The sequence below is a fragment of the Lytechinus variegatus genome, chromosome 6 (genome assembly GCF_018143015.1).
Source record: "Lytechinus variegatus isolate NC3 chromosome 6, Lvar_3.0, whole genome shotgun sequence".
In the NCBI taxonomy this organism is placed as follows: Eukaryota; Metazoa; Echinodermata; class Echinoidea; order Temnopleuroida; family Toxopneustidae; genus Lytechinus; species Lytechinus variegatus.
In genome coordinates, this window is record NC_054745.1 from 44,527,070 (window position 1) to 44,599,158 (window position 72,089).

At 36.2% G+C, this 72,089-nt stretch overlaps 1 protein-coding gene and 1 long non-coding RNA gene across 4 annotated transcripts; both read left to right on the forward strand.

The window, feature by feature from the left end:
• Positions 1 to 16,585: 16,585 nt before the first annotated feature.
• On the forward strand, positions 16,586 to 40,744 carry LOC121416680. Of its 3 annotated transcripts, none has more exons than XR_005970237.1 (3): positions 16,586 to 16,750; positions 36,695 to 36,794; positions 40,663 to 40,744. It is a non-coding gene; the product is annotated as an uncharacterized LOC121416680 (long non-coding RNA). The 3 variants fall into 3 exon arrangements; XR_005970236.1 differs by lacking the exon at positions 16,586 to 16,750 and adding an exon at positions 20,170 to 20,209; XR_005970235.1 differs by lacking the exon at positions 16,586 to 16,750 and adding an exon at positions 31,974 to 32,036.
• A 2,737-nt stretch (positions 40,745 to 43,481) lies between these two features.
• Positions 43,482 to 45,309, forward strand: LOC121417891. Its single transcript, XM_041611626.1, has one exon. The coding sequence runs from the start codon at positions 43,492 to 43,494 to the stop codon at positions 45,307 to 45,309; it is 1,818 nt and encodes a 605-aa protein (XP_041467560.1). The 5' UTR covers positions 43,482 to 43,491.
• The last annotated feature ends 26,780 nt before the right edge of the window (positions 45,310 to 72,089 follow it).

Sequence of the window (72,089 nt, forward strand, 5' to 3'; positions counted from 1 at the left end):
CTTTGTTATTGGTTGTGTTATCTTTTTTGAGGGGCCAACATTGTACAAGCATTGCTTTTTAGTGGGTCCCTCCATTTCCATCTTAATTTAATTTCTATTGAAAAATAGTATACTTACTTAAAACCTCCAATGTGTTGCCCAAATTGTGTGTTTTTTTCACAACATGTGTATTATTATTTTTGTTTCTTTGCAACGGATACAAATACTTATGTTTATATATGGTATACAACTTGTTTTTGGTTGATGGAAGTGAAATAAATAAAATTGAATTGAATTGAAATAAATTAGGAAATTTATTCAAGCTTATAAAGTTGTGTTTTTGAGTAGCTGCATGGTAATGGAAGCCACAACATATGAGTAGTTCTTTTACTTGATGTATCTCCGCCTATTAAATTTGTATGTTTCATGTTAATCTTGGTCTTGTGTAGAAGCACCATGACGTCAGTGGAACCTTTCCCTTTGATTTTTTGGGGTTTTCATTTTCTATCACACTTTGACTCTTTTGCGTGAAATATATTGTTCTGGGGAATTGTTGGCATAAATCACAGTCTCTTCTCTTTTGTCAGTTTATATTTACAGCAAGCTGATTTCGAACAATAATTGGAAGCAAAAGGTTGTTATTGTTGAGCACCAGAAACGTATTGGGAATACCCAGTTTAGTCACCGTTTCACAAAAGTTTACAGTCGATCGTAAAATTGCCATGGCATAACAAGATCACGTACATAATTGTTAAGAATAATCAGAATGAACCAACCAGAATCAATATTTACAATGAACAATTGATCGTAAATGAGTGTGTAACGGGCCACCGATCGTAGATGTTGTACATTGGACTCTGTTGTTAAATCACTTATTTATGATTGAATGCAGATATACAATAACTCTCGTTTGATTTGTTCAATAATATATGGAGACTTGTGAACGCTTGTGAAAAATAAAAATTCACTGATCGGATTCATAATAACATTTTGACTGAGATATATGTTATTTGTGTTATGTGAAAGCAATCAATATCACGCACAACATTTACTGCAATGGGATAGATTGATTTTATTTCATTATGTTACAAGACACTGAGGTTGGTTATTGATGAGAGGGGTGCAAAGAAGCAGAGAGAGCGAGTGCATTGATTAAACAGAGAGAGAGATAGTTTATTAAAGACGATTGATTTGAGAGAGAGTGTGTGTGTAAGGGAGCAGAGTGAGAGGGGAGAGTGCAATGGTTATACAGAGAGAAAGAGATGATTGATTTGAGAGAGTGTGTGTGTGTAAGGGAGCAGAGTGAGAGGGGAGAGTGCAGTGGTTATACAGAGAGAAAGAGATGATTGATTTGAGAGAGAGTGTGTGTGTAAGGGAGCAGAGTGAGAGGGGAGAGTGCAATGGTTATACAGAGAGAAAGAGATGATTGATTTGAGAGAGTGTGTGTGTGTAAGGGAGCAGAGTGAGAGGGGAGAGTGCAATGGTTATACAGAGAGAAAGAGATAGCTTGTGAGATAAAGACGATTGATTTGAGTGTGTGTGTGTGTAAGGGAGCAGAGTGAGAGGGGAGAGTGCAATGGTTATACAGAGAGAAAGAGATAGCTTGTGAGATAAAGACGATTGATTTGAGAGTGTGTGTGTGTGTAAGGGAGCAGAGTGAGAGGGGAGAGTGCAATGGTTATACAGAGAGAAAGAGATGATTGATTTGAGAGTGTGTGTGTGTAAGGGAGCAGAGTGAGAGGGGAGAGTGCAATGGTTATACAGAGAGAAAGAGATAGCTTGTGAGATAAAGATGATTGATTTGAGAGTGTGTGTGTGTGTAAGGGAGCAGAGTGAGAGGGGAGAGTGCAGTGGTTATACAGAGAGAAAGAGATAGCTTGTGAGATAAAGATGATTGATTTGAGAGAGTGTGTGTGTGTAAGGGAGCAGAGTGAGAGGGGAGAGTGCAATGGTTATACAGAGAGAAAGAGATAGCTTGTGAGATAAAGACGATTGATTTGAGAGTGTGTGTGTGTGTAAGGGAGCAGAGTGAGAGGGGAGAGTGCAATGGTTATACAGAGAGAAAGAGATAGCTTGTGAGATAAAGATGATTGATTTGAGAGAGTGTGTGTGTGTGTAAGGGATCAGAGTGAGAGGGGAGAGTGCAATGGTTATACAGAGAGAAAGAGATAGCTTGTGAGATAAAGATGATTGATTTGAGAGAGAGTGTGTGTGTAAGGGTCAGAGTGAGAGGGGAGAGTGCAATGGTTATACAGAGAGAAAGAGATAGCTTGTGAGATAAAGACGATTGATTTGAGAGAGTGTGTGTAAGGGTCAGAGTGAGAGGGGAGAGTGCAATGGTTATACAGAGAGAAAGAGATGATTGATTTGAGAGAGTGTGTGTGTGTGTAAGGGAGCAGAGTGAGAGGGGAGAGTGCAATGGTTATACAGAGAGAAAGAGATGATTGATTTGAGAGAGAGTGTGTGTGTAAGGGAGCAGAGTGAGAGGGGAGAGTGCAATGGTTATACAGAGAGAAAGAGATAGCTTGTGAGATAAAGACGATTGATTTGAGTGTGTGTGTGTGTAAGGGAGCAGAGTGAGAGGGGAGAGTGCAATGGTTATACAGAGAGAAAGAGATGATTGATTTGAGAGAGTGTGTGTGTGTAAGGGAGCAGAGTGAGAGGGGAGAGTGCAATGGTTATACAGAGAGAAAGAGATAGCTTGTGAGATAAAGACGATTGATTTGAGTGTGTGTGTGTGTAAGGGAGCAGAGTGAGAGGGGAGAGTGCAATGGTTATACAGAGAGAAAGAGATAGCTTGTGAGATAAAGACGATTGATTTGAGTGTGTGTGTGTGTGTAAGGGAGCAGAGTGAGAGGGGAGAGTGCAATGGTTATACAGAGAGAAAGAGATGATTGATTTGAGAGTGTGTGTGTGTAAGGGAGCAGAGTGAGAGGGGAGAGTGCAATGGTTATACAGAGAGAAAGAGATAGCTTGTGAGATAAAGATGATTGATTTGAGAGTGTGTGTGTGTGTAAGGGAGCAGAGTGAGAGGGGAGAGTGCAATGGTTATACAGAGAGAAAGAGATAGCTTGTGAGATAAAGATGATTGATTTGAGAGTGTGTGTGTGTGTAAGGGAGCAGAGTGAGAGGGGAGAGTGCAGTGGTTATACAGAGAGAAAGAGATAGCTTGTAAGGGAGCAGAGTGAGAGGGGAGAGTGCAGTGGTTATACAGAGAGAAAGAGATGATTGATTTGAGAGAGTTTATATTTACAGCAAGCTGATTTCGAACAATAATTGGAAGCAAAAGGTTGTTATTGTTGAGCACCAGAAACGTATTGGGAATACCCAGTTTAGTCACCGTTTCACAAAAGTTTACAGTCGATCGTAAAATTGCCATGGCATAACAAGATCACGTACATAATTGTTAAGAATAATCAGAATGAACCAACCAGAATCAATATTTACAATGAACAATTGATCGTAAATGAGTGTGTAACGGGCCACCGATCGTAGATGTTGTACATTGGACTCTGTTGTTAAATCACTTATTTATGATTGAATGCAGATATACAATAACTCTCGTTTGATTTGTTCAATAATATATGGAGACTTGTGAACGCTTGTGAAAAATAAAACTACACTCATCGGATTCATGTTAACATTTTGACTGAGATATATGTTATTTGTGTTATGTGAAAGCAATCAATATCACGCACAACATTTACTGCAATGGGATAGATTGATTTTATTTCATTATGTTACAAGACACTGAGGTTGGTTATTGATGAGAGGGGTGCAAAGAAGCAGAGAGAGAGCGAGTGCATTGATTAAACAGAGAGAGAGATAGTTTATTAAAGACGATTGATTTGAGAGAGAGTGTGTGTGTAAGGGAGCAGAGTGAGAGGGGAGAGTGCAATGGTTATACAGAGAGAAAGAGATGATTGATTTGAGAGAGTGTGTGTGTGTAAGGGAGCAGAGTGAGAGGGGAGAGTGCAATGGTTATACAGAGAGAAAGAGATGATTGATTTGAGAGAGAGTGTGTGTGTAAGGGAGCAGAGTGAGAGGGGAGAGTGCAATGGTTATACAGAGAGAAAGAGATGATTGATTTGAGAGAGAGTGTGTGTGTAAGGGAGCAGAGTGAGAGGGGAGAGTGCAATGGTTATACAGAGAGAAAGAGATAGCTTGTGAGATAAAGACGATTGATTTGAGTGTGTGTGTGTGTAAGGGAGCAGAGTGAGAGGGGAGAGTGCAATGGTTATACAGAGAGAAAGAGATAGCTTGTGAGATAAAGACGATTGATTTGAGAGTGTGTGTGTGTGTAAGGGAGCAGAGTGAGAGGGGAGAGTGCAATGGTTATACAGAGAGAAAGAGATGATTGATTTGAGAGTGTGTGTGTGTAAGGGAGCAGAGTGAGAGGGGAGAGTGCAATGGTTATACAGAGAGAAAGAGATAGCTTGTGAGATAAAGATGATTGATTTGAGAGTGGGTGTGTGTGTAAGGGAGCAGAGTGAGAGGGGAGAGTGCAGTGGTTATACAGAGAGAAAGAGATAGCTTGTGAGATAAAGATGATTGATTTGAGAGTGTGTGTGTGTAAGGGAGCAGAGTGAGAGGGGAGAGTGCAATGGTTATACAGAGAGAAAGAGATAGCTTGTGAGATAAAGATGATTGATTTGAGAGTGTGTGTGTGTGTAAGGGATCAGAGTGAGAGGGGAGAGTGCAGTGGTTATACAGAGAGAAAGAGATAGCTTGTGAGATAAAGACGATTGATTTGAGAGAGAGTGTGTGTGTAAGGGAGCAGAGTGAGAGGGGAGAGTGCAATGGTTATACAGAGAGAAAGAGATAGCTTGTGAGATAAAGACGATTGATTTGAGAGTGTGTGTGTGTGTAAGGGAGCAGAGTGAGAGGGGAGAGTGCAGTGGTTATACAGAGAGAAAGAGATAGCTTGTGAGATAAAGATGATTGATTTGAGAGAGTGTGTGTGTGTGTAAGGGGCAGAGTGAGAGGGGAGAGTGCAATGGTTATACAGAGAGAAAGAGATAGCTTGTGAGATAAAGATGATTGATTTGAGAGAGAGTGTGTGTGTAAGGGAGCAGAGTGAGAGGGGAGAGTGCAATGGTTATACAGAGAGAAAGAGATAGCTTGTGAGATAAAGATGATTGATTTGAGAGAGAGTGTGTGTGTAAGGGAGCAGAGTGAGAGGGGAGAGTGCAATGGTTATACAGAGAGAAAGAGATGATTGATTTGAGAGAGAGTGTGTGTGTAAGGGAGCAGAGTGAGAGGGGAGAGTGCAATGGTTATACAGAGAGAAAGAGATAGCTTGTGAGATAAAGACGATTGATTTGAGAGAGTGTGTGTAAGGGGCAGAGTGAGAGGGGAGAGTGCAATGGTTATACAGAGAGAAAGAGATGATTGATTTGAGAGAGTGTGTGTGTGTGTAAGGGAGCAGAGTGAGAGGGGAGAGTGCAATGGTTATACAGAGAGAAAGAGATGATTGATTTGAGAGAGAGTGTGTGTGTAAGGGAGCAGAGTGAGAGGGGAGAGTGCAATGGTTATACAGAGAGAAAGAGATAGCTTGTGAGATAAAGATGATTGATTTGAGAGAGTGTGTGTGTGTAAGGGAGCAGAGTGAGAGGGGAGAGTGCAATGGTTATACAGAGAGAAAGAGATGATTGATTTGAGAGAGTGTGTGTGTGTAAGGGAGCAGAGTGAGAGGGGAGAGTGCAATGGTTATACAGAGAGAAAGAGATAGCTTGTGAGATAAAGACGATTGATTTGAGTGTGTGTGTGTGTAAGGGAGCAGAGTGAGAGGGGAGAGTGCAATGGTTATACAGAGAGAAAGAGATAGCTTGTGAGATAAAGACGATTGATTTGAGTGTGTGTGTGTGTGTAAGGGAGCAGAGTGAGAGGGGAGAGTGCAATGGTTATACAGAGAGAAAGAGATGATTGATTTGAGAGTGTGTGTGTGTAAGGGAGCAGAGTGAGAGGGGAGAGTGCAATGGTTATACAGAGAGAAAGAGATAGCTTGTGAGATAAAGATGATTGATTTGAGAGTGTGTGTGTGTGTAAGGGAGCAGAGTGAGAGGGGAGAGTGCAATGGTTATACAGAGAGAAAGAGATAGCTTGTGAGATAAAGACGATTGATTTGAGAGAGTGTGTGTAAGGGTCAGAGTGAGAGGGGAGAGTGCAATGGTTATACAGAGAGAGAGAGATAGCTTGTGAGATAAAGACGATTGATTTGAGTGTGTGTGTGTGTGTAAGGGAGCAGAGTGAGAGGGGAGAGTGCAATGGTTGTACAGAGAGAAAGAGATGGCTTGTGAGATAAAGATGATTGATTTGAAAGAGTGTGTGTGTGTGTAAGGGTCAGAGTGAGAGGGGAGAGTGCAATGGTTATACAGAGAGAAAGAGATAGCTTGTGAGATAAAGATGATTGATTTGAGAGAGAGTGTGTGTGTAAGGGAGCAGAGTGAGAGGGGAGAGTGCAATGGTTATACAGAGAGAAAGAGATAGCTTGTGAGATAAAGACGATTGATTTGAGAGAGTGTGTGTAAGGGTCAGAGTGAGAGGGGAGAGTGCAATGGTTATACAGAGAGAAAGAGATGATTGATTTGAGAGAGTGTGTGTGTGTGTAAGGGAGCAGAGTGAGAGGGGAGAGTGCAATGGTTATACAGAGAGAAAGAGATAGCTTGTGAGATAAAGATGATTGATTTGAGAGAGAGTGTGTGTGTAAGGGAGCAGAGTGAGAGGGGAGAGTGCAATGGTTATACAGAGAGAAAGAGATAGCTTGTGAGATAAAGACGATTGATTTGAGTGTGTGTGTGTGTGTAAGGGAGCAGAGTGAGAGGGGAGAGTGCAATGGTTATACAGAGAGAAAGAGATGATTGATTTGAGAGTGTGTGTGTGTAAGGGAGCAGAGTGAGAGGGGAGAGTGCAATGGTTATACAGAGAGAAAGAGATAGCTTGTGAGATAAAGATGATTGATTTGAGAGTGTGTGTGTGTGTAAGGGAGCAGAGTGAGAGGGGAGAGTGCAGTGGTTATACAGAGAGAAAGAGATAGCTTGTGAGATAAAGACGATTGATTTGAGAGAGAGTGTGTGTGTAAGGGAGCAGAGTGAGAGGGGAGAGTGCAATGGTTATACAGAGAGAAAGAGATAGCTTGTGAGATAAAGACGATTGATTTGAGAGTGTGTGTGTGTGTAAGGGAGCAGAGTGAGAGGGGAGAGTGCAATGGTTATACAGAGAGAAAGAGATAGCTTGTGAGATAAAGATGATTGATTTGAGAGAGTGTGTGTGTGTGTAAGGGACAGAGTGAGAGGGGAGAGTGCAATGGTTATACAGAGAGAAAGAGATAGCTTGTGAGATAAAGATGATTGATTTGAGAGAGAGTGTGTGTGTAAGGGATCAGAGTGAGAGGGGAGAGTGCAATGGTTATACAGAGAGAAAGAGATAACTTGTGAGATAAAGACGATTGATTTGAGAGAGTGTGTGTAAGGGTCAGAGTGAGAGGGGAGAGTGCAATGGTTATACAGAGAGAAAGAGATGATTGATTTGAGAGAGTGTGTGTGTGTGTAAGGGAGCAGAGTGAGAGGGGAGAGTGCAATGGTTATACAGAGAGAAAGAGATGATTGATTTGAGAGAGAGTGTGTGTGTAAGGGAGCAGAGTGAGAGGGGAGAGTGCAATGGTTATACAGAGAGAAAGAGATAGCTTGTGAGATAAAGACGATTGATTTGAGTGTGTGTGTGTGTAAGGGAGCAGAGTGAGAGGGGAGAGTGCAATGGTTATACAGAGAGAAAGAGATGATTGATTTGAGAGAGTGTGTGTGTGTAAGGGAGCAGAGTGAGAGGGGAGAGTGCAATGGTTATACAGAGAGAAAGAGATAGCTTGTGAGATAAAGACGATTGATTTGAGTGTGTGTGTGTGTAAGGGAGCAGAGTGAGAGGGGAGAGTGCAATGGTTATACAGAGAGAAAGAGATAGCTTGTGAGATAAAGACGATTGATTTGAGAGTGTGTGTGTGTGTAAGGGAGCAGAGTGAGAGGGGAGAGTGCAGTGGTTATACAGAGAGAAAGAGATAGCTTGTGAGATAAAGATGATTGATTTGAGTGTGTGTGTGTGTGTAAGGGAGCAGAGTGAGAGGGGAGAGTGCAATGGTTATACAGAGAGAAAGAGATGATTGATTTGAGAGTGTGTGTGTGTAAGGGAGCAGAGTGAGAGGGGAGAGTGCAATGGTTATACAGAGAGAAAGAGATAGCTTGTGAGATAAAGATGATTGATTTGAGAGTGTGTGTGTGTGTAAGGGAGCAGAGTGAGAGGGGAGAGTGCAGTGGTTATACAGAGAGAAAGAGATAGCTTGTGAGATAAAGATGATTGATTTGAGAGTGTGTGTGTGTGTAAGGGAGCAGAGTGAGAGGGGAGAGTGCAGTGGTTATACAGAGAGAAAGAGATAGCTTGTAAGGGAGCAGAGTGAGAGGGGAGAGTGCAGTGGTTATACAGAGAGAAAGAGATGGCTTGTGAGATAAAGATGATTGATTTGAAAGAGTGTGTGTGTGTGTAAGGGTCAGAGTGAGAGGGGAGAGTGCAATGGTTATACAGAGAGAAAGAGATAGCTTGTGAGATAAAGATGATTGATTTGAGAGAGAGTGTGTGTGTAAGGGAGCAGAGTGAGAGGGGAGAGTGCAATGGTTATACAGAGAGAAAGAGATAGCTTGTGAGATAAAGATGATTGATTTGAGAGAGAGTGTGTGTGTAAGGGAGCAGAGTGAGAGGGGAGAGTGCAATGGTTATACAGAGAGAAAGAGATGATTGATTTGAGAGAGAGTGTGTGTGTAAGGGAGCAGAGTGAGAGGGGAGAGTGCAATGGTTATACAGAGAGAAAGAGATAGCTTGTGAGATAAAGACGATTGATTTGAGAGAGTGTGTGTAAGGGATCAGAGTGAGAGGGGAGAGTGCAATGGTTATACAGAGAGAAAGAGATGATTGATTTGAGAGAGTGTGTGTGTGTGTAAGGGAGCAGAGTGAGAGGGGAGAGTGCAGTGGTTATACAGAGAGAAAGAGATGATTGATTTGAGAGAGAGTGTGTGTGTAAGGGAGCAGAGTGAGAGGGGAGAGTGCAATGGTTATACAGAGAGAAAGAGATAGCTTGTGAGATAAAGATGATTGATTTGAGAGAGTGTGTGTGTGTAAGGGAGCAGAGTGAGAGGGGAGAGTGCAATGGTTATACAGAGAGAAAGAGATGATTGATTTGAGAGAGTGTGTGTGTGTAAGGGAGCAGAGTGAGAGGGGAGAGTGCAATGGTTATACAGAGAGAAAGAGATAGCTTGTGAGATAAAGACGATTGATTTGAGTGTGTGTGTGTGTAAGGGAGCAGAGTGAGAGGGGAGAGTGCAATGGTTATACAGAGAGAAAGAGATAGCTTGTGAGATAAAGACGATTGATTTGAGAGTGTGTGTGTGTGTAAGGGAGCAGAGTGAGAGGGGAGAGTGCAATGGTTATACAGAGAGAAAGAGATGATTGATTTGAGAGTGTGTGTGTGTAAGGGAGCAGAGTGAGAGGGGAGAGTGCAATGGTTATACAGAGAGAAAGAGATAGCTTGTGAGATAAAGATGATTGATTTGAGAGTGTGTGTGTGTGTAAGGGAGCAGAGTGAGAGGGGAGAGTGCAGTGGTTATACAGAGAGAAAGAGATAGCTTGTGAGATAAAGACGATTGATTTGAGAGAGAGTGTGTAAGGGTCAGAGTGAGAGGGGAGAGTGCAATGGTTATACAGAGAGAGAGAGATAGCTTGTGAGATAAAGACGATTGATTTGAGTGTGTGTGTGTGTGTAAGGGAGCAGAGTGAGAGGGGAGAGTGCAATGGTTATACAGAGAGAAAGAGATAGCTTGTGAGATAAAGATGATTGATTTGAAAGAGTGTGTGTGTGTGTAAGGGTCAGAGTGAGAGGGGAGAGTGCAATGGTTATACAGAGAGAAAGAGATAGCTTGTGAGATAAAGATGATTGATTTGAGAGAGAGTGTGTGTGTAAGGGAGCAGAGTGAGAGGGGAGAGTGCAATGGTTATACAGAGAGAAAGAGATAGCTTGTGAGATAAAGACGATTGATTTGAGAGAGTGTGTGTAAGGGTCAGAGTGAGAGGGGAGAGTGCAATGGTTATACAGAGAGAAAGAGATGATTGATTTGAGAGAGTGTGTGTGTGTGTAAGGGAGCAGAGTGAGAGGGGAGAGTGCAGTGGTTATACAGAGAGAAAGAGATGATTGATTTGAGAGAGAGTGTGTGTGTAAGGGAGCAGAGTGAGAGGGGAGAGTGCAATGGTTATACAGAGAGAAAGAGATAGCTTGTGAGATAAAGATGATTGATTTGAGAGAGTGTGTGTGTGTAAGGGAGCAGAGTGAGAGGGGAGAGTGCAATGGTTATACAGAGAGAAAGAGATGATTGATTTGAGAGAGTGTGTGTGTGTGTAAGGGGCAGAGTGAGAGGGGAGAGTGCAATGGTTATACAGAGAGAAAGAGATAGCTTGTGAGATAAAGACGATTGATTTGAGAGAGTGTGTGTAAGGGATCAGAGTGAGAGGGGAGAGTGCAATGGTTATACAGAGAGAAAGAGATGATTGATTTGAGAGAGTGTGTGTGTGTGTAAGGGAGCAGAGTGAGAGGGGAGAGTGCAATGGTTATACAGAGAGAAAGAGATGATTGATTTGAGAGAGAGTGTGTGTGTAAGGGAGCAGAGTGAGAGGGGAGAGTGCAATGGTTATACAGAGAGAAAGAGATAGCTTGTGAGATAAAGATGATTGATTTGAGAGAGTGTGTGTGTGTAAGGGAGCAGAGTGAGAGGGGAGAGTGCAATGGTTATACAGAGAGAAAGAGATGATTGATTTGAGAGAGTGTGTGTGTGTGTAAGGGTCAGAGTGAGAGGGGAGAGTGCAATGGTTATACAGAGAGAAAGAGATAGCTTGTGAGATAAAGACGATTGATTTGAGAGAGTGTGTGTGTAAGGGAGCAGAGTGAGAGGGGAGAGTGCAATGGTTATACAGAGAGAAAGAGATAGTTTGTTAAAGACGATTGAGAGAGTGTGTGTGTAAGGGAGCAGAGTGAGAGGGGAGAGTGCAATGGTTATACAGAGAGAAAGAGATGATTGATTTGAGAGTGTGTGTGTGTGTAAGGGAGCAGAGTGAGAGGGGAGAGTGCAATGGTTATACAGAGAGAAAGAGATAGCTTGTGAGATAAAGACGATTGATTTGAGAGTGTGTGTGTGTAAGGGAGCAGAGTGAGAGGGGAGAGTGCAATGGTTATACAGAGAGAAAGAGATAGCTTGTGAGATAAAGATGATTGATTTGAGAGAGTTTGGGTGTGTATGCGTGTGTGTGGGGAAGGGAGAACAAAAGAAGAAATATAAAGATGAAGAAAAGAGATGGCGAAGGGGAATGGAGGTGTATTAGAATGGAGAGAGTGTGTGGGGGGAGAAGGGAGAACAAAAGAGGAAATAGAAAGATGAAGAACAGAGATGGCGAAGGGGAATGGAGGTGTATTAGAATGGAGAGAGAGAGAGTATGGGGGGAGAAGGGAGAACAAAAGAGGAAATATAAAGATGAAGAACAGAGATGGCGAAGGGGATTGGAGGTGTATTAGAATGGAGAGAGAGAGTGTGTGGGGGGGGGGAGGGAGAACAAAAGAGGAAACATAAAGATGAAGAACAGAGATGGCGAAGGGGAATGGAGGTGTATTAGAATGGAGAGAGAGAGTGTGTGTGGGGGAGAAGGGAGAACAAAAGAGGAAATATAAAGATGAAGAACAGAGATGGCGAAGGGGAATGGAGGTGTATTAGAATGGAGAGAGAGAGTGTGTGGGGGGTAAAGGGAGAACAAAAGAGGAAATATAAAGATGAAGAACAGAGATGGCGAAGGGGAATGGAGGTGTATTAGAATGGAGAGAGAGAGTGTGTGGGGGAGAAGGGAGAACAAAAGAGGAAATATAAAGATGAAGAACAGAGATGGCGAAGGGGAATGGAGGTGTATTAGAATGGAGAGAAAGAGTGTGTGGGGGGAGAAGGGAGAACAAAAGAGGAAATATAAAGATAAAGAACAAAGATGGCGAAGGGGAACGGAGGTGTGCTAGAATTGAGAGAGAGAGTGTGTGGGGGAGAAGGGAGAACAAAACAGGAAATATAAAGATGAAGAACAGAGATGGCGAAGGGGAATGGAGGTGTAATAGATTGGAGAGAAAGAGTGTGTGGGGAGAAGGGAGAACAAAATAGGAAATATAAAGATGAAGAACAGAGATGGAAAAGGGGAATGGAGGTGTATTAGAATGGAGAGAGTGAGAGAGAGAGCGTGTAGGTGTGTGTGGGGGGAAGGGCTGTGTATGCGAGGACCTTAAGACGTACGTAGATGGGCATGTGGTTGCCAATAGGTGTATGTGTGTGTGTGTTTTCTAGAGAACGGGTGTATACAATAGGATATTTTAGCAATCACTACGCACACGCTTTCTATAACACAGAAATTCATTTCATATTACAAGTCAAATAACGAAGGACAGCTGAGGGTTTTTGTCGATAGAGATGGGATGAAAAAGAGATAGATGAATGATTTAGTAGAGAGAGAGAGAGTGTGTGTGTGTGTGTGTGTGTGTGTGTGTGTGCCTGTGTCTATGTGTGAATGGAGGGTGGAGTACAAAAGAAGGATAGATGAGGGGTGGAGAATGGGAGAGTATTAGTACAATGGAGAGAGAAAAGAGTTTGCATGGGTGTGTGTGCGTGCATGTGTGTGATAGAGAGGGAGGGTGTTTGATGTCAAATTTCTAGTTTAAAACAAATTTAGTCAACATAAAAGAATATTGGCAATTAGTTCAAGAGGACAACGTTCTAAAGAGTAAAGGTTTGTATACTGTCAAAATGTCTGTCATCCTTATCTTAATACATTGAATTCATTCTGTCATTTGTTAGCCATAGAGAAGGTCAGAATTGAATTTCCATGAAATTACTGAGTCTAGAGAGGGGGTCTTACCATGATATGATAGACTTCAACACTAAAGAATATCACTTGAACAAGTGTAGGTCTTATTTTTGGTCGCTGCTTCTCCCCCCTCCCAATTAATTAATACAAGATGCAATCAATTTTCAAACAGGATGGTAGTTGAGATGGAGTTATTAAAATGTAGTTGTATTTTTTATCACCACATAGCTCATGGATCACATCCATTTCTTTTTTGGCAATCAATTCGTAATCAGTTTAATCTGAAGCACGAAACGGTTACTTTGCTCTGGTTCTCATGTAAATGCACCTACAAACATGCCATATGCGTTCAGTATACACTCACTGTTCCTTTCTTACTTTATGGAATTTCAATCTTTTCAAATGCTGTCTCATCTTCTTATGTCTCTCTTTTCCCCGTTTAATAAACACTAATTTGCTTTAAATCATATTCATATTGATATATATTCATGTATTTACATTTTAAGTACATTGCATTAAACGGATATGTACGTCACCAATCAAATAGCGCGAGCTGAAAATGTTTGATAATCAAATTAAATTGGGACGTTATAAGTAAATTTTTGTAATCATGATACGTACCTGTCTCACTAAAAAAAATTAGAGCGCGAAGAGCGAGCTGAAATTTTTGCATTTTTTGACCCCATACACGGATAATTTAAGGACTATGTTTTAAGGAATCAATTAAGAGCATACATATCTCAACATAGTCATCTAATGCGAATGTCAACATGGTCAAGTGCCTGTTGAATTTGTTAAACTTACATCTCAACACACGAAGCACTTTTTGTAGTTGTAATCATTGTTATCATACGCATCTCACTAATCATATATTGCGAGCGCGAAGCGCGATCTGAATATGTAGGAAATTCAGACCTGGCGAGGGGCATTCTAAGGCTTGTTTGTAGGAATTCACTCAGACCAAGCGTATTTCACTAACCAAACGATGCGAGCGCGAAGCGCGAGCTGAACATTTCTTATATTCAGATTTATTTCATAAAAAGGGGCAATTACTTTAAATAGTCATGGAAAAGAAGCATATGTCACTACATAAAACAATAATAAGTTGAAGTGCGAGGAAATATATTTCGTGTAAATTGACTTGAAAACGGGAGGTTTTAGTACTGCAGGATCATATATCACGTTGAACAGAGAATGCGAGCACAGGAACAATAAAGACATAGGCCCTGAAATCATGTTTCATAAAATTATGAAAAACGTTTTTTTATGCAAACATAATTACAATGAACAATAATTTATTCTTTGCCACTACGTTTTTCTTCCTTTCTTCCTTTTTTCTTTCCCCGTTTTTTAATTTTTTGGGGGGTCAGCCGATGGCGGCGGGGGGGGGGGGTGGGCACGTGCCCCCATGCACCCCGTAGTTACACCAATGTATTCACAAGAAGCACTGAAGCACGCCCTCATCGATACTCTCATTGTGAAGCTCATACCAGCTCTAATTATATGACGAGTGAGAAGGGTGTGGTTGTGAATTTTCCCAAAGGGCCTTGAAATTATTGTTAAAGAGTTATTTATGTTTTACATTTGACGAGCAAAAACCGATACAATATATAGCTTTTCGCTCAAAAAAATATGATTTTGGTTTAATTTCTATATTTCGGCATACCCGCCTGATTTCCAGTAGGTAATGTACAACACATCCTAGAAATGTACGACAAATCATTTTTGTTTTTTGGTAAAGCGCACACAAGTTGTGTATTTATTTTTAAACAAAGTTTCCATATATTATTACGACCAAACATTTATTTGCTGTAATTTTGTAATAAAACTAAGTTAGGGGCTTGCCTTTTGTACAAGCTTTGCTTTTTTTCAGCGAGACCCACCGTTTTACTTTTAAATACAATGTCATCTGAGATAACATGTATTTATTTAATGAATTGTGTTCCTTTAATGATTATCTTATACATATATATTGTATATGTTTTGTAGTATTTTCGACCATGTTATGTTATGTTTATCATATTATGTACAATTGTAAAACGGAAATCAATAAATCGAATCAATCCCTGGGGTGGGGTGAGTCATTACTTCCAGTGCCCCTGTTTCCTTATTGTCACTATACCGCACACATCACATGGAGCAATGCCATGTACGATTATACAGTCCACGTTTATTTCCTATTTTGCTGGTGTAATGTCTAATATTTCACGATTTGTTATCTCTCCGACTCTCTCTCTCTTTCTTTTCTCTTCTCTCTTTCCCTGCTTATTTCTTTGTGAAGTGTTCAATGTTTAGCAATTTCATTTTGTCTCTCCTTTCACTTCCTTTTCATAAATATTCCTTTGCTTTAATTCATATTCATGTTAATCTATTCACAATAAACACTGAAGCATGTCTCTCATCTATGCTTCCATCGTCGCTAATAACTCCTCCAATCAGAAACGCTTTAATCATGTGACCTCTAATAAATCATGACGTTTACCTTTTTTGCCTTTGATATAGTGCGTCCCACAAAGAAGGAAACCCGTTTTCAGAGATAGATTTTACAATCAAAATGAATATGTTTTTATAATGAATTTGATACTCATGTCAAGAGTGGAATCTCATCTCTCATTTTGAAACCCACAGCTTTAATAGAAAATCGCTTACGCATGGCAGATTACAAAATATTGAGGCATATAAGAAACGATTTGCACAGAAAAAAAATATTGCTCTCATTTCAGGGATCACTTGAGAGAAGTTTAACAAAGAATTATTAAAAAAAATGTTAATGAGATAGTCGTCAAATATGCACGGTCGTCGTATCGCGAACACTGTAAAAAAAAATTCTGGCCATTCTGGATTTGACATTAAAATTTCAAACTCGTCTTGCTCTATAATGCATTAGGTGTTCGTCTCATGCTATAAAGAGGACTAATTGAATTATTTGATTATGTAAATGAAATATAAGAATATTTGCCTTTGAATTGAAAATACATAGGAGTCCCGGGGCTTTTTTTCTGGGACGCCCTGTATATGAGGTGTAAAAGAGACCTCGTCAGATGCTAAAAATATACTTACCGTTTCTTTTTAACTTTGTTTGGGAAATGTCAGATATTTTATAGATTGGTTCTCTCTCTCTCTTTCCTTATCTATTCTCCTCAATATCACTGCTATACTATTTCTGTGTCTATTTCTTCTTCTCTTTACTTTAATTCGTATTCATATCAATCAAGGGGTCGTGTGGTCCAGTGGTTAGAGCATTGGACTCATAATCGCAAGGTTGTGAGTTCGAATCCCTACTCTGCCATTGTCTCCACTTTGATAAAAAGGCCAGAGAGTAATATCTGTCTATAAGGTCAGCCACTAAGACTGATTAACCTAGACGTAAAATCTTTCCTAGGTAATTGGTTATATACCAGCTTGGCGTTTACCAGCAAAACGCTGTCCTGCCATAAACAGAAACATAATCTATTCAGAATACTCATTGAAGTTCATCAATTGTCGACGCTCCCACCATGAAGCTATTATTATCATGTTCCATGCAAACATGTGACTACTGAAAACTGGGTTGTGACATTTCTCTCAATTCATATTTGATATTCATCCGACTCACAGTAGTACAGCCTAGCCATGTGTGAAAATTACCCCTGAAATAAGGGAATAACCACTGCGTAATCCGTAGACGTGTAACGACATTGGTCATGTACATACGCCATCTTGTCTCACAGCATAGATAATTATAGTTTAACACATCGGTCTCTGAAGTTTACACAAAGTTTTAAGATAACATCAAAACGATCATTTCTTTTCAAGAGATCATCATAGAAGGTGACGTCATAATACATCAGAGAGGATCTATAAAAACAAGGTGAGTAATAAAGGTCGTTATACCCTACAACAGGGGTTCTCAAACTTTTTCTTTGAAGGGCCAGATGAGACAACAAGTAAACCTGAAAGGGCCTGGGTGGAGTGGATAATTAGAAAAAATGTACGCAAAGCGCAAAGACCCTTGCGGTCGGTGTCCGAGATGCTCTCTCTTGCAATCTGACCCTTATTTTTGGAGCATTTAATAAAAAAAATATAACAGTTTTATATGGAACGCAGGCAAAATAAGAAAAGTTTTCAAAATGCAGCGAGAGAGAGTCAATATTCATGAAAACAAAATTTTAGTTTCTATATTGTACCTATACATACCTGGTATTGGGGAGACAGGTAATATCTTATAGTACCAATATTTTTTGGTAGTCAAAGTTGAATTAATAATAAAGTATGTCTGTTGTAGACTCTAACAAGGATGTCAGTCTCCTAGTCACTTTCAATATACATGTGAAAAGTGTCTGTCAGCAACAAGTTGCTTGAACCTTGACACAAAAGGTGTAATTGCCAACAAAGGCACTGGTACAAATGTTCACTGGTCAAGCAGGGGCCGCGGAAGGGCGGGGGGGGGGGGGGGGGTCAGCCCCCACTTTTTCCCAAACCATGCACAAACAACGTAAAAATAGTGATCATATGATTGTGATTTTTTGCATGGCCGGCCACCAACCCCCAACCCCACACACACACACACACACACTTTGAAAACCGTTCCGCGGCCCCTGTCAAGGTACTTCGGTATGAGTTCTTAAAAAGTGTTCATTGTGGAAATGCACTTTCGCACCTGTATGTTGATCCAAACATGGTGAGAACAGCGGTGGTCATCTAATACGAGAGTAGATGGAACAGACAGAAAAAATTCTACTAAACTCTGTTTAAAAGTCAAATTAATTTACCTGCCATTACTTTTATTACGGTTAGGTCTACAAAGATACACATTTTAATCATATTGAGCTATGTTTCATATTGTGACCTAAAAATAAAAATAAAAAATGACACTTTATAAATGCTCTCATGAGAAAACGATATTGGTCGGAGTTTCTATTTATAGTTTGTTTGAAACATTATCTGAAAGTGAAGAATTTCCAATGGCATAGGGGGAAACACTCTTGTAGTTTAGGTTTTCATATGAGTATTTGGTTTCCTTTATCAATCTTGGTGATCTTTAGGAAGAATACATCTCTTATCTCACTAGATTGGGTAGTTATGAGTACATGTAGTGGCATAATTCCAAACTAGCTGATTTGTAAGTAATGTCTGCAGATGCATGTTTTTTCGGTTGAAAGGAATATGACTAAGGTTTGAACCTCTTTTTATTCTTGCTCATCTCTTCCTTTCCTCTACAGTGCGTATAAAAAATTGCACTTAGGAGAATCCTAATATATATATATATATATATATATATATATATATATATATATATATATATATATATATATATATATGTGTGTGTGTGTGTGTGTGTATGTGTGTGTGTGTGTGTGTGTGTGTGTAAAATATCCTAAAGCTTTTTTCCACAATTAAAAATTGGTACAGGTCTCTTTGAATGAATGACGATATAACTGCTACTTTCCGCTTGAGTGAGCACCACTTACTTTTGAAAAGTTCGGAAAAAATTATTTACACAGAAATAAAAAAAAATAGTTATATGGATAAAGGTAAACATCAATCATGAAGAGTTCATTGACTTTATAAAAATAGTAATTTGAAAATATGTTTTACCTTTTTAATTTGTTTCCTTGCCCGAAATAGTTCATAGAGCCCCAATGCGCCTTTACCCCCCCCCCCCACACACACACACACCGAGGCATTATGACGGCATCTGGCTTTACACAGAGATGAATGGCTTGATTGGCATGATTTTCGTTCTGTTTATCATTGTCATGCTCGGAAAAGTGTCGAGAAACAAGAAGTAAAATGAAAAGGGAAATCAGAACTTACGCACTAAAAATAATAGCTTAGTAAAAATGCTGGAAATATCCCAAATATATATATGTTTTTTACATTCAGATTTTTCTTCAGATCCAGCTGGCACAAGAAAGGTAATGGTTGTGCTTACCTCGGGTTAAAATGTAAGCTTGGGTTGCAAAATTTTTACAGAATGTTCAAATTTATATTTTTATTCAAATAACTGAAAATGAAAAAAGTATGAGAAATGAACCGCACGGTCAGTTTGTTTCCCCCGTTCTTCATTGACACAGCGTGAATAATAAGCATTTCCGCGCAAACCGATTTCTGTGAGATTTATTAAAATGGACAGTGCTCACTCAAGTGAAGCATTCTGTCAAAAAAATGCTTTCATTTGAAAGATGAGACCAAAACCCAAGAACATATTATCTGAACAGATTACCCTAGGTTGTTTCCTTTTCAATTCCAAGAACTTTATCAATGAAAGTGTAAACTTGTTATCGATACGTACTGTATAAGTGAGAGAATAAATAAAAACGGAGCTAACAAAACTTCAGTTCGTGAGAACAATGTTCAGGGTAGGAGGGGTATGAAACAATCCACATCGAGGCTTACGCACAGTCACATATCAAACTGCTTATGATTACTAGAAGCGTAGAGAATATGATTGTATATATACATGTATATAAACCAAGAAAGCTTCAACGAGCACACACGAAAAAACCTCTATCAACATTATAGATTAAAGTGATTGGTTAACATTGGTTTGACTTTTAACAAATCTGAGCTAGAAGGTCACACTTGGCACCTGTGTCTGTGATATGTTACAAAAATGAAGCCCGGAAAAAATTGTGTTCGAAAATAATTATTAAGTGCTTGAAAAATTGAAATATAAAGTGACCGGAAACACCATCTTAATTTCATCCCATACACTTATGTTTACTATATATGCGTCTATAAGACGCCTATTTGCCTTTATAGTTTTAGCTTTTCATTCTCAATAATGGTTGTTTTCAGGGTTTATTAGTTCTAATACACGAACTTGTTCACATGTTTCATCTTGGTTGGAGAAATTTTAAAATCGGCTGCTCACAAAGTTAAACAATACCTTTAAAAGTAACGGAGATATTGAATATTAAAATTTGACAATATTTTGTGAAAACGGGTAGGCCTATATATATATATACAGTTAATGGTATGTGCGTGAGCAATATGTCTCGAAGTAACAAATTAAGAAAATATGATATTTCATATTGAATCAAATGTCAATCTTTTTTTTGTGGAAAAAAAGTCTTGAGACGGTTGGGAGATTCATATCAACAAAGCCAAAATTGTAAAGAAGGGTTGCTTAGAAATAGCAAAAAAAAAACATATATTTATACAATTCCCAATCTTTATTGTAACATTTGTCTGACATTATTCTTTCTATTCTTCAATTCATATCATTTTCAGCCTGGAGTACACCTTCAACTTTCCGCTGCATCAGCAAACATCTTCGGTGAATATTTGGTGAACAAGGTATCTTAGAAAGCGCTTACCACAACAGGTAATATGTCAAATTGTGGAAAGCAAAAATTGTCTTATTTTATCACAGCAATCAGAGATATTTTTTCTTGTGATTTATGCCATCGTTAATTTAAACATTTTTTGATTAAGAATGAGAATCATGTGGTCCAGTACGGGTTCGCGTCGTGTGGTCCAGTGGTTAGAGAATTGGACTCATAATCGCAAGGTTATGAGTTCGAATCCAAACTCTGCCATTGTCTCTACTTTAAAAAAAAGGCCCAAGATTGATATCTGTCGTCTATTACGTCAGCCACTATGACTGATTAACCTAGACGTTAAATGTTTCCAAGGTAATTGGTTATATACCAGCTTGGCGTATACCAGCAAAAATTGCTGTCCTGCCGAGTTCCTACGGGAGTTACCACAAACAGAAACAGAAGAATTGTTCATAATAGGGCATTAGCCAACGTAAGGAGAAAAGTCGTTTCTATGACTTATTATTTCTCTCTGCTTCTCTCTCCCTCTTTCTCTCTCTCTCTAAATTTTTCATCCTTCTCTCCCTTTCTCCCTAGATGGTTTAACTTTCTTTTTTCTCTCTCTCCTATTCTTACTCTCACTCTCATTGATTCTTTCTTTTTTATTTCTTTAACCGCTACTCTGTATCCCTCCCTCCATCTCTACCCCCCCCCCCTTTATTCAAATCACCCCTATTCATATGTTTGCATTCTCTCTCCTCCACTCTAACACTCCCTCTTTATAAATCTTTACCACCCAATCTGCCCCCTCTCTCTCTGTCTTTATATATCTATCTATCTATCTGTCTTCCCTTTTTTATATATCTTTTGTCTTCCATTTTCATCAGATCACTACTCTGATCATCATGGCAACTAACTTCACCCAAGACCAACAATGTGAAGGAAAGGAGTGTGTTACGATACTGCAACAAATAACAATCAGAAATTGAGATTAATTTCCTCTTTTTTTTATTACAGGAAATAATTATACATAAATAAAACAAATAATGATCTTACATAAATCTCTTGAAGTGTCCGATGTAAAATCCCGAAGTGATGATGCTATATCCAAGTAATAATCCAAATGATAAAAATCCCAGTTGACTGGCGAAAATTCACAATGATGGCGATGATGAAACTGATGTTGAAGTCCGATGAATAATAAGAGTCACTGCAACGAGTTGAAATGTCCGTGAAGACGATGTTGATGATGATTAACAGTCAATTTCAGCAATCCATGGGTTGAAGCGTGTTCATTGAACAGGTTGATGATGTTGATGATCTCGATGAGAACTGATAATTTCTCTCTCAAAATAACTGCAAACAGTTCATTGATGCATAAACTGCTCTGATCTGATCTGGTGAAGTGATCTCATATGATGTGATGTGATCTCCTGCTCTCATATGATGTGATGGTGTGATCTAATATGATGTGATGATCATCTTGAAAAATCTGCAGCTTTATACTAATTACAAGTGTTCTAGATCATTCTCAAATTTCGACTAATCTACAAGCTTCTAGAATTGTCTTCCAAAAGAACTTTCTCCTTTCAGGAGCAGTCAAAATCCAGAACACTCTTGAATGACCTCATTGAAATCAACAGTGTAAACAAAACACCTAAGCCTATTCATTTCCACTACCAATACAATTCTATTGTTTGGCTTTTCCTTATTCAACAATAAAACTCCTTGGCCCTTAAAAATAGGCAAGGCCTGCATAACAAAAAGACATTCTTGGCTATCCTTAAAGGGAAATAACTAATAGATGGATGTAATTGCTTTTACAATTCTTCTAAAATTATTCATATATGTAACAAGTGTCAATCAATCACAGATGTGACGTACTATGTGGAGGAGAAGAAGAGACTCTGTGATGACTGCGCCTCTAAAGAAGGATGCATCGCAAGAGTTAAAAGAGGTGTACCAAATATTTATTGTGAAGAACATGATGAAAAGGTAAAATTATATTGTAAATATCATGGCGTTCCATTGTGTTATTCATGCGCTATGATCAAACATCTACAGCCTTGCGAGAGACAAGATATAAATGATGCAATAAAAGACAGTAGGGCGAGGCTAACAGTTCTAAAAGAAAAAGGGAGGGACAAATTGAAAGAAGGTCGTCTTTATGAAGATGAAATTGACCAATGCACGAAAGACACAGACACCCATCTACAAGCTTTGAAAGATGAAGTTAATTCCATAATCAAGGAAGCGATCAGCATAGATAAAGTCAAGGAGAAGATGGAGGCTGACAAAATTAATCAAGCATTTGATGGTAAGAATCAAGTACTCCAAGAAGAGATAATGAAGATCAATGAAAAGATTCGAAAGAACAATGAAGAGAGAGATAAACAACTTGAATTAATCCATACAAATGCACACATTAGACAAAGACACATGGACAATAAGAAGATTGGTCTTCATCGATACATTGATAACATTGTTAAAGAGAAGGATAGGAAGATCAGAGAGTTGATGAAATCATTGCAGGATTACACAAAAAACAATAGAGAATGCAATACAGACCATAGATACAGTACTAGAAGACGATAAAAACATTGTTAAAGACGGTCATAGTGTGAACATGTCAGTGAGTGATAAACTAAAGAAAGCATTTTATAAGAATGATGTGAAACAAATCACTGATAGAATATCAGGTGTTAGGTTTGTGAAGGGTGTTGGGAGAGAGAAGTATGATGGTAGGATTGGTGGGTATGATGGCGAGTGGATGCTTAGTGATACAATCAATGTCAAAGATGAAATTAAAATCCCATATACTGTCGGCTGCTTAGACATGTTAGATGAATGTAATGTGATCATCACTGACAGTCTCATAGGTAGCCAGCATACATACATGTTAGATATGAACACTAAACACATTCAGAGTGTGATAACAGGTACTGATACATCATGTGTAATCTCCTGTGCATTACTGAATGATGACAAGATAGTATGTGGTAGATACTGTGAAGGTTGTACAGGGGACAGTTTGACTGGATGCATCAGTGTGTATGACAGACAATGGATGCGCATCAATGACGTCACAATACCAAGAAACACAACGGACGATACCTCATTGGTGTATGTAACTGTTGACCGTGATGGGATGATCATCGCTGCTGAGTGGGGTCAGTCTAAGATATACGTCATCAACCCAGCTGATAGTAAGATAGTGAATACCGTCAAATGTAAACAGAAATTAGTGATGCGATGTGTGCTATCATCAGGTCACATCATCGCTCAACCTTTCCCGTTTGATAAGAGAGTACTAATCATAGACAGACAGGGTGGTCAAAGGGAAATCCCCCAAAATGATCGCATCTTGGATATCAGTGTTGATCCTCTAACAGACGACCTTTACGTTGTGACATCAGATGATGAGTGGAAGACGTGTATGATTGATCAGGTGATGAGTGGGAATGAAGTGAAGAAGAGAAGAGTGACGTCATTCCCTGTATCAGTGTTTGTTAAGCTGTATCTCATTTTAGCATCTTCCCTTTCCTTCCCTCCTGTATGTCGTGTAATGATCCTATTTGAGTCAGGCAAGATAATTGCTGATAATGGAGATAGTATTCTCGTATTTGAAAAGAGACTCACATTATAAATGATACGCTGGGGGATCAATTAGTTATTGTATTCATTGTGAATAATAATCTAATTATATTTTGATTATTTCAATTACAGAATAAAACCATCTTTGTAATCCTGAAATGAAATCTCGTATCATTTTGAAAGATAGATATCTATACACACCTTGGTGTCATGGATGTGGAGAGGGCAGATATTGATCTGATTCAACAGATTTAGTTCAGAATGGGCACGCGGACTTAGTGGGAAAAGATTCCTGAGATGTATTAAAAGATTTGATAGAAAGATATAAAACATAACAAATTGGAATCACTCACCCTTAATTGGACTGGCAATTCGGATGAAGCGAGGAATATGCATTTTCTTCACTGGAAATATAACCTGTTTCCAGAAATATATACCATGGGGGCTGTCGGACTCTGTTTGAAATAATCTGTTTCGTCTGTCATTCTAATAACATTCATGTTTCTATCAGCGAATTAAAAAAGATTGAAAAAAGCAATGTAAATAATTATCTCAATTTTCGGCCTCTATTCTGCGAACAATAAAGAGGTGGTTGCATGAAATTTTAAACCTCAACCCATATTTAATGAATTCAACACGCTAAAAAATGAATAAAGTAGTAAACATAGTAAGATAAATGGAAATTGGCAAGCCAAATTCCAATGCTTGGACAAATAGCAGTTGTCCGACGGTATAGATATGTAGAGTAAACATGTGAAGCTGAAGGTGGAAAACATATTGAATATTGATATTATGATGCATGGTAGACTTAGAGGGGAGAGAGGGAGAGAAAGGGAGAGAGAAACGGAGAGTAAGAAAGTAAAGGGAGTGAGGAAGGTGAAACAGAAAGAGAGAGAGAGAAGGTAAGATATAAGGATATGACGACCCAGGGATGATGGGTAGATTATGTTTCAGCTTTACACATCATTCCCCTTATAACACGGGGTAAATCCGATCCGAGCAATGGCGGGATGATAATAATAAATAAAAAAATTGGGACACCCACCACATCAAGGGCTAACGAAAACTTTTCTCCCAGCAGGCCCTGCTATTATTATTACCCGGCTAAGCGAGGCTGCCTATTCGGTGCACCCAGCTTTTTTTTGAGGAATTACTTCCTGCCGGTACCCATTTACCTCACCTGGGTCGAGTGCAGCACACTGTGGATGAATTCCTTGCTGAATGAAAGTAGTATATGTACATAATGCTACCGTCTTTGAGTTAAAAGCATTTAACGATCTTTTTTCGATGGATGTATAGTAATAATGTACAGTTGATATCAATATGCAAGCGAGTATTTGGAAGATAAATTTATGTCCAAAAACCTCTATCAACTGGCGTGTAATTATCACATCACAGGAAGTGTATAGACTTAAAATGCATATATTACTAAAGACCTAAAATGAATTCGTTCGATGGATATGGTGAAATAGATTTGTTAGGTTATAAGTAAGTGAATTAGAGCAAATATCATTATGCGAGCTAAAGAAGCGAGGGAGCACAATTGTTAATAGTTTAAGACAAAATTATGACTAAGTTATCTTTCAAGGGGTATGTAATTATGGGAAAATGCAGAGACTGGGCGTATTTTGCAAGCCTTGAATAGTTGTTTCAGTCGTTTAAAATGATGTGAATATAATTACAGAGGATGATGAAGGTAAATTAGCAATAAATTACAGAACTACAGAAGAAAAGGAAAGAAATAAAGAGAGTAAATAATATCAAACAGTCCATATTCTATTCAATGAAAACTCATTTGCTGACTGGTTTAAGGTGAGATCATTATCTGGATTAAGGGTGCTTATGAAATGATTATAAGTCACCTTTGATTTTTTGTTTTGTTTTCATTTTCTATCGCACTTTGACTCTTTTGCGTAATGTATATTGTTCTGGGGAATGTTTGGCACAAATCACAGTCTCTTCTCTTTTGTCAGTTGATATTTACAACACGCTGATTTCGAACAATAATTGGAAGCAAAAGGTTGTTATTGTAGGCTCTTTGAGCACGTCGAGAATGAGATTGGGAATACCCAGTTTAGTCACCGTTTCACAAAAGTTTACAGTCAATCGTAAAATTGCCATGGCATAACAAGATCAAGTACATAATTGTTTAGAATAATCACAATGAACCAACCAGAATCAATGCTTATAATGAGCAATTGATCGTAAAAGTGTGTGTTACCGGGCCACTGAGAGTAGATGTTGTACTTTGGTCTCTATTGTTAAATCACTTCTTTATGATTGAATACAGACACACATTCAATCTCGTTTGCTTTATTCCATGACATCTGTGACATCTGTGAACTTGTAAATGTTGGTGAAAAATAAAATGCACTGATCAGCTTCACATTAACGTTCTGACTGGGGTATATGTTATATATGGTATATGTACATGAAAGAAATCAATTTAACGAGCAACATTTACTGCAATGTGATATGACTGATCGTAAGATTGGTTTTATTTCTTTGTTACAAGACACTGAGGTTGGTTATTGATGAGAGAGTGCAAATGAGCAATGAGAGAGCTAGTGCATTGATTAAAGGTCAAGTCCACCTCAGAAAGATGTTTATTTGAATCAATAGAGAAAAATCAGACAAGCACAATGCTGAAAATGTCATCAAAATCGGATGTAAAATAAGAAAGTTATGACATTTCAAAGTTTCGCTTATTTCTAACAAAATAGTTATATGAACGAGCCAGTTACATCCAAATTAGAGAGTCGATGTCACTCACTCACTATTTTTTGTTGTTCTTTATTGTTTGAATTATGCAATATTTCAATTTTTACGAATTTGATGATTAGAACCTCCTTGCCTAAAGCACAAAATGTTCAAATAATGGAATTCCACGTTTTCATGGAGGAATGAAACTTCATTTCACATGACAATGACGAGAAAATCAAAATATTTCATATTTCATATCATAAAATACAAAAGAAATAGTGAGTGAGTGATGTCATCAGTTGTCTCATTTGCATATCGACCGAGATGTGCATATAACTGTTTTGTGAAATGGAGCGAAACTTTAAGATGTCACAACTTTCTTTTTTTAACATCCGATTTTGATGAAATTTTCATTGTTATGCTTGTTGAATTTTTCTCTTTTCATTCAAATCAAGTTTTGTTGGGGTGGTTTTTTCCTTTAAACAGAGACAAAGAGATATTTTGTGAGATAAAGATGATTGATTTGAGAGAAAGTGTGCGTGTGTGGGGGAGAGGAGGGGGTATAAAAGAGGACAAATAAAGATGAAAACAGAGATGGCGAAGGGGAATGGAGGTGTATTATGATGGAGAGAATGTGTGTGAGTGTGTGTGCGTGTTGGTGTTCGAGTGTGTGTGAGGCTGTGTGGGTGAGGTGCTTTTACGTAGTGGGCGTGTGGCTGCTAATAGATGTGTGTCTTTTCTACAGAACGGGGGTATACAATAGGATACTTTATAAACAATTACTATGCACACACTTTCTACAACACAGGAATTCATTTGATATTACAAGTCAAATAACAGAGGACAGCTGATTTTTTTGTCGAAAAAGATGGGATGAAGAAGAGATAGATGAATGATTTAGTATAGAGAGAGTGTGTGTGTGTGTGTGAATGAATGAATGAAGGATGGATGGATTACAAAATAAAGAGAGATAAGGAGGACAGAGATGAGGGGTAGAGAATGGAAGAGAGTTAGTACAATAGAGAGAGAAAAGAGTTTTGAGTGGGTGTGAGCGCGGGTGCGTGCGTGTGTGATACGGAGGGAAGGTGGTTGATGTCAAATTTCAAGTTTGAAACAAATCGAGTCAACATTAAAGAAGATTGGCAATTAGTTCAAGAGGACAACGTTCTAAAGAGTAAAGGTTTGTATATTGTCAAAATGTCCGCCATTTTAAACTCAATGCATTTGATTCAATTTGTCATTTGTCATGTTTGTTAACCATGGAAAAGGCCAGAATTGAATTTCAATGATAGTATTAAGCCTGTAAAGGGGGTCTTACCGTGATATGGTAGACTCCAACACTATGTCACTTAAACAAGGGCTTGTTTCGGTCGCTGCTTCTTTACTCCATTTGATTAATACAAGATGCAATCATTTATCAATCAGAATTGGAAAAATATCTTAGTTAAGATGGAGTTATTTAAATGTAGTCCTACTTTTGATCACCACGTAGCTTATGGATCATATCCATTTTTATTGTCATCAATTCTTAACCAGTTTAATCTGTTCCCGAAACGGTTATTCAGCACTGGTTCTCGTATAAATGCACTCTACATACAGGCCATATGTGTTCATTATACACTCACTGTTCCTTTCTTACTTTATAGAGTTAACAAACGTTTCAAATGTTGTCTCACCTTCCTTATGTCTCTTGTTTCCCCCTTTAGATAAACATTAATTTGCTTTAAATCGTATTCATATTGATATATATACAAAAAAATTTAACCCCACCCCCCTTAAATCAAATCGCTGTAACTTTTGAACGCAATAATTTTCAAATATGATATTTCGTAGGTATTTTTCCACTGTCATTAAACAACTCCTGGTGAAAAATGAGATTGATCAGTTGAGTAACGCATGAGTAATCAATGATTGAATTAAAAATAACCATTTTTGAAAGTCATTGGGCAAATGTTCTTTTTAGGTGAATTTTATGGTGTTACTACTGTTTTTCTATCCATCATCTAGCCACTCCACACACAATTTTGATAACGTATGTTAATGGTTGAGTGAGCAAAACTGTTTGTGACGTATCATCATAGGGGTTTAGAGTAGTATCTTCTACAACTTGTTAAACTTGTTAAAAAAACATGTAGAAAAAAAATGAAAATACTGGTGGGTCCCCCAATTACTCGGCCTTCCCCTTTTAGAATTCTGGATCCACCATTGTTTATCCATAAATTTAATTAATCCTGAAAAATTAGTAGGAAAAGAATACATTCATGCCTATAAAGAGTATTCTTTCCCAAGTTAATTAAGTCACATTTGAAAATTACTCCTCAACATGAGTCAGTGACATTAAAAATGCCCCGTTTTCCCCTTTTGATGCGTGCTCACTCATCCATAAATAAACAAATCGATTTCATTTTTGCACAAAATTCTGCCCATAGGTTGATAAACATTAATGTCAAATGACATCGCTAAAGACAACCTTGAAAAAAAGTCCCACCATATTAAATGAGAGGCTAATTATTCTAAAGCAATACACCATAGTGTACACTATGTGTATGAGAGAGGAAGTCAAATTTTTAAAAAAAATGAAATGAGGGTTTGTTTTATGGACGATTTGTGTTACTTTTGCCAACAGTTTTTTTCGTGAAACTTTGCACATGGCTTCAGAGGAACACTATCCAAAAGGTGCGCACACCAAAATAATCACCCGATACGGCACAGAGAAGGGCCGAGGCCTTGAATTTTAATCTCATTTGCAAAATTTTGGAATACTGTATGCTCACTGAAACATTAGACATCGGATTTTCATAAAAATCGAATTAAATGAATTTTGCAAGGAGTTTTGTGTCAGATATCCATGGTTGCCTATGATTTAGAAAAGCGTATTTTTGTTTTCATTAAATGTTCATTGAAGCGTTAAAATGATGAGAATTGTTGAAGATACTCTTTGCCAAAATGACCGTCATGACATTTGATCATTTTTATCGATAGAAATGTGTAAAAATCAAATTATGAAAATTTTTGAACTGTGTTTATTCAACCGCAAAATTTAGCAAAAAAGTTGTATCGTCTTTAGAAAGCACATTTTACAAGCCTTCTGACTATTTTTTATGATGAGAATGTGGAATTCGTTCCAATAAAGTAAAATCAAAGTCATGATACTTGGCTTGTGCCTTTGAAAAGTGACAATTTTGCCCTCTAGTGGTGCTCACTGAAGCATGACATAAAATACCTCCATAGCATTTACTCAGAGGGTAGCTTATAAAATTACTTACATACTCATGTAAAAATTTATCAAAACATTTCATTGTTTTGGAATCTATGGATGTTTGTTTAAGGGGGACTTACTTTTTTGTGTGTATTTGTTTTGAAAAATAGTTGAATAAATATGTGTAAATATTCCTAAGAAGCACTAAAGCACGCCCTCATCGGTACTCTCATTGTGAAGTTCATACCAGCTCCAATAATATGACCAGTGAAAAGGGTGTGATTGTGACGTTTCTCAAGGGGCCTTGAAACGGTTGTTAAAGAGTCTTTTTTTTTAATTTCACGAGCAAAAACTGATAGAAAATTTAGGTCTTCGCTTTAAAAGAGATGATTTGGGTTAAATTTCTATATTTCGGCATGTTCGCCTGTATCCCAGTTGATGCTTGCTGCCAATAGCTAATAACACACACAACACACCCTGAAAAAATCCTGAGGGAAGGGGGCACTAGCGTACCAACGGGGGGCAGAGGGGCAGTATGCCCCCCGCCCGACGAGCCACCACCCCTGCATGTATCCCTGCCCCCCCCCCCTGACGAGCTTGAAAGACCTTCCCCCCCCTGACGAAAATCCTAGGTACGCCACTGGAAGGGGGCGCTACAGAACCACCTGCGCCCCAGTTTCCAGAGTTAAATGCCCCTTATTATCGTCCAAATAAGATAATAATAGTGATAGTAATAATAATAATAATATGCATTTACATAGCGCCATCTATCTAGAAATATTCTATTCCCAGGTGCACAAGAAAAGAAAGAATTAAAAAGTTTGGATGAGTGTCAAAGTGCCAATAACTAATACTGTTAGAAAAGATAAGATTTGAAGGTCTCCAGTGATTGTGTAATTCTTAGTAAATAATAATGATAGTGATATCTTATTGAGTGCACACACCATCCAGAGATGCTCATGGCGCTAGCGCAGCAACAGTTCCTTTGGATACAAAATATTATATACATACATTAAAAAAACAGCTACTTGGATAAAAATAGAAATCTTATGAGTTTATTCTCTCACTCTCTGTCTCTCGGTCTCCCCCCCCCCCCCCCCCCTGCTCCTGTTTTTGCCAAATGTCTGTTTTCTGCAAGTTCCTTCTGTCTCTTTTCTCTCTTTTTATAAACATTCCTATGCTTTGATTCAAGTACTTATTATTTTATCTATGCCTCTCCTTTTATGATACTGTTATGTAAATGATTTGTTATAATTGTTATGCTATACTATGTACACTGTCACAGGGGAACATAGGAGACCAACAAATTGTTGAATGTGGTTCCCTGTTCTTCAAACAAATGAATACATGAAATAGAAATAATTGTTTATATTGATATATTCACAAGAAGCACCGAAGCACGTCCTTCGATCATCGATGTTCCCATCGTGGCTAATATCTGCACCACTCAGGGATGTTCCAATGATGTGACCTCTGAAAAGAGTTAAAGGTATTGTTTAACTTTGTGAGCAGCCGATTTAAAAAATTCTCAAACCAATATGAAACATGTGTACAAGGGAATGTATTACAACTAATAAGCCCTTAAAACAACCATTATTGTGAATGAAAAGCTATAACTACAAGGCAAACCCCGATTTTGTAAATAGGCGTCTTATAGACACCTAAATAGTACACATAAGTGTATGGGATTAAATTAAGATGGTGTTTCCGGTCACTTTATATTTCAATTTTTGAAGCACTAAATAATTATTTTCGAACGCAATTTTTTCTGGGCTTCATTTTTGTAACATATCACAGACACATGTAACAAGTGTGACCTTCTAGCTCAGATTTTTTAAAAATCAAACCAATGTTAACCAATCACTTTAAATCATGACGTTTCCCTAAGTTCCTTGCCGATTATGTACGGTGTAAAAAGGACCTCGTCATACACTAGAAATATGCTTACCGTTCCTACTTTGTTTGCGAAATTGGTCCTCTCTCCCTTTCTTTCCTTCTCTCTTCTTCTCTCTTTCACTGCTACTGTCTCTTTCTCTCTTACGTCATCGCTTTGCTTTAATTCATATTCATATTAATCTATTCAGAAGAATCATTGAAGTTCATCAATTGTCAACGCTCCCACCATGAAGCTATTATTCTCATGTTCCATGCAAACATGTGACTACTGAAAATTATTTGATTGCGACATTTCCCTCAATTCATATTTGATATTCATCCGACTCACAGAAGTACAGCCTAGCCATGTGTGGAAAGTACCCCACTGCGTAATCCGTAGACGTGTAACGACATTGATCTCTGAAGTTTGGACATAGTTTTAATGTTGCTTTAAGATGATCATTTTCTTTTTCAAAAGATGGTCATGTGAGGTAATGCCATAATATGTCAATAAAGAGAAGGTAAGTAGACCATACAATGTTTTTATCACGGAAATACATGACATTGTCGTATTTCGGATCTTTATTTTCGTTCGGAGCATACAATAATTGTCGGAATAAAGAAACTTTGAATAGGTTATAGAGTAAAGTGTTTATTTGTAAATGTTAATAATAAATGTTAATAATCAGCAACAGTTATAGATTGAGTTGAAAGTCATGAGGATATAATTGGAGATTCAGACAGTGGCGTAACTACGGGGTGCATGGGGGGCACGTGCCCCCCCCCATCTGCTGGCATAAAAAAAGGGAAAGAAGAGAGAGAAAGGGAGAGAAACGTAGTGGGAAAAAATAAATTATTGTTCATTATAATGATATAATATGTATGATATGGTATATTACATTAAAGAAATGACTAAGTGAAACATAATTTGCTCAGGGCCTATGTCTTCATCGTTCATGTTGTTCGCACTGAATCTCCAATTATATCCTCATGACTTTCAACTCAATCTATAACTGTTGCTGATTATTAACTAAGAATATTGATGCTTCATTTACAAATAAACACCTCCACATTTCAAGTCAATATACAACAATTAGATTTCTTCGCACTTCGAATTATTATTGTTTTATGTAATGAAATATGCTTCTTTTTCATGACTGCTTAAAGTGATTGCCCTATTTTAAGGTTTTAATATAAAACATTTCCTGCCCGTGCTTATTTTCGTTTTAGTGGATTGGTGATATATGTGTGCTCTTCATGAACTCCTAAAATCAGTCCTTAAAATGTCCCTTTTCTGATGTGAATATCAAAATTTTCAGCTTGTGCTTCTTGCTCGCATCATTTGGTTAGTGAAATTCGCATGGTCTTCGTGAATTCCTACAGATAAGCCCTAGAATGCCTCTCTTCAGGTCTGAATTTCCTTAAATTTCAACTTGCGCTTCGCGCTCGCATTGTTTGTTTAGCGAGATAGGTACGTATCATGATTACAAAAATATTCTTATAATGTCCCTGTTTAGGTTTGAATATCAAAACGAAATCAGATGCGACCAGTGAGATACATATCCGTATACATATCCATTAATGTCACTGTCCTTAAACTGTCTCTATTAGGTCTGTATATCTGGTCATGAGCGCTCTTTGCTCGTTCACTAAGTGACTAAAATTTTTGCTGCTGCCCCCCCCCCCATGCCATGACCCACGGTACGCCACTAGATTCAGATAAAACTGGACGATGAATATGATAATTATGAAGTATAAAACTCTTGTTCTGTAGTTGGTACAATTAATATTGTCTATTTATGAATTCTTGATGTAATTCAGTCTATTTGTATTGGATTTATTTTAATAATCAACAAGTCTCATAAATGCATACAGGCAAAGTGGGTAAACATCATGCAAAACATAAAAAAGACGACATACCCCACCCCCACCAACCCATCCCTTTGTGATTCATTTCCTTGAACTAGCTAAAGCCTTTTTGAAACTGGAAATGGTATTAGATTGTTGCATTTGAATTGGTAGTGAGTTCCAGCATTGAGCCCCCCTTAACGTAAATGTTTTCTTACCAGATTCGGCTTTTGCTTGGGGGATATTTAAAGTTAGTGGACCTGACCGTGTATTATATGTATGTGTATAAAATGAAAATCTTTCAATTAAATATGTCGGTGCCTGTCCTGTCATTATCTTAAACATCATTACAGCAATGTTGTCACTTCTGTTTTCTTGTAGCGTTACCCATTTTAATTTATTTAAATTTTCTTTGGAAGATGAATACCATGGAGATCGATTTATTATTCGGGCAGCCCTATTTTGTAGCTTTTGAAGAACTTTCTGATTAATCAACCCGCAGTTACCCCATACACCATCACAATAGTTAAAATGTGACATTATCAGGGAATTATAAACAATAATCAGTTCATTTTCGTCGACGAAGTTCTTTATGGACTTTAACATGAATAAACCACCATTTACTTTCTTTTGAATATAATTAATACGGTTTTGCCATGTTAAATTAGAATCAAGAATAACACCTAAATATTTACATTCATCTACCTTACGTAATGGAGTATTATCAATATGTATCTGAAACATAGCATTTTCAATTTTGCAAAGCCTTTGTTTGGTACCTAGTACAATGTACTCGGTTTTATCGATATTTAAATGTAGTTTATTTTTAATCAGCCATTTTCTTATGTTTTCTAGGTCTTCATTAATCTTACAACATATTTCAGTGGGGCTTTTGCCTGAGCAGTAAATCATCGTATCATCTGCATACAAGCTACCTCTACAATGTTTTAAAATGGATGGTAGATCATTAACAAATATGATGAAAAGTAGGGGTCCCAATATTGACCCTTCGGGAATGCCACCCAGGATAGGGCGATTTTGTGATATATGGCCACTGACCCTAGTAACCTGCCCTCTTCCTCTTAAATAACTCGTGAACCAGTTTATTGACACTCTATCCATACCATACTGACATAATTTATCGATTAACAATGATTTACAGTGTCAAACGCTTTACGCAGATCAAGCATTACAGCACATACAACATTCCCGTTATCAAATTCATTAAACCAATCATCGGTGATTGAAAGCAGTGTTGTCATGGTTGAATGAAGGGGCCCTGATTGGGAAGCGTTCAATAGATGATTAGAATTACAATAATTGTACAATTGGTTAAAAACTATTCTTTCTAAGATCTTTGATAAGATCGGTAAAATAGAAATCGGTCTGAAATTATTAAGTTCATTAGAGCCTCCTTTGTGTAATGCAGTCACGATGGCATTTTTCCACTTTTCAGGAACTTCACCGAATATAAGAGACAAGTTTATTATGTGTGTTAAGGGCTGAGTGATATATTCGGCAACGAATTTGATCAATTTAGCGGGTAACAAATCGCACCCCATAGCCTTATCATTTGGTAAATTCAAGATATGCCTATACACCTCACTTTCATTTACTAGTGTGAAATGAAACTGTGTATTTTGAGGCAAATAATCGAAAGAATACGTAAGATCGGAATTAACTGTGGGCTCTATAATTGAATTTGCTAACTGGGGTCCTATATTAACAAAATATTCGTTTAATTTTTCGGCAATCCGAATAGGATCATGAATTTTAATATCATCACATTTTATAAACGGTATTTCATTTGATTTATTGTTTCTATTCAATATCATATTCAGATTTTGCCATGTTTCTTTTACATTGCCTTTCGAAGACTCGATTTTTGTTTGAAAGTAAATCTTTTTCTTGTACTTCAATTTTGTTGTTACAAAATTCCTCATTTTCTTATATGCTTTCCAATCTTCATCCTGATTATCTTTAACTGCTTTTCTTTTCATGATGTCTCTTTTACGAATCATTGCCAGAATATCTGCATCAATCCATGGAAGGCTGTCCTTTTTTATCTTCGTTTTTCTTAATGGGGCAAATTTATCACATGATAATGAAAAAGAATTTATAAAAGCATTGGCAGACTCATAATCTTTCTACTCAGGTACATTTGATTGAGAATATCACCACATTCTGGAATTAGTTCAACCCTATGTAAGAGAGATATGTTGGTGACGTGCTGCATATGCTATATTTGATACTGCTTGATACATATTCCGTTAACTTGTAGCAGAATCATATAGAACTTTATATTATGTTTGAACTGAAATGAAATAATGAATTGAATTGATCATCATCATTTTGTTGAAAATGGACCAAAACTCAAATTCATGTGATAAGAATATAGACACACTTACAATCTCAACTATTGTTTATAAATCTTTCATACATTTTTTTTTTCGCTTGGATAACTGCAATAAAAATTGATTAAAACTTTTGAGTATTATCGAGCTAATTGCTAATTTAATAAAAATATTAGTTTTTCATAATTGACGAAATTATTTCGTAGCTGAGTAGGCATAAAGTTCCTCCTCGAAGTTATGGTTTCTCCACATTGCGTCGTTGATGGCGGTATGACACTGATCATGAGAGAATGATTCTTTATCCAGAGTTAGTATGTTCGAAACTATTAGTCTGTTAATGTAAGGTTATTACCGCTGGTTCCAATTTTCAGGGACAGGGGAACCCAAACGGGCTTTCTCCCACCTCCCCCTCCCAAGAAAAGCAATAATTCCCAATTGCATAATTGAATTGAATTTATTTTCATACTTCACAAGATAACAAAATAATAACATAATACAAGAAATACATTTGGTTACATAGAAAATACAAAGATAATGGCAGTAAATAAAGTGAAATATGAAGGAACCTGCATGAAAAGCAGAGCTTGTAGTGTCTGCAGGTTCCTTAAAGTAATTATGAAGTTCGTAAGGAGATCGGACACTAAAGAATAATTAGACTACAAAAGAAAAGCCAAACATTAGCACAAAATCAAGGGGTAAAGAATTAGAGGAAAAGTGGACAATGTGAAATATAGGAGGGGGATGAGCGAAGAATGAAAAAATGAATAAATACAAAAACTATACCACATTATACCTTTAAAAAGGTACAAATCAAATACATTACATATATTCAGCCAGTGCGTCTTAATGGGCACCCCTGTAGCCATACTACATGCATAGAAGGGTTCCATAGAAAAAAAATGTTTTTAACTTGTTGTTTTCTATTGTAATCTTTGTCTGATTTTATTATTTTTCTATTTAAATTATATCATTTTTAGTCTGGATTACACCTTCAAGTTGTGCTGAATCGGGAACTACGCCATCTACGGCGAATGTCTGAGGAACCTAACAGCCTAAAGAGAGAGTTTACCCAATCAGGTAAAATTTCATTTGTTTCTCTCATTTAACGTACCCTACAATGAGATAAATCATGCCCTTTCATTTATTTCAAGCGATTTGATATTTCAAGATTAAGAAATAAATCTCATAGTAGGCCATTTGCTAACGTAAATCGATAAACCATGATCATTTATTGACCCCTCCTTCCCATTCATCTCACTTTCTTACTCGTTTTACTATCCTTTTCTTCTCTCTCCCTCTCTCTCTCTTCTTCTACTACTCCCCTTTTCCTTTCCTATTTGTGTTGTTGTTCTCCTTCTCCTTTCTTTTAAATTCTTACTCCTCGTTATTCTTTAATTGCATTTAATTGTATTCTTCCTTTCATCCTCTCTTTTCTTTTGTTAAGGGAGAAATATACTGATTATGAATAGAATATTATTCAGTGGCGTAACTACGGGGGAAAGGGGGGGGGGCACATGCCCCCCTAATCGGCTGCCCCCCCCCCTAAAACAACGGGGAAAAGAAGAAAAAGAGGGAGAAATGAAAAGAAACATAAGTGAGAAAGAAGCATTATTGTTCATAATAATGGTATATCATATTATGATTATTTTATGTTATATTACATATGAAGAATAATTTTCCCAGGGCCTATGTCTTTATTGTTCCTGGTGCTCGAATTGTCTGTTTAAAGAGATATATAATCGAGTTGTACGAAAACCTCCCGTTTTCAAGTCAATTCTCGCACTCCGAGTTATTATTTTTTTTTTGAAGTGAACTATGGTTCTTTGTCATGACTACTTAAAGTGATTCCCCCATGTTAAGGTCTTAATAAAAAAAATCCTGTCTCCGTGTTATGTTCGCATGAGTGTATTAGTGAAATATGTCTGCTCTTCATCAATGCCTAAAATCAGTCATTAAATGTCCTGTTTTCTGATCTGAATAATTATTTTAAAAATTCCATCTCGCGCTTCGCGCTCGTATTATTTGGTTAGTGAAACACATAAGGTCTTAGTGAATTCCTACAAACAAGCCCATCTTCAGGCCTGAATTTCCGAATTTTTCAGCTCGCGCTTCGCGCTCGTAATATATTGAGATGCGTATAAAAATCATTATCACAATTACTTCAGAAAGTGCTTCATGTGATTAGATGTAATTATAACAAAATCAGCAAGCGCTTGGCACTCGCATTAGATGACAATGGTGAGATATGTATACTCTCAATGGATTCCTAAAATATAGTCCTTAAAATGTCTTTGTTTGGGATCAATATATACAACATTTCAGCTGTGTTTGTTTAGCGAGACAGGTACGTATCATAATTTTAAAAAGAATAATTATAATGTCCCTTTTTAGGTCTGAATATCACAAATTTTCAGCTCGGACTTCACGCTCGCATTGTTTGATCAGTGATATACATATCTGTTCAATGGCACTGTCCTTAAAATGCCTCTATTAGGTCAGTATACCTGGCAACTGGTCCTGGTCTTATTAAATATCAATGGAAAGGTAACATGGGGATTATCATTAGGTCATTTGAAAATAACGAAAATTTTACATGAGGTGGAAATCCCCAATTAAAGAGCGCTAAAATGCCTCTCTGAGAAATGCCTTGCATTGGTCTCTGAATTGATTCGAATTTGATCATCAAGATCCACACACGCGCGCAAAACCTATTGCGAATAGTAGTGAACGTGCGATTTCTCCACACTGTCACTGAGTAGTTCGATCATGAAATGGTAGAAAACCATAAGGTTATATCTAGATTTGGATTTCGAAACAAATGTTGTTGAAGAAGAAGAAATGCTAGCTCTAGTGAACAAGAAAGCGATATGGAAGAAGGAAAATGGGGGAATTGTGCCGGTGATGGAGTGTAACCAACCCTGTCATGTCATGCATGTCGTATTTAGTCAATTCACATTTGCACCTGCACGGTGCACCACCCAAATGAAGCAATGATGAAAAAAAGTCCACGACAGAGTCTCTTCACTCATTCAACAACTTCGAAATATAGATAAATAAATTCTTTATATTCTTCTTAAATGATAAATTATTGTTACAAATTTGTATATACGAAGATAGTGAATTTCAATTGTTAGGTCCTACATGTCATATAGATACATATAAATGCGCACGTTCAGAAGGGCAATAACAGATTGAACTGATGAAATATGTAAATGAAATGCATATAACATTTCTAATTTCTTACTTGGATGAGAAAGGAAAGAGGGTGTTTTTTAGCCTAAATGTCATCCAGCTTATCTTCTCAAACTTGTAACCTATACAGGTCTTATAACTTAGGAATGGTCATGCCTGATACTAATGGAGGGTTTTCATTCCCCTCTTCTTTTATACTTTGACTTTTAAGTTTTCCAAAGTACTCAGTGTTTTAAAACAGAAAAAAAAATGCATGAGATACGATGATAGGAAAAAACAACAACATTTCATCTGTTTATGAGACCAAAATAAGGAGAGGAGAGAAATTATATACAAATAAAACACTCTTTTTCCTCTTCTTCTGGAATTCGATACATTGTTTCCTAGTTTCGATTATCACGATGATAAGGTGTATATATATATATATATATACATGATATATACATATATATATATATATATCTTTCACGCAATACTTGGCTCTCAGTAAACTGTAAAGTCTGTAAACAATTCTTGCACACAAAATTCTTTGGACGTGATATAAATACATGTTGTTTTTTGTTTACATGTTTGAATGGATGGAATTTTTTACATTGGCTTCAAAGCTCTAATAGGCAAACATACTTGAGGTCTTTAAATTGCATTCTTGTGCGGTCATTCGACTGTTGAGTTTTTCAATTATTCAATTACCCCATTGTGATAATAATAATAATAATAATAGGCATTTATATAGCGCCATCTATCTAGAAATAATCTATTCCGAGGCGCGTTGTTATTATTATTACCCCGGCTTTAGCTCGAGCTGCCTCTCAGCGCTCATGCATTCAAGGAATTAATCCTACCGGGTACCCATTCACCTCACCTGGGTCGAGTGCAGCACAATGTGGATAAATTTCTTGCTAAAGGAAATTACGCCATGGCTGGGATTCGAACCCACGACCCTCTGTTTCAAAGTCAGAAGACTTATCCACTGGGCCACAACGCTCCACTAATGCATAATGGTATGCATTGTATGATATCTCGACTAAACATGCTTCTCAATATCGAAGCCATGGTTCTTTTACAAACGTTACATAATCAATTGGGTTTGGATAATTCGGCGAATAGGCTTGTTATACATGCTAACTAATTTTGTTAACGCCATCTCTTAAAGATGCTTTAACACACCTTTGATTTATATTCAAATACTCCTTTTTCCAGTACAAAGAATTTTTGATATACAAATCACACAAAGAATTGCAGATGTTTTAATTGGGACTAACGGTCAGTCATTCATTGCGCATGCTTCCGGATCGATGTTATGTTATTTTTATTTTTATTGTTATGTTAAATCCTTCTTTAATTGTGATAAAAGCTTGATCAAAATCCAGTTTAAAAAAAAGTACAGAAGTTATTGAATTTCAAAATCTGACAATATTTGGTGAAAACGATTTAGGCCTATATTCGCAATTGATGGTGCATGCGCGTGCAACATGTCTCCCACTGACAAAACAAGCATATGTGATCTTACATATGAAATCAAAAGTCAATCCTATATTGCGTTTCATTCTTTGTGGGCAAACTTGAGTAAATAAGCAAATTCTAATATTTAGTAAGTTTTTATATGTAACAGTCAGACGATGGAAATATTCATTTTTACAAAGACATGTGTAAAAGGTTCCATAGAAAACAACTGTTTTCAATTTTTTATCGATTATAATGGGAATGTTTGTCTGATTTTACTTTTTCTCTATTTAAATTATGTCATTTTCAGTCTGGATTACACCTTCAACGTTGTGCTGAATCGGGAACTACGCCATCTACGGCGAATGTCTGATAGACATAACAGCTTAAAGAAAGGGATTACCAAATCAGGTAAAATTTCACATTTATGAAAAATCGAAAGTTATCTTCTTACAATCATTTTTTATAAATCATGTCATTTCATTTACTTAAATAGATTTGATATTTTAAGATTAAAAAATAGGTTTCATAATAGGGCATATTTGCTAATGTAAATCGATAAAATGTTATCATTTATTGCCTTCTCTCCCCTCTCTCCCTCCATTCATCTTACTTTCGTACTCATTTTACCATCCCTTTCTCTCTCTCATCTTCTTCTCCTCATTTCCTTTCTTATTCGTGTTGTAGTTCTTCTTCTCTTTTCTTTTAAATTCTTACTCGTTTTTCTTTCATTACATTTCATTTTATTCTTCTCTTTTCTTCTGTTAACGGCTCCTCTCTCTCTCTCTCTCTCTCTCTCTCTCTCTTTGCCCCCTCCCCCTTTGCCCATTCTCTTTCTCCCTTCCTCTTCCTTTTCCTATTATTTTTTTTTCACACATCGGGCATGGTGGCTCAACGGTAGAGCGCGCCCCCTCATGAATAGGAGGTCGTGAGTTTGATCCCTTGCCGAGACATCCCAAAGACTTTAATAAAATGGGACATTTTGGGGCCGATTGCACGAAAGGGTCTTTGCAAGGACCGGCTTTCGTGTCGCCCATTTCCATGTGGAACGCATTTTGAATAAATCATCTGCATACATATTTGATTAAAATAAACAAAATGTTTGTTTATAAAATGATGTGGTATATCATGAACTTGTATAAAATTTGATTTAAAAGCAAGCTAACAAATCTTATTCTTTATCATAAACTTCAGAAACACCCCGCTTATAGCGTATCATAAAAGATGGGCGACACGAAAGATGGTCTTTGCAAAGACCCTTTCGTGCAATCGTCCCCTGACTTCTTGCCAGGCGCTCAGCATCTAAATTGTATAGAAGCAAACAAATTAATCATAATATGGCACCCAAGTATCACCTAGACCTAGACTTTCTTCGTTCCTCTTCGTCAATCAGATCCAGCCGCTCATCTTCGTCTAATTTAAACCACGGTCCTCGCATACGAAGATCAGATACGGTGATATTGTTCTTTGTGTATTATTGCCCCTGAACAAGCTCCTAACTCAAAATGCTCCCTCTGTTGAAATTTTCACATCCTCACTCAAAACTCACCTTTTCTCAACAATGACATAGTTTTTTTTAGTTATTTATTTTATTAATTAATGGATATTTTATTATTTACTTTAGTCAGCCAACCTGTGCGCTTTGAAACACCCATATAAAGCATCTTATAAATGTTATTATTTGTAGTATTATTAGTAGTATTATTATCATCATCATTATTATCATTTTATTATCAGTATTATTACCATTATTATTATTGTTATTATCATTATTATCATCATCATTATTATCATTACTACTACTACTACTACTGCTACTACTACTACTACTACTACTACTACTACTACTACTACTACTACTACTACTACTACTACTACTACGACTACTACTGCTGCTGCTGCTACTACTACTACTACTACTACTACTACTACTGCTGCTGCTACTTCTATTAATACTACTATTACTACTACTACAACTACTGCTGCTACTACTATTTGTCTATTATCACGTCCACATATACACCCCCCCTTCAGTGTCATGGGAACGATTTTTTGACTGGGTTGCTGAAGGAGATTTGAAAAGAAGAAAAAAAAGGGTTATTGGTGCCTAGGAATTTGAAAGGCAGAAAAAAGGGTTTTTACTACAAAATGGAGATTAAATTGGTTCAGAGGACTTCGGAAAGCAAAAAAAAAAGAAGGTAAACTAGAAAATGAAGGTCATTTGGTTACCATTGGCATTTTTACACATCTTTCAGAATACCTGGGGGGGGGGGGGGAGGGCTGCCTGTGGAGAATAATACACGCGGCACCCCAAGAAATTTATTGGGGTGCTTAAACACCCCAGCACCCCCACTTCCCAAGGCCATGCCCTCTATCCATCTTTTTTTTCCTTTGTATTATCAAGATAGTACGCTGGGGAATTAACACTGGTTGCACGTGCACCTTCCCCTTGTTCTACTTCCAACAGCTGATTTTCTAAACTTGGCTTCCACCTCCCCAAGTTGTGCACCCCATGCCACTTTAGTTCCACGGACCTACCCAGGAAGTCGGGGGGGGGGGGGGCACTTCCATTGACGAGTGGATACCATGCGCGAACAAAGAAACGCGTAAAAGGAGTAGGGGGGGGGGGGGTCTTTTTCAAGATAGGGCACGTTACGTACTTAATGTAATAAGGGTGTCAAAATATAAAAATACTGAATAGAGGGGTATTTATATTTTGCAAGATATTTGGTCAAATTTGCGAGGTTATAAAAGATACTAAAATGTTTTATAAAGGGTGTACTTTTTGCTCCAACACTTCAGAGTCCGACCGACGTCCGAAACAAAACAATAAAATATTGCTGTACTTGTTTAGGGGGGGGGGTCAATCCAGGGAATGCTTGCCAAGGGTACCGTTTTCTTTCAAATACTTGTTAAGTATAGGGTTTCACATGCCAATTCTTATTAAGGGGTGCATTTTCAGAATATGGAAAATACTTGTTTAGATTGTTTTTCGAGACCCCATGGTCGCGCATGGTATCCCCCCCCCCCCCCCCGGGCATGATGTGCACCTATCCTTACTGAAACCAGCGTACGCCCTTGCAATTATACTCATTCTCTTGTGATATCTGTCTTTCATATTTCTCAGATCAATACTCTGATGATCATGGCGGCTAACTTCACCCCAGACCAACAATGTGAAGGAAAGGAGTGTCAATCAATCACAGATGTGACGTACTACGTGGAGGAGAAGAAGAGACTCTGTGATGACTGCGCCTCTAAAGAAGGATGCATCGCAAGAATTAAAAGAGGTGTACCAAATATTTATTGTGAAGAACATGATGAAAAGGTAAAATTATATTGTAAATCTCATGGTGTTCCATTGTGTTATTCATGCGCTATGATCAAACATCTACAGCCTTGCGAGAGACAAGATATAAATGATGCAATAAAAGACAATGGGGCGAGGCTAACAGTTCTAAAAGAAAAAGGGAGGGACAAATTGAAAGAAGGTCATCTTTATGAAGAAGAAATTGACCAATGCACGAAAGACACAGACACCCATCTACAAGCTTTGAAAGATGAAGTTAATTCGATAATCAAGGAGGCGATCAACATAGATAAAGTCAAGGAGAAGATGGAGGCTGACAAAATCAACCAAGAATTTGATGATCAGAATCAAGTACTTCAAGAAGAGATTATGAAGATTAATGAGAAGATTCGAAAGAACAATGAAGAGAGAGTGAAAGAACTTAAATTAATCCATACAAATGCACAGATTAGACAAAGACACATGGACAATAAGAAGATTGGTCTTCATAGAGACATTGATAACATTGTTAAAGAGAAGGATAGGAAGATCAGAGAGTTGATGAAATCATTGCAGGATGACACAAAAACAATAGAGAATGCAATACAGACCATAGATACAGTACTAGAAGACGATAAAAACATTGTTAAAGATGGTCATAGTGTGAACATGTCAGTGAGTGATAAACTAAAGAAACCACTTTATAAGAATGATGTGAAACAAATCACTGATAGAATATCAGGTGTGAGGTTTGTGAAGGGTGTTGGGAGAGAGAAGTATGATGGTAGGATTGGTGGGTATGATGGCGAGTGGATGCTTAGTGATACAATCAGTGCTGAAGATGAAATCACTTACCCACAGATTGTTGGTTGCATAGATGAATGTAATGTGATCATCATCGACTGGGTGCTAGGTAGCCAGTATACATACATGTTAGATATAAACACTAAACACATCCAGAGAGTGATAACGGGTACTGATACATCATGGGTAATCTCCTGTGCATTACTGAATGATGACAAGATAGTATGTGGTAGATACTGTAAAGGTTATACAGGGGACAGTTTGACTGGATGCATCAGTGTGTATGACAGACAATGGATGCGCATCAATGACGTCACACTACCAAGAAACACAACGCGCGATATCTCATCGGTGTGTGTAGCTGTTGACCGTGATGGGATGATCATCGCTGCTGACTTGGGTCAGTCTAAGATATACGTCATCAACCCAGCTGATAGTAAGATCGTAAAAACCATCACATGTAAACAGGATGTACTGATGCGAGGTGTGCTATCATCAGGTCACATCATCGCTCAACCTTACCCTCCTGATAAGAGAGTACTAATCATAGACAGACAGGGTGGTCAAAGGGAAATCCTCCACAGTGATGTCATCTTGAATGTCAGTGTTGATCCTATAACAGACGACCTTTACGTTGTGACATCAGATGATGAGTGGAAGACGTGTATGATCGATCAGGTGATGAGTGGGAATGAAGTGAACATGAGAAGAGTTACGACATTCCCTCTATCAATTAGATTGGCTGATGAGGATGACGGGTTGGATCACCTTCTATCATCTCCTGTAATGATCTCATCATCAGGCAAGATAATTGCTTGTGGTGGAGACAGTATTCTCGTCTTTGAAAAGCGACTCACATTCTAAACGATGATATGTCGGGATCATTCACTATGATGAATATGAGACACACTGACCAGAATAATACCATCTTTAGATATCTGAAATATCTGTAGCAGTGAGGCCTATTAAGACCTAATAACTCTGACCCATTTTAAAAATCACGGTTAACAATAGGCATTTATAAAAAAACATTAATAAACCCCATAAAACTCCTGCATCTAAGAACATGTATCATGCATGTGAAAATAGGTTTCAATATCATTGGTTAAAAAAAAAATTTGCGAGATCATATGGCATACGATATGATGAGGCCGTCATTACCATCAAGCCTACACGCTCACGATGTATTTTCTTTAAAAAAAATTGTTTTATAAAATGTATAATACATCTTGTTGATATTCATATACACTGCTTATATAGACTAATACTACAGTTTTGCTATATAATACCTTCGTATATTTTGACATTCTGATACCGATGTGAATGCAGAAATAAAAATAAATCAAAACAAATAATGTCATAATGGCATAATGTCATATTTCATATATTTTCTAGTATTTGAAAGATAGATAATCAAACAAACTCCTGATTTGAAGGTGCAGATATTGATCAGATTCTACTGAGTGGCTGAACGAATTTAGTCAAGAATTTACAAGAATCCAGAGATTTATCGTAAAATTGAACAAAGAGATATAAAACAGTACAGATTGGAATCATTCACTCTCAATTAGACTGGCAATCCTCACTTAGCGAATGAAATAAGCATTCTTTTAATGGACTGACAAGATTGATTGGAATACGATTCAATGTAGATTTATTAATTTTGAACTTTTAAGTGTAAACATAAGGGAGATCGTCGCATGAAGTATTCATTTTTTAGCTGAAGTACTGGCCGAGTGCGTTTCTATAGATTTATTTTACATTTGTATAATTATTTATTCAATTAAAGCAAGAAATACAATACAAGATTAGATTAATTCAACTGTGTATAAATAGGGGTGGGCAAATGACAATTTTTTTTTTCAAACGGGTGAATTCTATTGCCATTTTTGCTGCTGAACACAAATCCGCCAACCATTTTGACCTCCAATGAGGTTTGATATTGGTTCCAGCCATTTTTTTGAAAAATGGCGGGAAAATTGCCCTTTTTGCCCTATTTTTATATATAACGGCATATAACGGGTGTGTATTTGTCTCTCTCTTTGTTTTTGAGGGTGCTGAGTTCATTTATCTCAATATGTAAATCATTGGATGTATAGCCATGGTAAAAAATTGCCATTTTCCCTCCATTTCTTGAAAAATGGCGGGAAAATGGCATTTTTCCATGTTTTTTTACATTGAGTTGCATAAAATTGGTGTGTGATATGTCGTATGTGTTCAGAGGGTGCTGAGTTTAAATATCTGCACATACATAAAGGACATTAGATGTATAGGCTGGGTGAAATGAAGTTGTTTTCCCGCCATTCTTTGAAAAATGGCGGGAAAATGGCCTTTTGGCCATATTTGTACATTAAACATCATAAAAGGGGTGTGCGACATGTCTCTTTATTTTTTAGGGTACTGAGTTGAAATATATGCATACTTATTGAGGTACAGGCATGGTGATAAATGGTAAGATCAACATTATAAGCAAAAATAAATGCAAATAGTGAATTTCATATGTTTATTAAAAATCATCATACATGTAGTTATGAACAAAACAAAACAAAATCAAAGATTTAATAATCTGCAGACCAGCTGCTTTAATGAATCAATGTTGAAAAAACATAGGCATACAGTTGATATGAATAACATGAAAGCAGACCACATCACCATAACTGGACATTCAGGTAAAAGGACATCCCTGACCACAGGTTACATGTGGGAAATTTGATGCATAGTGGTCAAGATGGGGCTGATCAAAGCTTATGGGTTCAGGTGCTTAATAGCCATTCTTGCCAACTCCACAGCTGATGAATTGAAATCAGAAATAGACTTCTGGATGACAGATCGAGCTGCTGACAGAAGTCCTTCTTCAGGCTCTTGGAGTAGACCTTACTAAAATCCTAAAATGCTGCGCTCATATAATTTTGCGTATAGATCATGCAATAGATGTGCAGAAACATAACAGAACAGAAGATTTGCATCCACCAGTTACTGGAGGTATCAGCAGGTGAGGGGATATTTGTATCTCCAGGATTTTCAATCCATACTAGGGTTAATCGCAATCTCCAAGTTATTGTCTCCTAGCCATAATCAGCAATAAGTGTCCCTCTTGGATGGAAAATAACAATATTCAGTGCCAAGGATTCAAAGGATTTGTAGCCAATAAATTCAGTAGAATTGCAGAACTTGCTAAGGAGTACCTGTCATGACGAGAATTCATCCAAGCTTTCTTCAATGCAGATGTGGACACCAACAACTACAAACTTGTTCTTGCAGTGGCTACATTCATTCAGAATGAGTGGTTCACATGCTGTTGAGAAATTTACACAATGACAGGTTATCTTAACATCTTCCTGATGAAAGAACTGCTGGGCATCAACAAGATGGGTGAGCAAAATGCTGGGGATAGAACGTGGCAGGTGATTCCTTGAGGAAAAACTAAATGGGTAAGACAAAATTATGGTGGACAAAGAGAAAAGAAACAGGATCGGGAAGAGATAGGCTAGTTGCTGATGTGATTGAAGAAGTTATTAGTACAGTGAAGAGCCAGATGTCCAGGACAGATTACTTTATCGGATGTTGATGGCATGATTTATGCTCCTTTTACCAACTTAGAATGTGAAACTGAATTTTCAAAGCTAGTGCACAGATTCAAAGTTACTGATGGAAGTTCTTCTGTCCAGACTCTGTCCAGAAAAAAAATCTGCTGGCATCTGGTGGTCTCGGTCTTCTGGTACACCCTGAATTTGAAAGTAAGAGTATAGAAGAAAGGAAGGAAAGGTGGAAGTGGGCTCGCTGTTCTGAAGAGGTGAACACAGTATAGAAGCTCGAAGCACACTTTAATGCAACTGTTGTATCTGCACAGAAATTTGCACTGCATAAGAATGAGGAGTTAAAGAAGAAGAAACCTTGTAAAAGTCTAACAATCTTGGAAAGATGTACATGTAAAGACCATAATGGTCCACTGACTCTTAACAAGTTAGATATGTTAGCAAATCTCAGTGAAAATGGCTTCAGAATTAAGTTGGCTATCTTTGTCTCACAGTAACTCCAGACATTCGTCAAATAGGTGTGTGAAAGGATCAGATGACATACAAGATGGAAAAATGTTCTGTGGAGAAATTGAAAGTTTTGATAAGAAATGCACTAAGAATACCAAAAGACTAAAAAATGGATGCTCTGCTGCTGAATGAAAAAGTTCATATATTAATTCATTATACACGTACACACATTAGTACACTCTGTGCTCAGACTCTACAGTTTCATGTAAACAATTTTCATTTGTCAAAATATTTTCGTTTTCCCAAACTTTGACACAGAGTACTTGTAGGCAATCGTATTAGTCAAAAATTATGTTCCAGTTTTACTAGTGTTGAGATGGTCTTGTAAATCACTGCACCCAATACTGCATATTGGTAACAGATGCAATAAGTACATTTTAACATCTATAATTCTGACTAAAGTCAAGGTGATATCTGGCAAAAATTTCACCAAACCAAGCATTACCCCAAATCTAAAACAGAAATATATAAATCCTCAAAGGAAAACATTGATAACTAACAAGAAATTCATTTAGCCTCCTGCTTTAAATTTCATTTTCTTTAATCTAGTGCTGATCATGAAAACATGCACTATAGGAGGCATAGTTCGACTACTTGTTCTATTACGTTATGTACATTGTACACCAAAAATATTTCAAAGCCACATACATGTATACTCCCCCCCCCCCCCTTGCCTGACAATTTCTGGGATTTTTCTCTAGAAAGACAATGAAATTATATCATCATATATGAATCATCTATTTTTCAAATAAATAGCATGAACACATATCAGTTCATACTATAGTATAGGTACAGATGCATGAATATTGTTTTTTTTTATGAATGCAATAGTGATTTGTGATCATTTATCACCACATGATAAAAAAAAAGCTGATTTCACCCCCAAAAAAAACTTTACAAATGTTGGAACAGATTTAATTTATTGATTGTTGGCTTCAGTGGCCATGAAAACATATATTTAGATATGTAACAAACTACAGATAAATGAATAGTTACTGCTTTATGTCAAAAAATTATGATTTGAGGGCAATTCATACCAAAAATGGCCCAAATATGCTGTTTTCACCTAAAAACATCATTTTGAATGACCCAACTTATCTGATTCATGCATTTTTGTGCTTAGTGACCATGAAAACATAGAGCTAGACATGCAACAAGTTACAGATGAATGAATAATTAAGGATTGATGTACAAAAAATGTGATTTGAGGACAATTTTTACCAAAAATGACCAAAAAATGCTGATTTTCACCCAAAAACGTCATTTTGAATGACCCAACTTATCTGATTCATGTATTTTTGTGCTCAGTGACCATGAAAACATATAGTAAGATATGTTGCAACCCTTATTTGTACAGATATTTAAGGATTTACAAGTGAAAACACTGATTTTTGAGGAATTCGGCGGCCATTTTGAAAAATCGCTCGGAACCAATATCAGACGTATTCTAAAACAAAAATACTTATTAGATTTGTGTTCAGCAGCCAAAATGGCAACAGAATCCACTCGTTTGAAATTGAATTTCCCAAAAAAGGTTTTATTTGCCCACCCCTAGTATAAAAAGTAAATAACATATGGAATAGCCTCCCTGAAAACATTAAACAGTGCTTGACCTCTGAAATTTTCAAACAACACCTTAACACATTTCTATTCAATTCTTCTACATTTCTTTTTTAATTTTCTAAAAAGCGCCTTGAGCACTCTACAGAGTGGATTTTGCGCGATATAAGTCTAATTATTATTATGATAAGTAAAAGTAGTTGTAGTAGTAGTAGTGGTAGTAGTAGTAGTAGTAGTAGTAGTAGTAGTAGTAGTAGTAGTAGTAGTAGTAGTAGTAGTAGTAGTAGTAGTAGTAGTAGTAGTAGTAGTAGTAGTAGTAGTAGTAGTAGTCGCAGTCGTAGTAGTAGTAGTCGTAGTAGTACTAGTAGTACTACTACTAGTAGTAGTAGTAGTAGTAGTAGTAGTAGTAGTAGTAGTAGTAGTAGTAGTAGTAGTAGTAGTAGTAGTAGTAGTAGTAGTAGTAGTGGTAGTAGTGGTAATAGTAGTAGTAGTAGTAGTAGTAGTAGTAGTAGTAGTAGTAGTAGTAGTAGTAGTAGTAGTAGTAGTAATAGTAGTAGTAGTAGTAGTAGTAATAGTAGTAGTAGTAGTAGTAGTAGTAGTAGTAGTAGTAGTAGTAGTAGTAGTAGTAGTAGTAGTAGTAGTAGTAGTAGTAGTAGTAGTAGTAGTAGTAGTAGTAGTATAGGATTAAGGGAACTTTGCGTGCCAAGTCGACTGCTAATTGCAAATACAGATATGGAACATAAATATATTCCTCTTTTAGCCTAAATACCGACCAAGAGCGTTTTCCTTCTATATATTTCCTTTTAGCATCATTCTTTATTCGAATAAAAGTAAGAAATATAATACAAGGTTTAATGGATTCAACGGTGTATATAAAGTAAATAACGTATAAGATTAATATGGAAATACAGATATGGAACATAAATATACGCGAAACTTATCAAAGGGACATATGTATATTACACATGTTTTATATTATGTTACATGGTTGACTGACATGGAGAGAGAGAGAGCGGGGAAAAGGAAGGTTAAGGGGAGAAGATGGGATAGAAAGAAAAGAAAATGGATACGATTGTTGGCCAGGGATGACTACAATCTGTTTCAACAATTCATTAATTCATTCATTCATATGCATTTATTTCGTTCATATATCAAAAATAACATATTCAAAACACATTGGAATATACAAGAAATAGAAATAATTCATGAAACGAGGAGACAGCTTAGAAGGCAGAGAAGCCTTATTGGTGCTGCCACCAAAAGAACAAAATACAAATTTATACAAAATAACTCACAATGTACAATACCTAAAAAACCTAAATACGTAACATAAACAAAGTAACGACAAAGTCTGTATTATAGAAAATGAATTAAGTAGTGTAATTGTCAATTAAATATGATTTTAGTCTCATTTTGAAAACGGAAAGTTAAGGGCTATCTTTCATATATAAAGGAAGGTTATTCCTAATGTTTGGTCCTTTGAAAAAAAATAGATTTTTAGCGACATTAGTTCTAGTCAATGGTAGATGAAAATTAGAGGAACTGCGTGTATTATATGAAGGGAAATCGTCATTAAAAAAAAATTATCAGAAAGACTTGGTGGAACAATGTTTTTATAACAGAGGTACATGAAAATAGCCAACTTGCAGTAGCATAGATCAAGTGCATTTAAAACCTTCAAGTGAAAAAAAAATAATGATTTGGTGTGGAAAATAAATAGTTCGAATAACCTTTCATTGTAATGGGAATAAAACTAGATATTGAATAATTAGTAGAAGAACACCAGGCAATATTACACTATTGAAGGTAAGAAAATATTAAGGCATTATTAATCATTAATAATATTGTCGGGGGGATATAAGAGTTTGTATAATATATCGATGTTTGTAGAATTTTTGGTACAAATATTGTCAAAATGATTATTCCATGATAATTTAATATCGATTATTACACCGGAGAATGTCAATGACGTAGATCTTACAATTTGGGTGCAGGCGCGGATCCAGGAGGGGGCCGAGCCGGCCCCGCCCCCCCCCCCTATTTTTTGACAACCTGCAGAAAAAAGTGTGCTCTTTATTTTAATAGTAACTACGAAAAACAGAAAGAAAAGTAAGAAAGAGGTATTTTTACCCATGATGTGCAATATACAGCCTCGTAACGGCCGGCCCGTCCCCGAAAGGAAACAAGAAAAAGATGAAGGAAAGAATTGAAAAAATAGACTTTGTATAAAAAATTTCGCTCGCGCTTCGGGTTCGCATTGCCTGTGTAATGAATCCCATTTAAGGGGATTAAATGACACTTCATATATCTAGTTCTGAAATTAATTTGCACACAATATTTTAGCTCGCATATCAAGCTTTCATAATTTTGTTTCATTTACACAAATTGTTATATCAAAATTTTCAGCTCGCGCTGCGCTCGCATTGTTTGATTTGTGAGATACCTATCCTGTTTGGAAATTCTTTCCAAAATTTGTCAAAATGCTTCTTTATTATGTCAGTATATTAAACAATTAAGCTCGTGCTTCGCGCTCGCAATTAATTGCTTGAGACACACAGCTTGTTTATTTAAATAAAAACGCGCTTAGACTGTCCAGTTTTCAGGTCGGAACATCAAAAATTTTGAGCTCGCGCTTCGCACTCTCATTATTTAATTGGTGATACTTGTACCTCTAATTATCACAAAAAACAATCCAAATTGAGTCCCTTTTAACGTTACTACAATAAAATTTTGGCTTGCGCTTCGCGCTCGCATTGTTTAGTTGGATACTTATCTTTGTTCATGATTGTAAAAACTGCTCAGAATCGTCAGTTCTAAGGACATAAAATATCAAAGAATTTATAGCTCTCCCTTCGCTCGCACTATATATTAAGACCACATGAGATACCTTATCTTGTTAATAACAATAAGAACTTACATATACTTAAGACTTTAAAACTTAGTTAGGACTACCCCCTGAACCCCCCCCCCCCCCAAAAAAAAAAAATCAGATTCTAGCGGCCAATCGAGAAAAATGTTGATGAAAATATTTTTCGCCCCCCCCCCCCTATTGGCGAAAGCTGGATCCGCCCCTGGGGTGTTATGTAATAAAACATTAATTCTGTCATAATTGTTTACCTTGTTTGTAAAAATCATCTAATGCGTTTTATTCATATTCAAAATAAGCTTTTTAACAATCAACCAAGAGTTCAGTTTCATGAGCTCATTATTGAAAGTAAGAATAAGATTGTCTATATTATCATCTGAAAGAAAAACACTAGTATCAGCTGCAAACAAAATAAATTGCAATTTGTTTGAAGCTTGACATACATCATTGATGTAAATAAGGATAACAGGGGACCAAGAATTGAACCTTGTGGTATTCGACACGTTGTTATATTAGAAACTGATACTTTATTATTGATAATAACATACTGATTTCTATTAGTGACATAACTTTCAAATAAATCTGAGAGAACACCACGAATCCCGTAATATTGTAATTTAGTTGATAAAATGGAATGATCTAATGTGCCAAATGCTTTGCTTAAGTCAAGAAACAAACCTATTAAGTTGCTTTTATTGTTGAGAATTTTTACTAAATTTTAACGTGAAATCAATTAATGCAGAAGATGTAGAGTACCCAGAGCGAAGGCCATGCTGACAATTAAAAAGAAGATTATGATGCTCAAAATATTTGAGAAGACGACTGTAAAGACATTTTTCATAAATCTTTGAGAAAACGGATAGCACAGATATACGACAATAATTGTTCATATTATCACATAAACCATTTCTAAAGACCGGTATAATCTTGGCTATTTTTAGGTTATGAGGAAAAATACCTGAGAGAAGTGAGGCATTGTAAATAATACATAGCGGGTAACAACTTATGTGAATGGCATGTTTGACAATCGATATATCAATATCATCATAACCAGGAGGAGAACGGTTTCGTAATTGATTTACAATATTAATTATTTCATTAGGGGTTATTGCCAAGAAGAAGTTAGAATTATCATTTCGATCTAGATATCGTAAAAATGCATTTTTCGGAGAATCTAAATATCTATCATTTTGAGCCAAAGATGGACCAATATTTACAAAACAATTATTAAATTCAATAGCAATATGAACGTCACTAGATATAGATCGATTATCGACTACGATTTCATGTGGAGGTGCCGTGGCCGAGTGGTCTAAGGCGCAAGGCATTTAATCTACAGTGCTCTTTTATCCTGCTTTCAAATAAATGGAAATGCTATATGCATTATTGGTAACTGGGTGTGAACTTTAAAAAAAAAATCATCGATATTCTGTTCATTTACAGTATTTCCCATAGTTTTGTTGATTATTTCCATGTTTGTTTCATATTAGATTGTACTTGACAAAATTGTTTCCGAAAATATTCCTTTTTTTGCATTCTTTATGTCATTATTAGATTTGTTTCTAAATGATTTATATGAGCGTTCGTTAATGGAAGAATGATATTTTATTTATTTTTCATACAAACGATATTTCTTTTTTTTTTATTTTGAATTTATTTCGTTTACATTTCATTACCTTTTACCTTTTGAACCATTGACAAACACTCGTTATAAAAAGATTTGAAAATATGAAAGAAGAGCTATCGTGCATGTAATTAGCATCATTATTTTCAAAATCAACAAAGATTTGAAAGTATGAAAGAAGGTATCGTACATGTAATTAGCATCATTATTTTCAATATCAATAAAGATTTGAAAGTATGAAAGAAGCTATCGTACATGTAATTAGCATCATTATTTTCAAAATCAACAAAGATTTGAAAGTATGAAAGAAGCTATCGTACATGTAATTAGCATCATCATTTTCAAAATCAACTTGCCAAGTAGCAGACTTCAGCATTTATAGGAATATAATGATATCGTCTTTATGAATAACACGTTTAGTAATAATCGATTCTGGATATTGGTTGATAATATCTTTGTGAATACAGTTGTCACGGCCCTATATTGGAAAGGAAAGAGAGAGGTACTTGTGAACGGATACTCAGTACAACAAACCCTGACACTATGAGTAAATTTTATAATATCATTTAATTAATAAGTTCTTGTTCCCATGTCAATTTACAACAGTGGAAAGGAGTTATTATTAATTACAAAAGCTTGGAAAACCTTATCGAACACTAGTGTGTTCAAAATACATTTGAGAGTTTGAATAATATATCAATTGAAGAGGAAAAATATTCACGGACTAAATGAAACACCCACACCCAATCACACACACGCATTCACACGAAACCTGATTATCAGTTCGCGGTAGGGTGGGGCCCCTTGGTTTTGAAACACGGTTCCAACTCTTGCCGGTGATGGCGCTGTCGTTATTTCTGCGACAAATCGGTGATCTGAACGGTATTGCAAAGTCCCAAAACGACGACCTTGAGCTGTCCTTGACGATCAGTTGAGACCTCTCGTTTTCTGTGACGTGCCATGTGGACGTACGAGATTAAGGAATTCTGGGAGCACTGCGCATGCGCGAAGTAATCTGTGACGAGCCTTCTCGTCCACTGACCAAATCTGTGACTCGTATTTGAGGGTTTTGACGTTCGGTGTCATAGTGCTCGAACGAGCGCTAGTTCGAACATGATGACGTCATCCCAGCTTAGCAAAAATGAATGAAGCCGCATCAACACTCGAGTTTCGTTGATTCATCAGGGCTGGTACACTGCAAATTACTGCTTGTTACCAGCTTTTCCATTACATTTAGTGTGTCCTGTTTTCAGACACTACATATCCGATAGGTAATTGATGTTTTATTTCCAAACAACCGTATGTTTTCGGCTTTTTGCGCAAGAGTGCAAATGTTGCACCCACAGTCGCCCCTCTGGTTCGTAGCGTGATGCTTCGCCTGATTCTCCGGCCAAGCATCGGCCCACGGCCCGCTCGCTATCACGCTGGTATATGCTGTGGCGTGGTACGGGTACGTCGACTTAAATCGAAATTGTTTCATCAATGTACGAACGTGATACTGAACGAGCGGTGTCACCACTTCCGGTGAACTAGGAATACGTTGCAGTCGCAGACAATCGAAATCTATCTAGTATTGGCTGCATAATCATACCCGATAGGGTAGCCGACTCCAGTCCCGACGATGGAACTCTATATTAAAACAATAATCCAAAATGTCTTTCGAGAAAAGGATCTTTGAGATTAAGAATTATATTTACCCAAACAAACATTCGCATTCATCCTCAAGCATACAAGCCAATCATGTCCGTTTGGATTACATTTCCTCATTTTACCTAACGCATTAAAGATCGAGGGAGACAAATCTTTTATGAATAAATCATTTCAAAAGATTAAATCATCCTTTTATATGCTCTTTAAAACATTTCACAAGAATATAAATTAACAATCAATGATGGAAAGGATCTACAAAAGATGCTTCTATCACCTTAGCTATTCATTTCTTCCGTTTTTTCCATTTAGTAATTGAGTTTAATCTATATAACTATTAATTTGAAATCAGTTCTATATTTAACATTCAAATGCTTTCAAAAGTCGTATTTTGCCTTAAAGATGGTGAGAGATAAATAAATACAATCATTGCTTACCACCGCAATGAGTTTTTCAGACACACCAAAAAGGACGACTTCTCTACACGTCTCATAAGTTGATTAAAAGCTTGGTAAATAATTACTGAAGACTTCAAAAAATAAGATTCATTTGGTGACTAAATAACTCGAAGATACAACTCAGGAAACATAAAAATGGCGACTGGCAGGAATTAAACTAAGACGACTACATGTCTTCACTCAACGAAAGCAAAAAAAACGTAATGCCTGCTACTAGCTTGTACACCAACCAATACACCTTACCCGACGTATCAACTTGGGCGTGGCACATACGTGTACGTATATACATTCGTACAGATTCAATTACGAGCCACGTACGCTCGGTGAACTAATTTGCATAATTACCATAGCAAAGAGGGCTAAGAAAGAAAAATCGGCGGCAGTTTGCCACGAAGCTATTTTGCTATACATTTGAATAGGCCCGATCATTGACCAGTATTTTTTTAAACGTTAATATTAAGGAATCTTTTCCTCAGTTAAATTTTGGGAGATAAAAGTAAGAAAAAATATATTTAAAAAAATGACAATTTAGGAACTCGACTTGTGCCAACAGTAAATGGGTACATGATCACTAATATCTGCAAAAATAGTACCACTGAATGTGGTGTTAGATTTGTTGGTGATAATGTTGTCGATTAGCATTGCTAAAGAACTAGTACATGTAATGGGAGTTGGGTTGTAGATTAAAGGAAATAGTGAATTTGTCAAAAAAAGTATCGAGAAAGTCGTAAACATATTGGCAAGATGTGACACAAAGTATATTTATAATAAAATCACCTACTATATATAATGTTTTGTTTTCGCTGTTAATTTTAATGATAATTGAATTCAAATATTCATTGAAATATTCTACAGCTCCCTTCGGTGGTCTGTAGAAAACAGCAAATACAATATTGTTTGTGTTCACCTTAATATCAACTAAATAGATTCAAATATATCATTAAATACATCAATATAGTTTCGGTGTGATCATTCCTAATAAAAATACCAAGTCCCCCTCCCCTACAATCTTGGCGACCATTTCCAACATGATTATATCCATCAGTATTGCAGACTGGATCATTGTGTTTTATCCAAGCATCAGATACCCCTTTTGCACAAAATCTGTATTTTATTATATTTAAGAAAGAGACAAAATTATCAAAATTTTTATTGATACTTCTGCAGTTGATATGAAGACAAGAGAAGTGAATGTTGGATTTGTAAGAGCGAAAAACATTATTGAATTCATCAGGTAATGAGTTTTTATGATAAGGACCATATAACTGGTTATCATCACAAGAAAATTATCAGATAATGATTGGAGATTTGTTGTGTTTATATATTCTTGCTGTGGATTAAAATCAGAAAACCATCAGAGAAACATATAATCAATAATAAAACAAAATACACGTCGGAGAGTGTCTAAGTTATACAGTATGATAACGTTACGAATATGAATTGAAATGAATTGAACTTATTGGAACGTCACTGGCATTCGCCAACATTTTCTTCGAAACAAGAATATGTAAAGAAAAGCTAATTTAAAGGACTAGTAATAGGTAAGACCAGAACATGATGTAAAACACATGCTAAATAATGCTTCTGCATAATTATCAAATTGTGCTTGTCAGCAATACATACCAAAATAGCCATCTAAAAATAGACAAATGGGAAATTATATATTGTCTTTAAAATTCGAGTATTTTTGGTACTATATTATTAAAAAGATAGAGAAACCATGGCCATAACGATATAACGGTTCAATGACAAATCGTGAAAAGAGAGATGTATTTTAGTGTGTTTATTCATGTGATCCTATTTTAATGTACATGTAATTCATATGTTAGACATTAATCCCTTAGACTGTATAGTCATGTTTGTGTGTAGTAGGTAAATGGAGTTTGTAAAAACCATTACTGAGAGGGTTAAAAGTTTGTACATTCTTATTTCAATAGGATGTATATTCAATAAGAAAATTATATATTTTGACATATTCGTATACTGAGAAACCAGTGATCTGACACTTGATAAAGTTACGAGGAAATCATTGCATTTACACGAAATATATTTAGCCATTTTTTAAACAACCTTTTTTAAAGGCATAACCACTATGTACAGTATAATTGAAAATGGTGAATTTTGAAATAACAGTTTGCTTTTGCATATTTTGTCTTCAATCAGACAATTACCCATTATGATACATTTTAGTGTTTGTGCATATATAATATCATTTAAAATCATGTTTTGGGGCCCTATTCCATGTACATATAGAATGTAAGCATTGCTTGATAAATATTTTGTTTTGAAATGTAATTCTGTAAATAATTCAGTTTTCTGAGATGGTTATGAAACTAGCACATTATGTAATAGGAATTTGATTGATGGTTTCATAGCTAAATCAAATTGCAAATTGATTAATTCTTTTAGGCAAAATTGTTCTAGGCAAAATGTAAAAATATATTTTGGGAGTTATGTGAATTTCTCTGATACATGGGGCTTAATTGACTGTTCCTTGAACATAAGACGTCAGATATAATACCTTATTCTCTATATTTATGATATCGTACTGCTCAAGATGGTGACAATTATGATGATGATGAACATGATGATGATGGCGATGATGATGATGATGGTGATGATGGTGATGATGATGATGGTGATGATGATGATGATGATGATAATGATTATGGCGATGATGATGATGATGGTGGTGATGATGATGATGATAATGATGATGATTATGATGACGACGTTGATATTAATTATAAAGGTGTAGATGACGGCCCAGAATACAGTGACTAGTATAAAAATTATAATATGTTATCAAAATATAACAGATAATTGTACAAAGAATATTGTAATCGATTGCATTTATAAACTTTGGGTGAATGGTAACGAACAACATGTGCATAGAAATGTTGAATTAATTCATTTTGATTTTGTTAATAATATTGACGCTATTTTGGGGGTCGATGACATTATCATTCTTCGCAAGTGGTATTAGTTTGTACGTATTTAATGATATGATATTATGAACATCATGTTACATAACCTCATAATCTATCAATTTGTTACAAATCACAATTTTTTTTTATTGTGAGTTTAATTGAAAATTAATTCAATAATAAGGATAACGCTCTTATCCTGAGCAAATTTGAAACTCTTTCATCTTCAGCATAGTGCTGAGATCACGTGGTAAGAATTACGTCGAACCTTATTGGTCAGTAAAGCGTCATGAAAAAAAGTACTGGAAAAATGTTACAAAATACTTATGGTTTTTAGCAAAAATGTATTTCTTAAAAATCAGATTTATGTGTTGCTCTTCAGAATAATAATTTTAGCTTTCAAAATAATGACGTTAGTGCTCTTGTTTATATTGGTACCTCTGTTTGTGCTTTAAAAATTGATATTCAGATATATTCGAAATTCATTGTCATGCTCAAAATAAAAAGAAATTAAATTGGCATATATGTCATATTTTTAATAAACATGTAAATAATATCCCCGATTGATAAGATATTCAGCAACTGTATCTGCAATAGGTTTGAATTAATTTTGCTGCATAATGTATTTGATGAAATAATCAAATATACGACTGTAATGATGCTCATATAGAAAATTGCTTTAAGATCATTATACCGTATCTTCTTATCAACTATATGAAAGAATTATCAATATACTTTTGGTTAAGATACATCAAATGATTATATAATGTGTTAATGGTAAGTCCAACCTTTCATGTAATTCCCAGAATATATATTTCTTTATGATAAGCGCATGATGTAAATATTATACTATTCCTTAATGCGATATATTCTCTAATAAAGGAATGTACAGTGGTGCTAAAAAGTTAGTGAAACCACCGGAAAATGAATATCTTTGAAAGTGTTCAAATTCCGCCATCTTCTATAAATTTTATTGTGCAGTCAGGTGACAAAATTTAATGTTCAATATGGTTTGATTAACAATTCACATGACGTACACCAGTGCATTTTCTGGTGTGGTTCACTCACTTTAAAGCACCACTGTATATTTAATCGACATGAATCGAAAATAAAAAAAATCATTACAGTTTTTTAAGAGGCACGTTTTTGAGTCGCTGGCCATTTAAGCCACAAACAATGAAAAGTTGTTTTATTCAATGTATTTCCGCCTAACATTTGATGATATATTTCGCGTTTCTATCTAGCCTTTCGGATAACCTACATGGCGTCTAAAGAATTTCAACTTTAATAACTTGTTTTATTTTCTTCCTCACTTTCATTCGTTTGCGCGTAATCTATTGCCTTTGGGAATGGTTGGCTTTAAATCACAGTCTTGCCATTTTTTTCAATGTGTATTTTGAGCAAGCTGATTTCGAATAATAACTGGGAGCGATTGTTCACAGTATTTGAGCACGAGAATAGTATTTGGAAACCCAATTTGGTCACCATTTCACAAATAAAATATGCGATTAATCGTAAGTGGCAATGGCAAATCATGATCATGGTTGAATGAACATAATTGTTTAGAATAATTATAATGAACCGATCAGAATCAATATTTACAATGAGCATATTGATCGTAAATGCGTGTGCTACGAGGTCCTGATCGTAGTTGTACATTGGACTCTGTTGTTAAATCACTTCTTTATGGCTGAATGCAGATACATTAAATCTCGGTTGCTTTATTCCATGATATATGTAAACCTGTGAATATTTGTAAATAATAAAATCGGCATCACATTAACATTATGACTGTGGTATATGTTTATATGGTATATGTACATGAAACCAATCAATTTTGAGTGCAACATATACTGCAATACGATTAAACTGATCGTAAGATTGATTTTATTTCATTACGTTACAAGACATTACTATTGGTTATTAATGAGAGGGGAGTGAGAGGAGCGAAAGAGTGCGCTGTTTAATGATAATTCATATTACAAGTTATACAGAGGGAGAGAGAAAGAAATGAAGAAGAGAAAGATGATCGATTTGAGAGAGAGAGAGAGGGGGGGGGAGAGAGAAAAAGACAGAGTGTGTGTGTGCATATGATTAGGAGGGAGTCCACAAGAGAGAGATAGAATGAGGACAGAGATACGAAGAGGGAAGGGGAGAATGTTACTAGAGTGGAGAGAGAGGTGTATGCGTGTGTGAGGGTGGTGAGGGTGTGAGTGTGTGTGTGTGGGTGTAAGAGGGGTAGGTAGAACAAAACAGGAAATACAAAGATGAAGAACAAAGATAGCGAAGGGGAGTGGAGGTGTATCAGAATAGAAAGTGAGAGAGAGTGTGCGGGTGTGTATGTGTGCGTGTGAATGAAGGATGGATTACAAAAGAAGAAGAGAAATATATGGAGAAGAGAGTTGAGGGGTAGAAAATGGGAAGAGTTAGTACAATGGAGAGAGAAAATAGTTTGTCTCTCCCTCTCTCTTTCATTCCTTTCTCTTCTCCCTTTCTCTGCTTATGTCTTTGTGACGTGTCGAATGTTTAGCAGAGTCCTTGTGTCTCTAGATTTCTCTCCCTTTTTTATAAATATTCCTTTGCTTTAATTCATATTCACAAGAAACACTGAAGCATGTCTCTCATCGATGCTCCCATCGTGGATAATCAGGGACGCTATAACCGTGTAATCTCCAAAAATAAAAAAAAATGTGACGTTTCAATATCAAATTTCGTTGCCGTTTATTTACTGTACATGTAGTGTAAAAAGGGCCTCGTCATACGGCGAAAATTTACTATGCGACCCTTTCTTACTTTGTCTGTTAAATATGAACTATATCGTAATTAGGTTTTCCCTCTGTCTCTTTCCTGCTCTCTCCTTTATCTAGTTTTCCCCCTAACTTTGCTTCCATTTTATATTCATATCAATCTATATAGAAGAATCATTAAAGTTCATCACTTGTCGACGCTCCCACCATGAAGCTATTATGCTCATTTTCCCATGTAAACATGTGAAAATTGGATTGTGACATTCCTTTCAATTTATATTTAATATTCATCCAACTCACAGAAGTACAGCCTAGCCATGCGTGAAAATTACCCCCGAAATTACTGCGTAGTCCGTAGACGTGTAACGACATTGATCATGTACATACGCATCTTGTCTCGCAGCATAGATAATTATCATTCAACATATCGGTCTCTGAAGTTTATACAAAGTTTTAAGATAACATCAAAACGATCATTTCTTTTCAAGAGATCATCATAGAAGGTGACGTCATTATACTTCGGCGAGGATCAATAAAAACAGGATGAGTTATAAAGGTCGTTATACCCTACAATGTCATTTTGTCAGTTGATATCATGGAAATAAACAATATTTTATATAAGTATTATATAAATATTGAGAATGATTAGTTTATCTGTATCTATTTCTATGCATTGTATATTTTACTGTTTATCTGTATCTATTTCTATGCATTGTATATTTTACTGTTTTTCGTATAAATTCGTTAGTTTGTATCTGATACATATTACGTTGTACTATGTTTGAATTGAAATGAAATAAAGAAGGAATATCATTTCATCTTATTTGTGCCAAATGAATCAATCCCCAAATTGATGTGATAAGAATAGACACTCCTACAATATCTACTTCGATTCTTTATAAAATGTTAAAACATTTTTCTTTCGTTTTTCACCGGCAAACAGATTTGATTGAACATCCTGAGTATTATCGAGCTGATTGGTAAATGAATTAAAAAAATATTTGTTTTCATAATTGATGAAATGATTTAGGACCTAACTGAGGAGGACTACTATCTCCTTTAAGCAGTGGCTTCTCCACACTACGTCGTTGGCGGCGGTATGACAATGATCATGAGAAAATGATACTTTATAAAGTCTCTTCTGCGAAAACGATATTGGCCGAGTTTCCATTCATAGTTTGTTTAAAACATTAACAGACTAAAAGTAAAGAATTTCCCATGGCATATGGGGAAACGCTCTTGTAGTTTAGGTTTTCAGATTAGTATTTTGTTTCCTGTATCCATCTTGGTGATCTATAGGAAGACTCTTATCTCATTAGATTTAGTCTACATGTAGGAGATAGGGTGCTTTATTCAGAATTTTTGGTGGGGAAGGTTTGACAAGCTTATCCGGGGTAAAATTGTGCGCTGATTCCATAAATGTCACTCTTATTGACCGTACTCACGCCATTTTGGCCATGTTGGCCAATTTTTGACCAAAATTACCATTTTGACCACTCTTTGGAAAACGGTCCCTTAACAGACTGCTTTTGTAGCCACATGCAATTAACAGGGTCTATTTTAATAATAATAATAATAATAAACAGTTCTTGTATAGCGCATATCACAATTATGAATAATGTCTCTATGCGCTTCCAAAGGACTTGGATATTATTACCCCAGCTGTAGCTTGGCTGCCGTAATTACTATGATTACAGCGCACACGCATTTCAAGGAATAAATTCCTGCCAGGTACCCATTCACCTCACCTGGGTTGAGTGCAGCACAATGTGGATAAATTTCTTGCTGAAGGAAATTACGCCATGTCTGGGATTCGAACCCACAACCCCGTTTCAAAGTCCGGAGACTAATCCACTGGGCCACAACGCTCCACGTCTCCGACGTCTATTTTAAGTAAAAAATGCACTCAGATTCTAGATAAAGTGGTTTCATTTGCCAAATCCCAATAGCAGTGGTAATTTTGGCCATGATTTGGCCAAAAAGGCCAAAAATTACAATTTTCATGATTGTTTTGGCCGAAATGTGTTACAAACATTGATCAGAGCTACGACTGGATGTTTTTAGAAACCCACATTCATTTTCAAAGTATGCGCTGGATCATAACCAACAACCTCATGTAATTTATTCCGTCAGTTTTGACCTATGAGGGTCATTTAGGGTACTTTAGACAGAACTGACTATTCGCGCAGTTAGCATAATTAACTGTTGAAATAGGCAGGAAATTGAGGTCTTCAGCATGTTTTATCTTCTGCCCTTATAAAATAAGAATGCATTCAAATGTCCTTCTTGTGTAGAATTTTATGCCTATTCCAAATATATCAGTCATAACAACCCTATTTAATAGCTTGTGGTCATTTTGACCACTTATGGCCCTCAAAATGGCAAATGACATCAGTTCATTTTACCGCCAAATACTTCGAACGTTACCAGAACCATTACAAGGTGTGCTGCGACACCTAACATTGGTGTGTTAATCCTTTAAATTGAACATCTCACAAAGTATTTTGACCTTATGTAATTTATTCCATCAGTTTTGACCTATGAGGGTCATTTGGGGGTTCTTTATACATAACTGACCATTTACGCAATTTGCATAATAAAGTGCACACGTGTAGGTAGGAATTTGAGGTCATATAGCGTGTTTTTTCTTCTTCCCATATAAAATGCAAATGCGTTCAAAAATCCATCTTGTGTAGAATTTTATGCTGATGCCAAATATATCAGTCTTGATGACCCTATTCAATAGCTTATACTTATTTTGGCCACTTTTGGCCCTTAAAATGACCAATGACATCAGTTCATTTCACCCCAAATATTTCGAACGTTACCAGAGTCGTTACAAGGGTGTGTTGCTACACCTAACATTGGTGTGTTAATCCTTTAAATTGAACATCTCAAAATTATTTTGACCTCATGTAATTTATTCCATCAGTTTTGACCTATGGGGGTCATTTGGGGTACTTTAGACACGACTGACCATTCGCACATAGGCAGGAATTTGAGGTTTTCAACGTGTTTTATCTTCTTCCCTTATAAAATGGGAATGCATTTAAAGGTCCATCGTGTATAGAATTTTATGCTGATTCTAAATATATCAGTCTCAATGACCCTATTGAACACCTTATGGTCATTTTGGCCACTTATGGCCTTAAAAATGACCAATAACAGTTCAGTATATCAAAAAAACACCTCATTGTTACCAGAATCGTTACCAGGGTGTGCTGTGACATCTAACATTGGTGTATTAATCCTTTAAAATGAACATTTAAAAAGTATTTGACCTCATGTAACTTATATCATTAGTTTTTACTTTTGACCTATGAGGGTCATTTTTGGTAACTGACCATTTGTGCAATTTTGCATAATAACTGTGCAAATCGGCAGGAATTTGAGGTCTTCAGTGTGGTTTATCTTCTTTTATAAAATGGGAATGATGCATAGGTCGTTTTGTTGATTCCCAATAGGCCAGTCTTAATGACCCCATTTAAAAGATTATGGTCATTTTGACCACTTTTTGGCCCCCCAAATGACCAATACCATCCGTTCAATACTTCAATTTATCCAAATATACTGTGAATGTTACTATAATCGTTACAAGGGTATGCTGGGACACCTAACACTGCTGTATTAATCATTTAAATTCAGTGTCCCAAAAATATTTTGACTACCTTGGTCGTTTTGGCCACATTGTCCCCTGCCCCATGTGTATACTAAATTAGCCTATAGTGAACATGGTGAGGAGACAATTCAGGATTGTGTTTAATATTAACATCAGTTATTGTTGAATGGGAAAAGTTTGAAAGCTTTTGGGTGAAAATCAATGCAATGATTCCATATAAACCACTGTTATTGGCCGAACTATTGGACTTTATGGTCATTTCGATCACTTTTCCTCAATAATTTCTAGTGACCACACATTATTTGATTTATAATGGGCTCAAATGTTGCTTAATAATATTTTCAGCATGAGCTTCTACACCACTAATCAAGAGTTTAATGAATGTGATAAAAACCTTTACATCAAGTATACATAAGGTTGTTTGACCATACACATTGGTCATTCTCATGATTTTAGGCACATTGACCATTTTGTAATTCATGGAAACGAATTCAAGAATGAGATATTATTAGCATCATTTAATGTTAGATAGGACATATTACAAAAACTGTCTAAACCAGATTAATACAATGATTTTAAATATATCAGTCTTAATGACTACATAGTGGTCATTTTGGTCCCTACAATTAGCAATGACAATTGCATATATCAAAAGTATTCCAATGTTGTTGCTCTGTATTTTTGTAAAATTTGTTGTATCAATCATAATCAGTGACAAATTATTTTATTCAATATGATATTACTAAAAGTACATAATCAAAATGTGACCATTTTGGCTACTTTGACCATTTATCCAATACGTAAATTTTGACTTAGCAGCAATTGTATTTAGGTCTATGAAATGCGTTCAATCCCTTTTGATGGGAAATATTAAAGGCTCACCTTGAGTAAAAATTGTGCCAAATATCTTGAGACTGTCTACTGTGGCCCCTTTGATCACTGTACGTTCCAAAATAGCGAACATTATTTTCCTTCTTTAAAGTCAAATTGTACTGAGAATCATTACAAAGCAAAATAGGTCACAATGAAGTTCACAAAGAGTTTTGACTATCATTCATTTTTACCATCCTTGTTTTTCTCGTACAATGGTACACAAACCTCACATTGGCATTATTGGTGAGCGGCAAATTTACCCTAAATTATTTTGAAGACGTACTGGGTAATAAAACACATTCTCTATATGAAATTATTCTCTGTGCCGATTTTTGGCCACTCTAACAATTTAGGGCAAATTTTCCACCTTCAACTTTAACCAATCATGCCAATGTGAGGTTTGTGAAAACATATCTGTTAGCTCCATGATGAAACATTATACAAAATGGCAAATGTAATAAAAATGCATCATGGTCAATTCTATTCGGAAATTCACTTTGACCAATAGCTTTGTAATGACGCACCTTTAAACTGAGGATTAGTATACCTTCCTCTAGAATATGGTTATCTGTATAATTTAAATGAAAAAGGAGGGAATGATGTTATGCGGCTACTCAATGACCATACAATGACCACTTGGGCCACATTACACAGTGGTGAGGTATTTGGCACAATTCTTTTTTACTCAAGGTGAGCTGGTAATATTTCCAATCGAAAGGGATTGAAGGCATTTCCACAACTGCTCCTGTCATGTTTATTTACAAAAGTCATGCGATTAATAGTCAAAATGGACTGACAAGATGGTTTCAAAATTTTGATAATGTACTGTTAGTCATATCATATTGAAATTAATAAGTGATATAATACATCTTACTAACAATACGGAGCGACAACAAAATTTGAATCTTTTTTGATACATGCAAATGTGATTGGTCATCGTCGGGACCAGAAGCGACCAAAATGACCACTAGCTAATAAATGGTCATTAAGACCAATATATTTAGGAATCATTAATTTACATTAATCTAAAAAAAAAAATGTCTTAACATAACATGTAAATGATGCTAAAATGTCTCATTTATGAATTTTCTACCCCACATATGTGAGGTTTCCATAAACATTTACTGTGTGGTCAAGGTGGCTAAAATTATGTAAATGGCCACAGTACATGGTCAAACAACCTTATTTATGCTCGATGTAAAGGATGTTATCACAATTATCAACACTCTTCACCGATTATTGGTAGCTCATGCTGATGATACTGACCAGCATTTGAGCCCTTTTTGACTCATCAAAGCATGCAAGGTCTCTCTCTTAGCTGATCTCTCCACTAATTGGAGATTCCTAGGGTCCATGGTCACTGGTCAATATTGAGGGAAACGTGGTCAAAATGACCACAGGGTCCAATAGTTATGCCAAACACACTGGTCTGTGTGGAATCATTTCATTGATTTCCACCAAGAAGCTTTCAAACTTCCCCATTTAACAATAATTGATGCTAATATTAACGCAATCCAAAATTTCTCCTCACCGTGCTCGATATAACCTGAATTAACATACACAATGAGCAGGGCTGGCCGGGGGGTGAAGGTGGCTAAAATGACCAAGGTAGTCAACTTGATAAATGAAATTAAAACTCATGCATTAGAAATAACAGTTTAGTAAACAATGCTGTAAATATCTCAAATATTTTTGTTTGTTACATTACGATAATTATGACCTCAGATCCAGCTGGCACAAAAGGGTAATGTGCTTACTGTGATGTATTCGTACTCAAATGAACGGAGTTGACAAGTTATTCATCGGCCATATCAGTCCCCTTTATTCTGACGTAGATGGCAGCATGCAACAATTCACAAATATATTAAAAGACTTATTGGTTGGTGGAACAAAAAGATCTTACAATGTATGGTAAAATAAAACTTTGAAAATGAATGCATTTTCAAAATTGAATTATATTTCTTCCCTGATGACAGTCCCAAAGGACGTTTTTAAGGAAATAAAAAAAAATATTTCAATTTTATTTGGGAAGGAAGAGAAAGAATAAAACGCAAGACTATTCTGTTGGAGGACTGAGAGCTCCAAATTTTGAGGTATTTGTTAAGACCCAACGAATAATGTGGATTAAACGTTTACTAGATGGAGGGAAAAGTTCGGGTTGGAAAGAAACCTTCGAATATTTTTTTAGCTCTTTAGGCTGTCGAATCATATTTCTGTGTGATTATGATACGAGTAGAATGAATTTGAAAGGTATACCATTATGTTACATAGATAATGGGAAAAGTAATCCCATTATTTTTAATAACAAGCGTATATGCCTCAATAATAAGACCTTTTTTGATTGAATTATTTCAGAAAGGTATAGTTAAGGTCTCGGATATAATAGTTGGAGGTCAATTAAGACCAGTTTCATACTGGTGTAATAAAAAAATTTTATCTGAAAACTTGCTCAAAATTCAAAAGATATTTTCAGGAATAACAAAAGAGTGGATACAAGGTGATTTTATGGAAATGGATACAGATAACTTTGAAATTCAATTGATGGTACGTGGGCATGTTCAGGAACTATGTGATATAAAATCTAGACGAATATACGACCACTTCATTGAAAATTTTCAAATTGATTATGTATTTCATGTTACAGATGGGCAATCCGAATATGATTTGGGAAGGGGGGGAACTGAAAGAAGTATTTCTGAGACTGAAATGTGCAATGCTATGCAATAAACACAGAGAATTTCAATACAAACAATTACAAGGGGCTGTGTACATGAAAAGGGAACTTTTTTAAATTTGGTTTTGAGACAGATAATTTGTGCTCCTTTTGTAAAAAAGAAGTTGAGACTTACCAACATCTATTTTTGTATTGTCCTGAAGTTAAGCAATTATGGGAAGAGATGAGTAAAATATTTCAACTGAATGAACTTGACGCTGACAATTGGAAAACAATATTCATGGGGATATCTGGAAATACTACAAGGGTAGCTGTAATAAACTGTATTATATTCTTAATCAAGTATATTATTTTTAGTTCAAGAAAGCAGGGAATATTGCCAACCGTACAGAAAGTGACACATTTGGTTAAAGAGTATAGAGATACGGAATATCAAATAGCGTTTAAAAAAGGGAAGCTGAGGATGCACTTGAGGAAATGGGAACAAATCAATGCAAACCTTTCTTAATACTATGGATGTATTGGTTGCTTCACGTTGTTTGTGTTGTTTTTTTTGTTTTGTTCATATACAGATAGTTGTACCAGAGCAGGAGGCATCGTGTGTGGGTGTACGTGTGTAGATGTGCGTGTGAGTTCTGTGACGGGGAAGGGGGGGGGGGGGGGGGCTGTGGGTGATGGTGAGTGGAAGTGAGCTTGTGTGAGTGTTTGGGGAGAGAGATGAGGGGGAGGGGGTATGGGGGTTTTTAGGTGAGTGTGTAGGGATGTTTTATGATAATAATCTTCCTCTAATTAACCTTGAAGTAATCTTTTATCCCTTTTGAAATTTATTTCTTCTACAATTATTATTTGCATAAGAGATTATTTCTATTCTATCCCGGAAAAAAGTCATCTTTTACAAAATTTTTTTTCTTTGTTATTTTGTCGTTTGATATGGTTTTTTTTTCACATTGTTATAGAAGAGAAATTTGGCAGTTTAATTTCATTTGTAATCATTTGTAATCTCATTGATATTGATATATTTATTTGTTTGATTGTTTATTGATTGTATACATGCAAAGAATCTTTATTTATATGAATTGTGATTGTAAACTTATTGATTTGAAAGAGGAAGAAAATAAAGTATTCAAAACAAAAAAAATTAAAAGACTTATTGGTTGGTGGAACAAAAAGATCTTACAATGTATGGTAAAATAAAACTTTGAAAATGAATGCATTTTCAAAATTGAATTATATTTCTTCCCTGATGACAGTCCCAAAGGACGTTTTTAAGGAAATAAAAAAAAATATTTCAATTTTATTTGGGAAGGAAGAGAAAGAATAAAACGCAAGACTATTCTGTTGGAGGACTGAGAGCTCCAAATTTTGAGGTATTTGTTAAGACCCAACGAATAATGTGGATTAAACGTTTACTAGATGGAGGGAAAAGTTCGGGTTGGAAAGAAACCTTCGAATATTTTTTTAGCTCTTTAGGCTGTCGAATCATATTTCTGTGTGATTATGATACGAGTAGAATGAATTTGAAAGGTATACCATTATTTTACATAGATATGCTGAAGGCATGGCACGAATTGGATATGAGTAGATATTTTAGATAATGGGAAAAGTAATCCCATTATTTTTAATAACAAGCGTATATGCCTCAATAATAAGACCTTTTTTGATTGAATTATTTCAGAAAGGTATAGTTAAGGTCTCGGATATAATAGTTGGAGGTCAATTAAGACCAGTTTCATACTGGTATAATCTAACATTTTTATCTGAAAACTTGCTCAAAATTCAAAAGATATTTTCAGTAATAACAAAAGAGTGGATACAAGGTGATTTTATGGAAATGGATACAGATAACTTTGAAATTCAATTGATGATATGTGGGCATGTTCAGGAACTATGTGATATAAAATCTAGACGAATATACGACCACTTCATTGAAAATTTTCAAATTGATTATGTATTTCATGTTCAATTCTTTTCAATTCTTTTTTATTTCATTTCCGTTCAAAACATAATACAAAGTAATATCAAACAATACAAATCAAATACAATTTTACAGAAGGGCATTCTTACTTCGTAAAAAAAACAGTATAATATAGAGCATAAATGGATATGGAAATGGGGGATCCACTAAAAAGCAAAGCTTGTAAAATTGTGGATCCCCTTGGAAAAGAAGAAATTATAGTCGACTTACTATATGCGTACATGCATGTATTACAGGAAAGAAAAAGAGAAAAAGAAATCATATTGACGGAAACATAAAAACTGAACAAATGCAAAGCTATTCACACAAAGAGGTCTTCGTTGCAAAGGATATGTTGCGCAAGACAGGAAAAAAAAACAGAGAGAGGTGATGACAAGACGTAGAAGACAAGACAAAACAAGAGACAGGACAGTACAAGACAACTAGAGACAGGACAGTACAAGACAACTAGATGTTACAGATGGGCAATCCGAATATGATTTGGGAAGGGGGGGAACTGAAAGAAGTATTTCTGAGACTGAAATGTGCAATGCTATGCAATAAACACAGAGAATTTCAATACAAACAATTACAAGGGGATGTGTACACGAAAAGGGAACTTTTTAAATTTGGTTTTGAGACAGATAAT

What these genes read in the sequence shown, in the direction of transcription:
- LOC121417891 (XM_041611626.1), top strand. Translation starts at nt 43,492, where the DNA reads ATGATCATGGCGGCTAACTTCACCCCAGACCAACAATGTGAAGGAAAG.